A 72,089-nucleotide genomic window follows, 5' to 3' on the forward strand; every position below is an offset into this window, starting at 1 on the left:
TACACGCGTGGGAAAAGGTGGTTTAAAACAAGAAGAAAAACAAGCTAATTGCACGCATGGGAATCCGTGGTCAAACCCTATATTATATGAACAAAAGGAGACAATTTTTGAAGAGCTCGTGGCCATTTTGAATGATCAAAATAAATTTGGCCCTTCAAAATTTGGTCATTTTGCATGATAAAAAGAGATAGAGGGCTTGTGGCCATTATACAAATGCAAAATGACCCATTTTTGATAGTTTGTGGCCATTTTGCATGATAAAAATAAATCTAGCCCTTATAAATTTGGTCATTTTACATTTGTATAGAACAAAAAGAATGATGCAAACAACAGAGCAAACGATGCAAAAATACAGAGCAAGCATGTTCACAAAAAATAGAGCAAACGCACGGCCCAACCAGAGCTTGGTTTCCTTTTGGGCCCAATAACAATGGTTTTTTTCACGGAGTCAGTGGTGGGCGAGTAGCCGAGCACAACCAATAGGATCACCTCTCGCGGATCGCCCCACGATCCAACGATGCGGAGCCGTCGTTGTGATCCAACGGTGCAGAGCCTGCACACAGCCAGCCCACCTAGTTCCTTCTAGAAGGCCAGATCTGAGGGCTGTTGCTTGGCCCGAGGGTATGATCGGACGGCTGACATTGGGAGCTAGGGTTAGGCGAAACCCCGCAGGGTTTAGAGGGGTTTTGAGCTGGTAAACGGGGTCTTAAAGGCTTTGACTGAGCATAACTAATTTAAAAAACCTTCACACATATGAGCTATCATGTACATGATTTCATAGAGTTCAAGGAGAGGAGGTGGTGTTACCTTCTGTTTTTGAAAAATTAAAAAAAAATCAAAAAATCACTAAAGCTTTATTTTAAAGTGAATAAGAAGGATCTGAAGTTAGTTTTCCATTTTCATATTTCAAAACGTGTTTTTAATAGTTTTTATATTAAAGCATATGTTTTCAAAAGAAAATGTAAAAATATGAAGATTAATTCAAAAATAATAAACTTGGCCTATAGTTTTATATTAATGTTGTCTTATGTGACATGTTACCAACCAAAAATCATAAACTTGTCCTATGGTCATTGTCATGAGAAAACCTTCACACATATTAGCTATCACCTACAAGATTTCATAGAGTTCAAATTTTTTGACCTCCTCTAAATCACCTCAAATTTTGCACACACGATCTCCTACACAAACATAGATAGTTGATAATACATCTTCATTAAAATGTTGTTTTTTGCTCTGTTATTGGAATATTTGATAAAAGGGAACCCTTGATAAAATGATGGATTGCAGCATATTTGCAGCATATGTGTGATCATTGCAGCACCTGAACTTTCAAAACACTGAAACAAATCATAGCAGATAAATTTAAAAACACAAAAATACCCAGCATAGATAGCCACATGCATATAAAATTCATCCAACCACCAAAAGGTAACCCACATCCTGTTCACAAACATAGTTCACCCACATAGTTCAGCAAACAACCTAAAGTACTTAAAACACATCACAACATCATAACATAAGGGAAGGGGAGACAGGACTTTGGCTAAGGCAGCATGAATGAATTCAACAATATAACCAGCACCTAAAGCATTCTTTTCATGATCTACTTGCATAGAAAATTTACTACTCTCCACATAAGCAAAATTCTTCCCATTCAGAATAGTGGGAGTATCATAAGAGACTTGAATACTATAAATTGTTTCCAAATTAAAAGAGTAATGTTCAGGAAAAGGGTAATCATAATCATGACAAGTTTTATAAATATAATCATCACTACTTCTTATATCATAAGTTTCATCACAACAATCATCATAAGTAGCAACTTTGTTCTCATCATAATCGATTGAAACCTCTTTCCGAAATAGTGGATACATCACTAAATAAAGTCATGACCTCTCCAAATCCACTTTCATAAATATTATAAGATTCAACATCCTCCAAAATAGTGGGATCATTACTTCCTAAAGTTGACACTCTTCCAAACCCACTTTTATCAATATAATCATCATAGGTAGAAGGCATGCTATCATCATAACAACTTTGCATATCAAAACTTGGGAGGCTAAAAATATCATCATTATTAAACATAGCATCCCCAAGCTTGGGACAAACATTAATTTCCGCAAATATATTCTCAAATATGTCATCCTCATAAAACATAGCTTCCCCAAGCTTGGGCCTCTTCGTATCATAGGCATAATCACTCTCATCATTAATAGTATGGATAACACCAATAGTATAGCAATTATCATATTCTTCCAAGCAAGTGCCAAAATGATTTTCAAGATCATAAGAAGTATCATTATCTTCCCAATCATAATCATCACAACAAGTAATAGGCATAACGAGATCATCATCAAGTGCATCATCTTCCACAATTATTTTTGATTCATTTTCATGAGGCACAACAATAATTGGAGCAACATTATTTGGGAGAGATATCTTTTTACCTCTCTTCCTTTTTCTTTTCTTCTTCTTCACCACATCATGTGTGGGTTCAATCCTCTTTTTGGAGCTCCTTATTAATGAAATTGGTTGAATAGAAGGCTCCTCCTCGTTACCTGATTCATCATAAGAAATAATAGGAGGATATTGGGAAGTCTCTTCCCTTTCATTAGTATTCTCTTCATCTTCCATTTGTTTTGTTTTCTTTATGTAGTTGGCAATATAAGGATTTTCAATGCAATTCACCGCGCAATACATATAAATTTCCTCTAGGTCAAAATGAAGAACTCTATCAAGGGCAAATTCTAGAATAACCTTAGTTATACGTTTCATTTCTTCATAACCCAAGAGCAAACTAAGTTCATTATGATGTGCAAGGGAAATCAAGTCATCACAATTTTGGACACGACACGATCATGAAACAATTTGCATTGGGTACTGAAATGATCATGTTCATTGCAAAGTTCACAAGTACGACTAAGAAAATTTAAATTTTCAGCACAAACATCTAGCCTTTCTTGCAACCATTTAGTTTCTAAATGCTTATGCCTCTTGCAATATCTATCTTCCCTATTTGGTGTGTACTTGCAAACCCAATGTACTCCACAAAAATTGACATGTTTATAGGAGACATTTTCATCATAACTAGTGCAATCATCATTAGTACTATGGATATTCAAGGAGTTCATACTAACAACATTGCAATCATGCTCATCGTTCAAGGATTTAGTGCCAAACATTTTAATGCATTCTTCTTCTAACACTTTGGCACAATTTTCCTTTCCATCATACTCACGAAAGATATTAAAAAGATGAAGCGTATGAGGTAAACTCAATTCCATTTTTTTTGTAATTTTATTTTATAAACTAAACTAGTGATAAAACAAGAAACAAAAAGATTCGATTGCAAGATCTAAAGATATACCTTCAAGCACTCACCTCCTCGGCAAAGGCGCCAGAAAAGAGCTTAGTTAACGGGGTGTGAGTGCCGCTTACCTAGCCTCCCCGGCAACGGCGCCAGAAAAGAGCTTGATGTCTACTACACAACCTTCTTCTTGTAGACGTTGTTGGGCCTCCAAGTGCAGAGGTTTGTAGGACAGTAGCAAATTTCCCTCAAGTGGATGACCTAAGGTTTATCAATCCGTGGGAGGTGTAGGATGAAGATGGTCTCTCTCAAACAACCCTGCAACCAAATAACAAAGAGTCTCTTGTGTCCCCAACACACCCAATACAATGGTAAATTGTATAGGTGCACTAGTTCGGCAAAGAGATGGTGATACAAGTGCAATATGGAGGGTAGATAAAGGTTTTTCTAATCTGAAAATATAAAAACAGCAAGGTACTAATAATAAAAGTGAGCACAAACGATATTGCAATGCTAGGAAACAAGGCCTAGGGTTCATACTTTCACTAGTGCAAGTTCTCTCAACAATAATAACATAATTGGATCATATAACATCCCTCAACATGCAACAAAGAGTCACTCCAAAGTCACTAATATCAGAGAACAAACGAAGAGATTATGGTAGGGTACGAAACCACCTCAAAGTTATTCTTTCCAATCAATCCGTTGGGCTATTCCTATAAGTGTCACAAACAGCCCTAGAGTTCGTACTAGAATAACACCTTAAGACACAAATCAACCAAAACCCTAATGTCACCTAGATACTCCAATGTCACCTCAAGTATCCGTGGGTATGATTATACGATATGCATCACACAATCTCAGACTCATCTATTCAACCAACACAAAGAACTTCAAAGAGTGCCCCAAAGTTTCTACCGGAGAATCAAGACGAAAACGTGTGCCAACCCCTATGCATAGGTTCATGGGCGGAACCCGCAAGTTGATCACCAAAACATACATCAAGTGAATCACGTGATATCCCATTGTCACCACAGATACGCACGGCAAGACATACATCAAGTGTTCTCAAATCATTAAAGACTCAATCCGATAAGATTACTTCAAAGGGAAAACTCAATCCATTACAAGAGAGTAGAGGGGGAGAAACATCATAAGATCCAACTATAATAGCAAAGCTCACGATACATCAAGATCGTACCACCTCAAGAACACGAGAGAGAGAGAGAGAGAGAGAGAGATCAAACACATAGCTACTGGTACATACCCTCAGCCCCGAGGGTGAACTACTCCCTCCTCGTCATGGAGAGCGCTGGGATGATGAAGATGGCCACTGGTGAGGGATCCCCCCTCCGGCAGGGTGCCGGAACAGGGTCCCGATTGGTTTTTGGTGGCTACAGAGGCTTGCGGCGGCGGAACTCCCGATCTATTCTGTTCCCCGATCATTTTAGGGTATATGGATATATATAGGCGGAAGAAATACGTCAGGGGAGCCACGAGGGGCCCACGAGGGTGGAGGGCGCGCCCCCCTGCCTCGTGCCTTCCTCGTTGCTTTCTTGACGTGGACTCCAAGTCTCCCGGGTTGCTTTCTTTCCAAAAATAAATTCTCCAGAAGGTTTTATTCCGTTTTGACTCTGTTTGATATTCCTTTTCTTCGAAACACTGAAACAAGGGAAAAAACAGGAACTGGCACTGGGCTCTGGGTCAATAGTTTGTCCCAAAAATAATATAAAATTGCATAGTAAAGCCCATAAAACATCCAAAATGGATAATATAATAGCATGAATACTTCATAAATTATAGATACGTTGGAGACGTATCAGCATCCCCATGCTTAATTCCTGCTCGTCCTCGAGTAGGTAAATGATAAAAGAAATAATTTATGAAGTGTGAATGCTAGCAGGTGCACAAGTTTGATCAATGATAATTTTAATCACCTTTTCTAGCATCATTATATGTCATAACAGTAGCTCATATCATAAAACTTTTCATGATCAAGTAACAAACTATTCACATGTTAAAGTATAGATCATAAACTTTCTTGAAAACTAACAAACCGTGTTATTAGTCATCAAACAATTACAATTCATCTTATTTTCAGGAAGAGTCTATGTCAGAGCTTTGATTCAGCAAACTTCACATACTCAACTATCATTTAGTCTTCCATGATTGCTACCACTCAAAGCATGTTTTTAGAACAAATAGTATTCATCGAACACAGAGAAAGATAGGGGCTTAATATTTCGCCTCCCAACCTTTTACCTCAAGGGTAATGTCAACAGTAATAATTCATGCTCAAATATATTTGAATGGCCATATATGCTTAGATCTTTCCATCACATGATGCTTGCCAACTAAAGAGTAGGTTGGAATGAGAAGGAATACTACTGACTCTTGCATAAAAGTAAAAGATAGGCCCTTCGCAGAGGGAAGCAGGGATTTGCAGAGGTGCCAGAGCTCGAAGCAAAAACAGAGATGAAAATAATTTTGCGAGGTATGCTTTCATTGTCAACATAATGACCAAGAGTTCCCAATATCTTCCATACTAGATACATTATAGGTGGTTCCCACGCAGAAAGGTAAAGTTTTTACTCCCCCTCCACAAACATTCACACTCCACGGCTTGTCCGAAACAACGGGTGTCGTCCAACTATCAACATTCCTGGGGGAGTTTGTTTAAATTATTTGTGAATTTATTTTTGATCTTTTGATCATAGGACCGGGCATTCCAGTTACCAGCCATTTTCTCGTGAATGATGAGCGGAGTCCACTCATCGTGAGAATAACCCACCTAGCATGGAAGATACTGACAGCCCCTAGTCGCTACATGAGCGATTCGGGCATACAAAACAGATTATTATTTGAAGGTTTAGAGTTTGGCACATGCAAATTTACTTGGAACGGCAGGTAAATACCGCATATAGGTAGATATGGTGGACACTCATGGAAGAAACTTGGTTCAAGGAATTTGGATGCACAAGCAGTATTCCCGCTTAGTACAGATATTTTGGCTAGCAAAGGATTCTAAATAGCAAGCACCACATGTTAGAGGATCCATAACAATATAACTTATACAAATATACCCAAGCATAACTCATTAAGTTGTCTTCCTTGTCCAACTTCAACTAATTTGCTCAGGTTTGAAAATAATTAATGGGGCTCACAATCATAGAAGATGTCCAAGATAGTATTATATGTGAAATCTCCCTTCCTTCAATATTCTTTCATGAATTGTTCAACTGACCAATACAATGTTTGCTAACCTTCAAAAAATTTACCACCTCTACTTCTTATATGTGAATGCATTACTCCCCATGGGATAAGCATATGAAACTTATATAATTTCAGATTTATGATATTCAAATCATTCAACCATTTACTCATAGGACATAAGTAAATGACAAACTACTCCAAAAAGATATAAGTGAAGATCAATGAGTAGTTAAATAATTATGTAGCTATGTGAAGACTCTCCCATTTAATAATTTCAGTCTTAGTATTTTATTCAAACAGAAAGCAAAGCTAAAGAAAATAAAACGACGCTCCAAGCAAAACACATATCATGTGGTGAATAAAAATATAGCTCCAAGTAAAGTTACCGATGAACGAAGACGAAAGAGGGGATGTCATCCGGGGAATCCCCAAGCTTAGGCTCTTGGTTGTCCTTGAATATTACCTTGGGGTGCCTTGGGCATCCCCAAGCTTAGGCTCTTGCCACTCCTTATTCCATAGTCCATCGAATCTTTACCCAAAACTTGAAAACTTCACAACACAAAACTTAACAGAAAATCTCGTGAGCTCCGTTAGCGAAAGAAAACAAAACACCACTTCAAGGTATTGTAATGAACTCATTCTTTATTTGTATTGGTGTTAAAGATACTGTATTCCAACTTCTCTATGGTTTATAAACTATTTTACTAGCCATAGAGTCATCAAAATAAGCAAACAACACACGAAAAACAGAATCTGTCAAAAACAGAACAGTCTGTAGTAATCTGTAACTAACGCAAACTTATGGAACTCAGAAAATTCTACCAAAATAGGACGACCTAGATAATTTGATTATTGATATTCTGCAATTGGAATCAGTATTTTATCACGTTCTGGTGATTTTAAACAATTGTTTTCCTGAACAGAAAGTTTCTGGAATTTTCAGCAAGATCAAATAACTATCATCCAAGAAGATCCTATAGGTCTTACTTGGCACAAACACTAATTAAAACATAAAACCACATATAAACAGAGGCTGGATGGATTATTTATTCCTAAACAGGACCAAAAAGCAAGAGACTAAAATAAAATTGGGTTGCCTCCCAACAAGCGCTAACGTTTAACGCCCCTAGCTAGGCATGATGATTTCAATGATGCTCGCAAGATAAGAATTGAAACACAAAGGGAGCATCATGAAGAATATGACTAGCACATTTAAGTCTAACCCACTTACTATGCATAGGGATTTTGTGAGCAAACAACTTATGGGAACAATAATCAACTAGCATAGGAAGGCAAAACAAGCATAGCTTCAAGATTTTCAACACATAGAGAGGAAACTTGATATTATTGCAATTCCTACAAGCATATATTCCTCCTCATAATAATTTTCAGTAGCATCATGAATGAATTCAACAATATAACCAGCACCTAAAGCATTCTTTTCATGATCTACTTGCATAGAAAATTTACTACTCTCCACATAAGCAAAATTCTTCCCATTCGGAATAGTGGGAGTATCATAAGAGACTTGAATACTATAAATTGTTTCCACATTAAAAGAGTAATGTTCAGGAAAAGGGTAATCATAATCATGAAAAGTTTTATAAATATAATCATCACTACTTCTTATAGCATAAGTTTCATCACAACAATCATCATAAGTAGCAACTTTGTTCTCATCATAATCGATTGAAACTTCTTTCCGAAATAGTGGATACATCACTTAATAAAGTCATGACCTCTCCAAATCCACTTTCATAAATATTCTAAGATTCAACATCCTCCAAAATAGTGGGATCATTACTTCCTAAAGTTGACACTCTTCCAAACCCACTTTTATCAATATAATCATCATAGGTAGAAGGCATGCTGTCATCATAACAACTTTGCATATCAAAACTTGGGAGGCTAAAAATATCATCATTATTAAACATAGCATCCCCAAGCTTGGGACAAACATTAATTTCAGAAAATATATTCTCAAATATGTCATCCTCATCAAACATATCTTGCCCAAGCTTGGGCCTTTTCGTATCATAGGCATAATCACTCTCATCATTAATAGTATGGATAACACCAATAGTATAGCAATTATCATATTCTTCCAAGAAAGTGCCAAAATGATTTTCAAGATCATAAGAAGTATCATTATCTTCCCAATCATAATCATCACAACAAGTAATAGGCATAATGAGATCATCATCAAGTGCATCATCTTCCACAATTATTTTTCATTCATTTTCATGAGGCACAACAATAATTGGAGCAACATTATTTGGGAGAGATATCTTTTTACCTCTCTTCCTTTTTCTTTTCTTCTTCTTCACCATATCATGTGTGGGTTCAATCCTCTTTTTGGAGCTCCTTATTAATGAAATTGGTTGAATAGAAGGCTCCTCCTCATTACCTGATTCATCATAAGAAATAATAGGAGGATATTGGGAAGTCTCTTCCCTTTCATTAGTATTCTCTTCATCTTCCATTTGTTTTGTTTTCTTTATGTAGTTGTCAATATAAGGATTTTCAATGCAATTCACCGCGCAATACATATAAATTTCCTCTAGGTCAAAATGAAGAACTCTATCAAGGGAAAATTCTAGAATAACCTTAGTTATACGTTTCATTTCTTCATAACCCAAGAGCAAACGAAGTTCATTATGATGTGAAAGGGAAATCAAGTCATCACAATTTTTGGACACGACACGATCATGAAACAATTTGCATTGGGTACTGAAATGATCATGTTCATTGCAAAGTTCACAAGTATGGCTAAGAAAATTTAAATTTTCAGCACAAACGTCTAGCCTTTCTTGCGACCATTTAGTTTGAAAATGCTTATGCCTCTTGCAATATCTATCTTCCCTATTTGGTGTGTACTTGCAAACCCAATGTACTCCACAAAAATTGACATGTTTATAGGAGACATTTTCATCATAACTAGTGCAATCATCATTAGTACTATGGATATTCAAGGAGTTCATACTAACAACATTGCAATCATGCTCATCGTTCAAGGATTTAGTGCCAAACATTTTAATGCATTCTTCTTCTAACACTTTGGCACAATTTTCCTTTCCATCATACTCACGAAAGATATTAAAAAGATGAAGCGTATGAGGTAAAATCAATTCCATTTTTTTTGCAATTTTCTTTTATAAACTAAACTAGTGATAAAACAAGAAACAAAAAGATTCGATTGCAAGATCTAAAGATATACCTTCAAGCACTCACCTCCCCGGCAACGGCGCCAGAAAAGAGCTTAGTTAACGGGGTGTGAGTGCCGCTTACCTAGCCTCCCCGGCAACGGCGCCAGAAAAGAGCTTGATGTCTACTACACAACCTTCTTCTTGTAGACGTTGTTGGGCCTCCAAGTGCAGAGGTTTGTAGGACAGTAGCAAATTTCCCTCAAGTGGATGACCTAAGGTTTATCAATCCGTGGGAGGTGTAGGATGAAGATGGTCTCTCTCAAACAACCCTGCAACCAAATAACAAAGAGTCTCTTGTGTCCCCAACACACCCAATACAATGGTAAATTGTATAGGTGCACTAGTTCGGCAAAGAGATGGTGATACAAGTGCAATATGGAGGGTAGATAAAGGTTTTTGTAATCTGAAAATATAAAAACAGCAAGGTAACTAATAATAAAAGTGAGCACAAACGATATTGCAATGCTAGGAAACAAGGCCTAGGGTTCATACTTTCACTAGTGCAAGTTCTCTCAACAATAATAACATAATTGGATCATATAACTATCCCTCAACATGCAACAAAGAGTCACTCCAAAATCACTAATAGCGGAGAACAAACGAAGAGATTATGGTAGGGTACGAAACCACCTCAAAGTTATTCTTTCCAATCAATCCGTTGGGCTATTCCTATAAGTGTCACAAACAGCCCTAGAGTTCGTACTAGAATAACACCTTAAGACACAAATCAACCAAAACCCTAATGTCACCTAGATACTCCAATGTCACCTCAAGTATCCGTGGGTATGATTACACGATATGCATCACACAATCTCAGATTCATCTATTCAACCAACACAAAGAACTTCAAAGAGTGCCCCAAAGTTTCTACCGGAGAATCAAGACAAAAACGTGTCCCAACCCCTATGCATAGGTTCATGGGCGGAACCCGCAAGTTGATCACCAAAACATACATCATGTGAATCACGTGATATCCCATTGTCACCACAGATACGCACGACAAGACATACATCAAGTGTGCTCAAATCATTAAAGACTCAATCCGATAAGATTACTTCAAAGGGAAAACTCAATCCATTACAAGAGAGTAGAGGGGGAGAAACGTCATAAGATCCAACTATAATAGCAAAGCTCGCGATACATCAAGATCGTACCACCTCAAAACACGAGAGAGAGATCAAACACATAGCTACTGGTACATACCCTTAGCCCCGAGGGTGAACTACTCCCTCCTCGTCATGGAGAGCGCCAGGATGATGAAGATGGCCACTGGTGAGGGATCCCCCCTCCGGCAGGGTGCCGGAACAAGGTCCCGATTGGTTTTTGGTGGCAACAGAGGCTTGCGGCGGCGGAATTCCCGATCTATTCTTTTCCCCGATCGTTTTAGGGTATATGGATATATATAGGCGGAAGAAATACGTCAGGGGAGCCACGAGGGGCCCACGAGGGTGGAGGGCGCGCCCCCTGCCTCGTGCCTTCCTCGTTGCTTTCTTGACGTGGACTCCAAGTCTCCCGGGTTGCTTTCTTTCCAAAAATAACTTCTCCAGAAGGTTTTATTCCGTTTCGACTCCGTTTGATATTCCTTTTCTTCGAAACACTGAAACAAGGGAAAAACAGGAACTGGCACTGGGCTCTGGGTCAATAGGTTAGTCCCAAAAATAATATAAAAGTGCATAGTAAAGCCCATAAAACATCCAAGATGGATAATATAATAGCATGAATACTTCATAAATTATAGATACGTTGGAGACGTATCAGCCAGCAACTGCAGACATTGTGAATGCCTGGCAGTCGCGTGTTGATGACTACTCGATAGTTCAGTGTGCCATGCTTTACGGCTTTGAACCGGGACTTCAACGACGTTTGGAACATCATGGATCATATGAGATGTTCCAGGAGTTGAAGTTAATATTTCAAGCAAATGCCCGGATTGAGAGATATGAAGTCTCCAATAAGTTCTACAGCTGTAAAATGGAGGAGAATAGTTCTGTCAGTGAACATATACTTAGAATGTCTGGGTACCACAACCACTTGACTCAACTGGGAGTAAATCTTCCTGATGATAGTGTCATTGACAGAGTTCTTCAATCACTACCACCAAGCTACAAAAGCTTCGTGATGAACTATAATATGCAAGGGATGGATAAGACAATTCCCGAGCTCTTCGCAATGCTAAAGGCTGCGGAGGTAGAAATCAAGAAGGAGCATCAAGTGTTGATGGTTAACAAGACCACTAGTTTCAAGAAAAAGGGCTAAGGGAAGAAGGGGAACTTCAAGAAGAACGGCAAGCAAGTTGCTGCTCAAGTGAAGAAACACAAGTCTGGACCTAAGCCTGAGACTGAGTGCTTCTACTGCAAAGAGACTGGTCACTGGAAGCGGAACTGCCCCAAGTATTTGGCGGATAAGAAGGATGGCAAAGTGAAAGGTATATTTGATATACATGTTATTGATGTGTACCTTACTAATGCTCATAGTAGCGCTCGGGTATTTGATACTGGTTCTGTTGCTCATATTTGCAACTCGAAACAAGGGATACGGATTAAGCCAAGATTGTCTAAGGACGAGGTGACGATGCGCGTGGGAAATGGTTCCAAAGTCGATGTGATCGCGGTCGGCACGCTACCTCTACATCTACCTTCGGGATTAGTTTTAGACCTGAATAATTGTTATTTGGTGCCAGCGTTAAGCATGAAAATTATATCTGGATCTTGTTTGATGCGAGACGATTATTCATTTAAATCAGAGAATAATGGTTGTTTTATTTATATGAGTAATATCTTTTATGGTCATGCACCCTTTATGAGTGGTCTATCTTTATTGAATCTCGATAGTAGTTATACACATATTCATAGTATTGAAGCCAAAAGATACAAATTTAATAATGATAGTGCAACTTATTTGTGGCACTGCTGTTTAGGTCATATTGGTGTCAAACGCATGAAGAAACTCCATGTTGATGGGCTTTTGGAATCACTTGATGCTTGCGAGCCATGCCTCATGGGCAAGATGACAAAGACTCCGTTCTCTGGAACAATGGAGCGAGCAACAGACTTATAGGAAATAATGCATACTGATGTATGCGGTCCGATGAGTGTTGATGCTCGCGGCGGGTATCATTATTTTCTGACCTTCACAGATGATTTGAGCAGATATGGGTATATCTACTTGATGAAACATAAGTCTGAAACATTTGAAAAGTTCAAAGAATTTCACAGTGAAGTGGAAAATCATCGCAACAAGAAAATAAAGTTTCTACGATCTGATCGTGGAGGTGAATATTTGAGTTATGAGTTGGTCTTCATTTGAAACAATGCGGAATAGTTTCGCAACTCACGCCACCTAGAACACCACAGCGTAATGGTGTGTCCGAACGTCGTAACCGCACTTTATTAGATATGGTGCGATCTATGATGTCTCTTACATATTTACCGTTATCATTTTGGGGTTATGCTTTAGAGACGGCTACATTCACGTTAAATAGGGCAACATCTAAATCCGTTGAGACGACACTATATGAACTGTGGTTTGGCAAGAAACCCAAGTTGTCGTTTCTTAAAGTTTGGGGCTGTGATGCTTATGTGAAAAAGGTTCAACCTGATAAGCTCGAACCCAAAACGGAGAAATGTGTCTTCATAGGATACCCAAAAGAAACTGTTGGGTACACCTTCTATCACAGATCCGAAGGCAAGATATTCCTTGCTAAGAATGGATCCTTTCTAGAGAAGGAGTTTCTCTCGAAAGAAGTGAGTGGGAGGAAAGTAGAACTTGATGAGGTAATTGTACCTTCTCCCGAATTGGAAAGTAGTTCATCACAGAAATCAGTTCCACTGATTCCTACACCAATTAGTGAGGAATCTAATGATGATGATCATGAAACTTCTGATCAAGTTACTACCGACCCTTGTAGGTCAACCAGAGTAAGATCCGCACCAGAGTGGTACGGCAATCCTGTTCTGGAGGTCATGTTACTTGACCATGACGAACCTACGAACTATGAGGAAGCGATGATGAGCCCAGATTCCGCAAAATGGCTTTAGGCCATGAAATCTGAGATGGGATCCATGTATGAGAACAAAGTATGGACTTTCGTTGACTTTCCCGATGATCGGCAAGCCATAGAGAATAAATGGATCTTCAAGAAGAAGACTGACGCTGACGGTAATGTTACTGTCTACAAAGCTCGACTTGTTGCGAAAGGTTTTCGACAAGTTCAAGGAGCTGACTATGATGAGACCTTCTCACCCGTAGCGATGTTTAAGCCCGTCCGAATCATGTTATCGATTGCCGCATTTTATGATTATGAAATTTGGCAAATGGATGTCAAAACTGCATTCCTTAATGGATATCTTAAAGAAGAGTTGTATATGATGCAACCAGAAGGTTTTGTCGATCCAAAAGGTGCTAACAAAGTGTACAAGCTCCAGCGATCCATTTATGGACTAGTGCAAGCATCTCGGAGTTGGAATATACGCTTTGATAGTGTGATCAAAGCATATGGTTTTATACAGACTTTTGGAGAAACCTGTATTTACAAGAAAGTGAGTGGGAGCTCTGTAGCATTTCTGATATTATATGCGGAGGACATATTGTTGATCATAAATGATACTGAATTTCTGGATAGCATAAAAGGATACTTGAATAAGAATTTTTCAATGAAAGACCTCGGTGAAGCTGCTTATATATTGGGCATCAAGATCTATAGAGATAGATCAAGACGCTTAATTGGACTTTCACAAAGCACATACCTTGATAGAGTTTTGAAGAAGTTCAAAATGCATCAAACAAAGAAAGGGTTCTTGCCAGTGTTAAAAGGTGTGAAGTTGAGTCAGACTCAATGCCCGACCACTATAGAAGATAGAGAGAAAATGAAAGTCATTCCCTATGCCTCAGCCATAGGTTTTATCATGTATGCAATGCTGTGTACCAGACCTGATGTGTGCCTTGCTATTAGTTTAGCAGGGAGGTACCAAAGTAATCCAGGAGTGGATCACTGGACAGCGGTCAAGAACATCCTAAAATATCATGATAAATGTTTATTATTCATGCTAGAATTGTATTAACCGTAAACTTAGTACATGTGTGAATACATAGACAAACAGAGTGTCCCTAGTATGCCTCTACTAGACTAGCTCGTTAATCAAAGATGGTTAAGTTTCCTAGCCATAGACATGTGTTTTCATTTGATGAACAGGGTCACATCATTAGAGAATGATGTGATGGACAAGACCCATCCGTTAGCTTAGCACTATGATCGTTTAGTTTATTGCTATTGCTTTCTTCATGACTTATACATGTTCCTATGACTATGAGATTATGCAACTACCGAATACCGGAGGAACACTTAGTATGCTATCAAATGCCACAGCGTAACTGGGTGATTATAAAGATGCTCTACAGGTGTCTCCGATGGTGTTTGTTGAGTTGGCATAGATTGAGAGTGGATTTGTCACTCCGATTGTCGGAGAGGTATCTCTGGGCCCTCGCGGTAATGCTCATCACTATAAGCCTTGCAAGCAATGTGACTAATGGTTTAGTTGCGGGATGATGCATTACGGAACAAGTAAAGAGACTTGTCGGTAACGAGATTGAACTAGGTATGATGATACCGATGATCGAATCTCGGGCAAGTAACATACCAATGACAAAGGGAACAACGTATGTTGTTATGCGATTTGACTGATAAAGATCTTCGTAGAATATGTGGGGGCCAATATGAGCATCCAGGTTCCGCTATTGGTTATTGACCGGAGATGTATCTCGGTCATGTCTACATAGTTCTCGAACCCGTAGGGTCCGCACGCTTAACGTTCGATGACGATTTGTATTATGAGTTATGTGATTTGATGTACCGAAGTTTGTTCGCAGTCCTGGATGAGATCACGGACATGATGAGGAGTCTCGAAATGGTCGAGACATAAAGATTCATATATTGAAAGTTACATTCGGACACCGGAATGGGTCGGGTCGTTTCGGATGAGTTTCGGAGTACCGGGGGTTACCGGAACACCCCCCGGGAAGTTATTGGGCCTCATGGGGCTAGTGGTGGAAGAGAGGAGGCAGGCCAAGGAGTGCCCCCCCCCCATCCCAAACCGAATTGGACTAGGGTTGGGGGGCGGCCCCCCTTTCCTTCTCTTCTCCTCCTCCTTCCCCCCTTCTCCTTGTGGGAATAGGAAAGGGGGGGGCGAATCCTACTTGGAGTAGGACTCCCCCCCCCTTGGGCGTGCCACACCTTGGCCGGCCTCCTCCTCACTCCACCCTTTATATACGTGGGAGGGGGGCACCCCAAAGGCACACAAAAGTTTCTCTTAGCCGTGTGCGGTGCCCCCCTCCACAGAAACACACCTCGGTCATATCATCGTAGTGCTTAGGCAAAGCCCTGCGCCGGTAACTTCATCATCACCGTCACCACGCCGTCGTGCTGACTGAACTCTCCCTTGGCCTCAACTGGATCAAGAGTACGAGGGACGTCATCAAGCTGAACGTGTGCTGAACACGGAGGTGCCATACGTTCGGTGCTAAGATCGGTCGGATCGTGAAGACGTACGACTACATCAACCGCATTGATAAACGCTTCCGCTTTCGGTCTACGAGGGTACGTGGACACACTCTCCCCGCTCGTTGCTATGCTTCTCCTAGATAGATCTTGCGTGATCGTAGGGTTTTTTTTGAAATACTATGTTCCCCAACAGATCCCTGCATGGAGGGCTCTTGGGGGGTCTTATAAACTGTCCCCATGTTACAATGGTAAAGATACATGGGTGTGGGCCCCCGGTGTCATCACCTCATGCCGGCCAGTCGGGCCCGCCGGGTGTGGGTCCCGCCGATGGCCCATCACTGTGGCACGCCATTGCCTGTGTCACGAAGTGGCAGGCACCGACTCGCTGCAGGACCGCGTCAGGTTGCCGCCGCCGACTCCAGGGCGTGGTCTCGGGCGCACTGTAGCCACGCCTGCCTCAGTTGGGGCGACATGAGTACTGTAGCCATGTCCGCCCGTCATAGGAGAGGGTTGTCTGGTCGTCTTGTCGGCCTGAGCAAGAGCCGTCCTGGCCGGGTCGAGCCTTACTGCCGCGCCCAGCGGGCCCATAGCCGGACGGCCGGCTAGCGGGGCAAGCCGGATGGTGGGATGCTTGCCGCCCCGTTGTTTTGCAAAACTATTAGGTCCTGATTTGCCTACCCGGGGGTCACCCCCCGACAATACTTGTTTTTCTCACCCACACGCCATGCATGTTGTGTGTGTGTGTGTGTGTGTGTGTGTGTGGATATAGCTTGCATGTTGCTTGGAGGGCCTTGGAATCATTGATATGCATTTGCTATTGGAATGGCTAGAGTTGCATAATGCTGATCTCGGGTCCATATAGTGTGCTATTGAAGCAGGAATGTGTGTAGCCTGGGGGCGCCCCCGGTGGGGCGCGTCCTGTGAGCTTGTGGCCCACTCGTGGCTCCTCTGGCCTCCTCCCGAAGCTTCGTTGTTGTCTTCTGGTCCAAGAAAAATCCTTAAAAAGTTTTGTCCGTTTGATATTGATTTTCTGTAGAAGACAAAAACAAGGAAAAAAACAGCAACTGGCACTGGGCACTGGGCACTAGGTTAATAGGTTAGTCCCAAAAATGGTATAAAATAGCATATTAATGCATATAGAATATCCAAGATGGATAATATAATATCATGGAACAATAAAAAATTATAGATACGTTGGAGACGTATCAGTGTGTTGTATCCTTTGCAGTTGCGATGCGTGCAATTGTGCACGGGTTGTAACACATCCAGTTGTGCGTCCAAGAGTGGACATGCAATTGGTCGTGCAAGTTTTGTAAAAAAACTCAGAAGAAACATATTTTATAAATATCTCATCTTAGGATGTTTCCCTGCAATAAAAAGACAAAAATTCAATATACGAGTTTTTTTTGGAAAAACCACACCTTGCTGCAGCTGATGAGGACATAGACCTAGGGTAGGGCGATAAGCCTGACCTATACGTCCTACCTAAGGTCCTTGTCCTAGAAGCAAAGAAGTTCTAGAGAAAATAGAGAGGGCTCAACAAAGGTGTCGAGTGCAATCCACTCAACCTACCATTCACTCGGAGATCTCTCCTTATTTAGGTCACTCGACCACTCAACCACTCGACATGCAGAAGACCTAAAGCCGCTCTGCGCAGCAACGGTCGGACGTTTACTCATAGACTTAATGATCATTTATAGCACTTTATTATTGACGTTACCTGTAACGCTCTCACTTTATGTACATTGAATCATGTGTAACGGAGGGGAGTTGGGGTCCTGGCACACTCTATATAAGCCACCCCCTCCTCTGAGACAAGGGTTCGCACCCCCTGTAACACACACACGCATATAATCCAGTCGACCGCCTCCGGGCTCCGAGACGTAGGGCTGTTACTTCCTCCGAGAAGGGCCTGAACTCGTAAAACTCTTGCGTACAACTTCTCCATAGCTAAGATCTTGCCTCTACATCCCTACCCCCCATTCTACTGTCAGACTTAGAACCACGACAGTTGGCTCCCACCGTGGGGCAGGTGTCTTAGCGACTTGTTGGAGAAGTTGCAATTTTCCCGATCCCCATCAGCATGGTTTCAGGCGGAGGATTGACCGAGGGCCGCGAGATCCGTCTCGGCACGCTCGTGTTCATCACCGACGATTCCGCTTGGCTCCAAGAGGCTCCACTCGACGTCAAGGCGCTCCCCATCCGCGGGGCAACGCACTTTCGCGCGTGCGTCCACGGCATCCTCCCGCGGCAGCCGTCGACTCAGTATCGGTCGGCTTTGGTGGCGTCTTCACTCCCTGCTGCACGCCGGCACAAGCGTTCCGGTCGGTCGAGGCTCCAGCGGTGGGTGAGGCACGCGGTGGCTCGCCAATCAGCCACCCCCCAAGTCGCGGCAATCGAGCCCGACGAAACTCTCTACGGCCTGTTCGACTGGCTCCGTTGAGACTGCGTCTGAGTGCGACAGCAGTGACCCCGCGGTGGAAGTCCTGATGGTCAACGGACCGCGCAGTCCTCCTGGCTTCCCCCGCGAGGATGGTGGCGACGGCGGAGGCGATCCGTCACGTGCCCACGAGGAGTACCGCCCCGAGCCCCTCTCTCCGCAGCAGAGGGAAGAGCTTCGCCGCCGCAACATGGATGCGCTTCACACTCCTATCGTTGGAGAAACCCCCGAGGCCCGGGCCTTGGAGGAGGTGCGCTTGGCCAACTTGGCTGAGTGCACTCGACTGGAGAATCTCCAGCACGCACTCGACGAGCGTGCTCGGCAGCGGATTCCTGAGTCCAGTCGACGACAACTTTTTCCGCCTCCTACTCAGGTATACCGAACTCCGATTCAGAATCTCACAGCTGCAGCCGGAATAGCAGAGTCGATCCAGCCCTCCCAGTCAGAAGCTGGCAGAGGTTTGATGCAGATCATGGCTTTACTCCGGGCAGCAGGAGAACAAAACACAGTAGTATCTCAGTCGCGGAATAGGATCCATAGCAGATCCGTGGTAGCAGGCACAGTCCAGTCGGCTCACAGTCCAAGAACGCCCCCGAGGCGTGAGGGACGTGGAGACCGACGAGATCTGTACAGAAATCGTGAGCAGTATGATCACCGACTCGACCACGATGATCATCGCCGAGTGCCCACGCCTCCCCCAAGGAGTGGGTCATATGCACCTCGGCAACACGATGACAGGCGCCCTCACAGTGGTGGGCGAAGGATTCCAGTCGACCCCCGGGAGCCAGGCTTTGACGCGAGATCCATTCTCGTTCAAGGTTTGGTTGACAGGAACAGAGCACACAGAGATGGCCACGATAGAGATTACCCGACCGGCAGCAGGGTGCATGTTTCGGGTCCCGAGTGTTTCAGCAGAGCCATCAGAGCAGCAGTGATTCCTCCCAACTTCAGGTTGGCGACTGGAGTCAGCAAATTCACTGGTGAGTCCAAGCCTGACACTTGGCTTGAGGACTACCGAGTGGCTGTGCAGATTGGTGGTGGCAATGACGAAGTGGCCATGAAGCACCTGCCTCTAATGTTAGAGGGTTCGGCCAGAGCGTGGTTGAATCAGTTAGCACATGGCAGTATGTACAGTTGGGAAGAGCTTGCCCGAGTGTTTGTCAGAACATTTGAGGGTACATGCAAACGACCAGCGGGGCTAACTGAGCTATAGTCTTGTGTGCAGAAGTCGAATGAAACTTTGAGAGATTATATCCAGAGGTGGATCACGTTGCACCACACGGTGGAGAATGTGTCTGATCACCAAGAAGTTTGTGCCTTCAAGGAAGGCGTCAAGTATCGAGAATTGAATCTGAAGTTCGGTCGGACCGGAGATATGTCTCTGAGTCGAATGATGGAAATTGCCACCAAGTATGCTAATGGTGAAGAAGAGGATCGGCTCCGGAGTGGCAAGCACAAAACAGTCGCCCATGAAACCGGGGGAGGGAACTCCAGTCGGAAGCAGAAGCACAAAGCCGAGCCAGCTGCTCCTGGAGAAACCTTAGCCGTGACTCAAGGAAAGTTCAAGGGGAAGCCCAAAGGGCCATGGAACCCCAAGAAAGTAAAAGATCAAGACGGAAATGATGTGTTGGATTTACCATGCCACATTCACATCAAAAAAGATGAGGAGGGTAATCTCATTTACCCGAAACACACCAGTCGACAATGTCGACTCCTAATCCAGCAGTTCCGAGAGAAATAGCCCAAAGAAAAGGAGAAAGAATCGGACAAAGTTGAGGATAAGGAAGAGGACGATGATGGTTACCCCCACGTCAATTCCACTCTGATGATTTTCGCTGATGTTGAGAGCAAGAGTCGACTGAAAGTCATCAACAGAGAAGTGAACATGGTCGCTCCGGCGACGCCCAGTTATTTAAAGTGGTCCCAGACGCCATTACATTCGACCAGTCTGATCACCCGACACACATAGCCACCCTTGGGAGGCAAGCGTTGGTGGTCGACCCAGTCGTCGAAGGCACTCGGTTGACTAAGGTTCTGATGGATGGTGGCAGTGGTCTGAACATACTGTATGCGGAGACCTTGAAAGGAATGGGCATTCTGATGTCCAGACTCAGTGAAAGCAATATGAGTTTCCATGGGGTTATTCCTGGCAAGAAGGCTGAGTCACTCGGCCAGATCGCCCTCGATGTGGTTTTCGATGATTCCAAGAATTATCGCAAGGAAAAGTTGACGTTTGAAGTCGTCGATTTCTAGAGTGCTTATCATGCTATTCTGGGCAGGCCGGCTTATGCATGTTTCATGGCTCGACCATGTTACGTTTACCTTAAATTGAAGATGCCTGGTCCTAAAGGAGTGATTACCATCACTGGAAATCGGAAGAAGGCATAAGAGTGCTTCCAGAAGGGCTCAAAGATCGCCAATGCACAAATGGCAGTTGTGGAATTACAGGAGTATCAAAAAAATGCAGATCCGAGTGATTTGTTGCGAGCTAAGAAGCCTGCCACGGATTCAGCATTTCAGTCGTCTGGTGAAACGAAGCCGATTCATATTCACCCGACCGATCCCAATGCTACTCCAACTCACATCTCGACAACACTCGACTCCAAATAGGAAGAAGCGCTCATCCAGTTCCTCCGTGAGAACTGGGACATCTTTGCATGGAAACCTTCTAACATGCCAGGTGTTCCTAGGGGGCTGCCTGAGCACCATTTGCGAGTCGACCCAAAAGTGAAACCGGTCAAAGAACACCTTCGACGGTCCGCCATGCAGAAGAGAAAAGCAATCGGTGAAGAAGTGGCTCGACTCCTAGCAGCTGAGTTTATCCGAGAGATTTACCACTCCGAGTGGTTAGCCAATGTTGTCATGGTCCCCAAGAAGGACGACTCGCTTCGCATGTGCATTGACTTCAAACATATCAATCGGGCCTGCCCGAAAGATCACTTTCCTCTCCCCCGCATCGATCAAATTGTCGACTCGACTGCACGGTGTGAGCGCTTGTCCTTTTTGGATGCTTATTCCGGGTATCATCAGATCCGACTGTATGAACCCGATGAGATAAAAACAGCTTTCATCACTCCATTTGGGTGCTTCTGTTATGTCACCATGCCATTCGGTCTGAAGAATGCTGGAGCCACATTCATGAGGATGATTCAGAAGTGTTTACTCACTCAAATCAGTCGGAATGTGGAAGCATACATGGATGACATTGTGGTCAAGTCACGCAAAGGTTCCGACCTGTTGGCTGACCTTGCTGAAACTTTTGCCAACCTTAGAAGGTATGATATCAAGCTTAATCCATCAAAGTGCACATTCGGAGTTCCGGGCGGAAAATTACTCGGTTTCCTCGTTTCTGAACGAGGGATCGATGCTAACCCAGAGAAAGTTGGTGCCATTCTCCGAATGAAGCGCCATGTGCTTGTGCACGATGTCCAGAAGCTTACAGGTTGTTTGGCCGCCTTAAGTCGATTCATTTCTCGCCTCGTGAAAAGGCATTGCCTCTTTACCGACTAATGAAGAAGTCTGATAAGTTCGAGTGGACTCCTGAAGCTGATGCAGCATTTGTCGAGCTCAAAGCCCTGCTTTCCACCCAGTCGGTGCTTGCTGCCCCAATCAGCAAAGAGCCTTTACTGCTTTACATTGCAGCCACTGGACAAGTTGTCAGTACAGTACTTACGGTCGAATGGGAAGAGGAAGGAAAAGCCTATAAAGTTCAGCGCCCAGTATATTAAGTTTCTGAAGTTTTGACCCCATCAAAGCAAAGATATCCACATTATCAGAAGCTTGTTTATGGGATTTATATGACCACGAAGAAGGTTGCACATTATTTCTCTGACCACTCCATTACAGTCGTCAGCGACGCTCCATTATCAGAGATTCTGAACAACAGAGATGCAACTGGTCGAGTGGCAAAGTGGGCGATTGAACTCCTTCCCTTGGATATTAAGTTTGAGGCGAAGAAAGCTATCAAGTCCCAAGCAATAGCAGATTTCCTCGCCGAGTGGATCGAACATCAACTGCCGACTCAGATCCACTCGGAGCACTGGACCATGTTCTTTGATGGTTCCAAGATGCTGAATGGTTCCGGTGCTGGGGTGGTATTGGTATCCCCCCGAGGATACAAGCTCAGATATGTTCTCCAGATTCACTTTGATTCCTCCAATAACGAAGCGGAATATGAAGCACTTTTGTATGGGTTACGTATGGCCATCTCACTCGGCGTCCATCGCCTCATGGTCTACGGCGACTCAGATTTGGTAGTCAATCAAGTGATGAAGGAGTGGGACGTCAGAAGCCCTGCTATGACTAGTTATTGCAATGCGGTGAGGAAGTTGGAAAAGAAGTTTGAGGGGTTAGAGCTCCATCATATACCCTGACTGAAAAATCAAGCAGCCGATGATTTGGCAAAGATAGGTTCCAAGAGAGAAGCCATTCCCAGCAACGTGTTTTTAGAACACATTCATACACCTTCAGTTCAAGAAGATCCTTTCACTGAAGAGCCCCCGCAGCCTAAGAGTGCCACAGATCCGACTGAAGTCGAAGTCCCAGCCGTGGTCGACCTGATCATGGAGGTTTTGGTCATCACTCCCGACTGGACAGTGCCATACATTGCGTATATACTTAGGAAGGAACTCCCAGAGGATGAAGAAGAGGCTCGACAGATCGTCCGTCGATCCAAAGCCTTCACTATGATAAGAGGACATCTGTTCAGGGAAAGCGTAACTGGAGTCAGCCAGAAATGCATAACATCAGAAGAAGGTCGAATGATCCTCAACGACATCCACTCGGGGACCTGTGGTCACCATGCGTCCTCTCAGACCATTGTGGCCAAAGCATACCGAGCCGGATTTTATTGGCCACGAGCAAATGAAATGGCGAAAGATATAGTCGACAAATGTGAAGGCTGCCAGTTTTACTCCAATATGTCCCACAAGCCTGCGTCAGCCCTGAAGACTATTCCACTTGTCTGGCCCTTTGCTGTTTGGGGATTGGATATAGTTGGACCCCTGAGGACTGGTAGGAGCGGCTTCACTCATGTGCTTGTAGCAGTCGACAAGTTTACCAAATGGATTGAAGCCAAGCCTATCAAGAATCTTGAGGCCAGTACTGCCGTCAGTTTCATCAGAGAATTGACATTCAGATACGGAGTTCCGCACAGCATCATCACTGACAACGGGTCAAACTTTGATTCTGATGAGTTCAGAGCCTTCTGTGCTTCCCAAGGCACACAAGTCGACTATGCTTCAGTCGCCCACCCGCAGTCGAATGGACAAGCAGAAAGAGCAAATGGCTTGATTCTCAAAGGACTGAAACCCCGTCTAATGCGTGATCTCAAGCACGCAGTAGGCACCTGGGTCGATGAACTTCCATCAGTTCTTTGGGGATTGAGGACAACTCCCAATCGGTCGACTGGCCGAACTCCATTCTTCTTGGTTTATGGAGCTGAAGCTGTTCTACCGAGTGACTTGCTTCACAATGCACCCCGAGTCGAGCTCTTCTCTAAAGATGAAGCAGAACAGGCCTGGCAGGACGCAGTCGATATCCTAGAGGAGGAAAGAGAGATGGCCTTAATCCGGTCGACCATTTATCAGCAAGACTTGCGTCGATTCCACGCCAGAAACGTGAGGGGCCGAGCCTTTCAAGAGGGAGACTTGGTTCTTTGAGTGGATCAGTAGAAACCACACAAGCTCGCCCCTGCTTGGGAAGGTCCCTTCATTGTCACCAGAGTTCTCCACAATGGAGCATACCATCTTTACAATGTCGAGCATCAGAAAGATGAGCCACGGGCTTGGAACGCGGAGCTGCTCCGCCCCTTTTATACTTGAGTACTCATTCGGATGAGATGTAATAAGAAATACCTTTGTAGTTTGTTTATCAAAGACAAGAGCTTTACAGTCTTCCTAAATGGTTGTTGTTACTTTTGTTTGCGTCTGAAATCCCCCAGTGGGTGACTTTGCCACGAATCCGTTTCGCCTAAGTTTGAAAAATCCTACCGAGTGATGAGCAACCCTCTCACTCGGGGGCTTAGCCGCGAATCCGTTTCGCCTAAGTGTGAAAAATCCCACCGAGTGGTGAGCAACCCTCCCACTCGGGGGCTTAGCTGCAGTCCAGTACTCGCCTAAGTGTAAAAAATCCTACCGAGTGGTGAGCAAGCCTCTCACTCGGGGGCTTAGTTGCAGTCCAGTACTCGCCTAAGTGTGAAAAATCCTACCGAGTGGTGAGCAACCCTCCCACTCAGGGGCTTAGCTGCAGTCCGGTACTCGCCTAAGTGTGAAAAATCCTATCGAGTGGTGAGCAACCCTCCCACTCGGGGGCTTAGCTGCAGTCCAGTACTCGCCTAAGTTTGAAAAAATCCTACCGAGTGGTGAGCAACCCTCCCACTCTGGGGCTTAGCTGCAGTCCAGTACTCGCCTAAGAGTGAAAAATCATACCGAGTGGTGAGCAACCCTCCCACTCGGGGGCTTAGCTGCAGTCCAGTACTCACCTAAGTGTGAAAAATCCTACCGAGTGGTGAGCAACCCTCCCACTCGGGGGCTTAGCTGCAGTCCAGTACTCGCCTAAGTTTGAAAAAATACTATCGAGTGGTGAGCAACCCTCCCACTCTGGGGCTTAGCTGCAGTCCAGTACTCGCCTAAGTGTGAAAAATCCTACCGAGTGGTGAGCAACCCTCCCATTCGGGGGCTTAGCTGCAGTCCGGTACTCGCCTAAGTGTGAAAAATCCTATCGAGTGGTGAGCAACCCTCCCACTCGGGGGCTTAGCTGCAGTCCAGTACTCGCCTAAGTTTGAAAAAAATCCTACCGAGTGGTGAGCAACCCTCCCACTCTGGGGCTTAGCTGCAGTCCAGTACTCGCCTAAGAGTGAAAAATCATACCGAGTGGTGAGCAACCCTCCCACTCGGGGGCTTAGCTGCAGTCCAGTACTCGCCTAAGAGTGAAAAATCATACCGAGTGGTGAGCAACCCTCCCACTCGGGGGCTTAGCTACAGTCTAGTACTCGCCTAAGTTTGAAAAAATCCTACCGAGTGGTGAGCAACCCTCCCACTCGGGGGCTTAGCTGCAGTCCAGTACTCGCCTAAGTGTGAAAAATCCCATCGAGTGGTGAGCAAGCATCTCACTCGGGGGCTTAGCTGCAGTCCAGTACTCGCCTAAGTTTGAAAAAATCCTATCGAGTGGTGAGCAACCCTCCCACTCTGGGGCTTAGCTGCAGTCCAGTACTCGCCTAAGTGTGAAAAATCCTACCGAGTGGTGAGGAACCCTCCCACTCGAGGGCTTAGCTGCAGTCCAGTACTCGCCTAAGTGTGAAAAATCCTACCGAGTGGTGAGCAACCCTCCCACTCGGGGGCTTAGCTACAGTCTAGTACTCGCCTAAGTTTGAAAAAATCCTACCGAGTGGTGAGCAACCCTCCCACTCGGGGGCTTAGCTGCAGTCCAGTACTCGCCTAAGTGTGAAAAATCCCATCGAGTGGTGAGCAAGCATCTCACTCGGGGGCTTAGCTGCAGTCCAGTACTCGCCTAAGTGTGAAAAATCCCACCGAGTGGTGAGCAACCCTCCCACTCGGGGGCTTAGCTACAGTCCAGTACTCACCTAAGTTTGAAACACATCTTTATCCGCAAGGACGACGAGGTGCAGGTCGACTACAACCTTCTCCTCGGAGCTACGCCACAAATACAACGTACGCCCCATCCTCATCTGCAAGGACGACGAGGTGCAGGTCGACTACAACCTTCTCCTCGGAGCTACGCCACAAATACAACATACGCTCCATCCTCATCCACAAGGAAGACGAGGTGCAGGTCGACTGCAACCTTCTCCTCAGAGCTACGCCACAAGTACAACATACGCTCCATCCTCATCCGCAAGGACGACGAGGTGCAGGTCGACTGCAACCTTCTCCTCAGAGCTACGCCACAAGTACAACGTACGCTCCATCCTCATCCGCAAGGACGATGAGGTGCAGGTCAACTGCAACCTTCTCCTTGGAACTACACCACAAGTACAACGTACGCTCCATCCTCATCCACAAGGACGATGAGGTGCAGGTCGACTGGAATCTCCTCCTCAGAGCTGCATCTCAAGTTCAAAGATTATTCCGAGTGAAGAACAAAACCCACTCGAAGACAAACGCAAGCATATTTCAAGGTAAACAAAGTTCAAATAAATCCTAAGGTTCCAGACCGCATATCAAAAGTACTCGAGCATCAAGCCCGAAGAAGTTTAAAGATTACACAATCACTCGGCATTCCGAGGCAAATAAAGGTGGAGCATAATGTGTTTTGGTCACTCATCGGGAGAAGGACTGGCTGGGTCGCAGAAACTGTCAAGGTCTATGCTGTCTGCGATGCGAGTGGCAGCGTCAAGGAAAGTGTCCATAAAGGACTGGAAAGTGTGTATTTTTGTGTTAGCAACCTTGAGCTCCGCCAGCTTGTCTTCTTTGACATCCTTGCAGTGCACTCGGACCAGAGACAAGGCGACATCAGCACCGCAGCAAGCAGATGACTTTTTCCATTCTTGCACTCGGTCAGGTATTTGGTTCAGTCAAGCCATCAGAGACTCGAGGTCTTGAGATAGTTCCGCCTGAGGCCAGAGTTCAGCATCAACCCGAGTCATCGCCGCCTTCAGGCGGGCAAGATAAGCAACCGTGTTGTCCATGCGAGGTTCCAATCGTAGCACATTCATTGCGACGTCATCTTTGACTGGGCAATTTATGGGCTCGAGACCTGTCTCGACCCGCCCAGTTTCCGCTTCAAAATCTTGGCAAAGCTCTGCACAGTTGAGTAAACGGTGAGTCGATGATATGATCGGGCTTGACAGTCGACCGTAATAAGTCAGTCAATCATCAGTACCTTCAAGTTTTAGGACCAGCTTTGCAGCAAGCTGGCCCAGATAAGACTCCAACTCGCCCTTCCTGGCCTTGAGCCTCCCAAGCTCGTTCGTCAGCTTGTCCTTGTCTTTCTTCAGTCACTCGACCTCCCGATTGGCGTCAGAAACAGCAGCCTTCAGTTTGGAGTTCTCTTCTTCTAACTTGCCGACTGAAGCAAGCTTCTTGTCAACAAGCACCGTCTTCTCTCGCGCTTCCTTCTGTGCAGCAGCAAGATCCTGATCCTTCTTCTCCAAAGCCTGCTTCATTTTCTCTAAAGAAATAACATTCTTCAGACGGGCTTGGAGTTGACGGTTTTCACTACATACGTCTGCTCGAGTGGAGTCACTCGGTTCAAAAAATGGAAAGGAAAAGTGTCAGCAGTGAGATAGACATTTGATGATTGGTTACCTCCCATGGCAACTACTTCATCACGAGCAGTCTTGAGATTCTTCTTGGCCAATTCCAGATCAAGGTTGAGGCTGATTTACTGTTTGTTCATTGCAGAAAGCTGAGCCCCAAGATCACAAGATTTCTGCAGTATAAGCCATATCAGTTGACTGAGATAAAAAGACATCACAGTGATAGCTACTCTAAGACTACCACCAAATCAAACATTCAACGGCAGTCTCGGGGACTACACTCAGTGGGTGCACTTAGCGCGCCCCCACTGGTTTGAATAAACACTTGACATGGCCTGCCCAGCGCGAGAGTAAAAAAAAGAAGTTCTCAGACCATAGTCGACTGCCCGCCGTCAACCACGGTCTCGGGGACTACACCCAGTGGGTGCACTTAGCGTGCCCCCACTGGTTCTGGTTTCATTCGACCTGGTCTGTCCAGACCGAGTGACAAAATTTAGATTCTCATACCACAGTCGACTGCCCACAGTCAACTATGGTCTCGGGGACTACACCCAGCGGGTGCACTGAGAGTGCCCCCACTAGTTCAAAGATTCAATTCAAGACGACTCAAATTGCCTCGTACAACTTCATAACAGTCACACCCAGTGGGTGATCGGATGAGAAGTATGATCAATCAGGAATCAACTAACCTGGACGTTGGTCTGCAGAGCTGCTCCGGTGTTGAAGGCCACCTGACTAGCCTCATGCACCACTTTCATTTGCCCCACCACAAGGTTCAACTGAAGAAGAGCTTCTTTGGCGGCAGCCGGTGGGTCGTCCGGAGTGTGATACACAGTGAGAAGCAATGATGGCAGAGCAGTCGGTATTGGCGCAGTAGAAGTCTGAGCAGCTGATCCTGATGGGCAATCAGTCGACAGCGGGATAGCGAAAGTGACGTTGGTACATGCCGGATCTGTCGTTCGCTCGACTGCCGTCTCAGGCATCTCAGTCGACTGAGGAACCTGGACCTCAGGCGTCTTCCCGCTCAGTTCCGCGTCCCTCCTCCTCCTTCCCCTCAGCGGTACTTCTTCTTCATCGTCCTGGAGCACAACAACGTCTCGTGGTGCTGCAACAGACAGAGAAAGTCAAAGAGATAGCTGACAAACAATCCAGTCGTCCAAATAAATTTGAGTCGGGCAGACTTACTGGCTTTGGAGGTAGCTGCATCGGCGGTTTCCTCGTCGACTGGGGTCTTGTCGATATCCATATCAGTCGCAGCCGAGGCCGGGCTATAAAGGTTCATCATCCACTCGGTCAGTACAAGAGAATCGGTCAGAACAAGAAAATACAGGGAGAACATTTACCCAGAAGCAACAGGAACGTCCATCTTGATTTTAGGAAGGGTCTTCCGAGCCTTCGAAGGATTGATCTTGGGCTGCTTGGTGACCTTCTCAGCCAATTCTGGAGTCGAAGACCGAGCGCGCTTTTGATATGGAGCGCTCGAGGCCACAGCCTTGCCGCGCCTGCCCGCGGGATCATGGTGCTGCTTGGATCGACGTTCGGAACGAGGTGGTGAGTCGGCTACCTCCTCGTCGTCCGACTCATTGCTCTCATCTTCATCACCATCGGCTGGTGACTCCCACTCGCCGCTCTCCTCTGCGCTATCCTTGCCTTCATGGTCCTGCTCCAGAGCTTGCTCGCCATTGGGCATTGAGTACATCTCTGTATAAATCTACAAAACAAGGAGCCGAGTGGAAATCAGTCGGATCAACAAGCAGTCAGAAAACACATCCAAATTCAATCAAGTGTAGTGGCCAAACCTTGTATGGCTGGTTGCTTTCGCTGAAAGGTTTGACCCTCCTGGCACCCCTGGGGTTGTCCTTGTTCCCGGTGATGCCCCTCAACCACTCGGCCACTGTTTTGGCCTCCACCTCCTCCGGATGAACCCGGGCGGTATCACCAGCCCCGGAGTACATCCACATGGTGTGGTCACAAGCTTGGAGTGGTTCAATGCGTCGACTGAGGAACACCTCCAGCAGATCCATGCCGGTGACACCTTGGTTGATCAGTTGAACTACTCTCTCGACCAACATGCCCGTCTCCGGCTTCTCCGCGGCGGTCACTTTCAACAAAGATGGAGTTCAAACACGATCAAGAGAGAAAGGGGGAAGTCCAGTCGACTGGCCTGGAGTCGCAATATCCTGGCAATAGAACCAGGTCGACTGCCAGCCCCTGACCGACTCAGGAAGAGTCATCGAAGGGAAAGAACTCTTCTTCCTCTTCTGAATACCCAGACCCCCACACTTCTGGATAACATGGGTTTTCTCATCGTTCGAGTTTGCTTTCTTCACTGTTTGGGAGCGGATGGTGAAAATGTGCTTGAAAAGACCCCAGCGCGGTCGACACCCCAGAAAATTCTCGCACATGGACACGAATGCGGCAAGGTATGTGATGGTGTTGGGAGTGAAATGATGGAGTTGAGCCCCGAAGAAATTCAAGAAACCTCGAAAGAAGGGGTGTGGAGGAAGCGAGAAACCGCGGTCGACATGGGTGGCAAGCAGAACACACTCACCCGGTTGCAGTTGTGGCTCCGTTTCCCCCTCCGAAGCCGCGCGGACCCATGGACAATCAGCCCTGACTCGGACATATCATCCAAGTCCTCCTGCTCAAGCGAGGAACGGATCCAATCTCCCTGGATCCAACCCCGCGGCAGCCCCAGAGCGCGATGAAGATCCCCGATTCGTCTTCTTGCCTTTCGCCGCTCCCGTCGCCTTCTTCGCGCGCTCCAGCGCCGCCATTTTCTCCTTCCCCATGGCGGCGGAGCGGAGGCGTCGAGAGTTGAGAAGTCGGATGGGGTGAAAGAGCGAGAGGAAGAAGAAGGAGAATGACCACGCACAGTGCGGACGCCTCGGCCTCGCCGCTTTTAAAAGGCCCACTTCCGAGTGGCTGACGCGTGGGTCCGGGTGATACTGTCAAATCCCGCAACAGTCGTACATGGGATACGTGGCAAAAAAGGTGGCACAGAAATCGAAACGTCTTGTTTATCCACTCCGCTTACCACGGCACGCTCCGCCTGGCGCGCTCTCACCGAAATTTTGAATCCCGTGAAATCCGGGATCCTCTGCAACCGATCACGCCAAAGATTTTGCGTCAAAGACAACACTCGGCGGGTGACATTATAAAAACCAATCGGCAATTCCTGAATCAATCAAGGCGACTGAAACGAAGCCGAAGTACCAACACTAGCCTCCGTTCAGAGATGAGTTCTTGAGAAAGGCAAGAGTCAAAGCAAGATCGACTTCAACCTTCTTTTCACTCGGACCTCAATCCATTCGGGGGCTAATGATGAGGACATAGACCTAGGGTAGGGCGATAGGCCTGACCTATACGTCCTACCTAAGGTCCTTGTCCTAAAAGCAAAGAAGTTCTAGAGCAAATAGAGAGGGCTCAACAAAGGTGTCGAGTGCAATCCACTCGACCTACCATTCACTCGGAGATCTCTCCTTATTTAGGTCACTCGACTACTCAACCACTCGACGTGCATAAGACCTAAAGCCGCTCTGCGCAGCAACGGTCGGACGTTTACTCATAGACTTAATGATCATTTAAAGCACTTTATTATTGACGTTACCTGTAATGCTCTCACTTTATGTACATTGAATCCTGTGTAACGGAGGAGAGTTGGGGTCCTGGCACACTCTATATAAGCCACCCCCTCCTCTGAGACAAGGGTTCACACCCCCTGTAACACACACACGCATATAATCCAGTCGACCGCCTCCGGGCTCCGAGACGTAGGGCTGTTACTTCCTCCGAGAAGGGCCTGAACTCGTAAAACTCTTGCGTACAACTTCTCCATAGCTAAGATCTTGCCTCTACATCCCTACCCCCCATTCTACTGTCAGACTTAGAACCACGACAGCCGCCCCATCCCAACAATGGACACTAGATCTGCAACGCACCTTGGCGCGAGGGTGCCCGTCCGAACGTTTTGGTCAAGCATGTAATGTTACGTTATTGTAACCCAAGCTGCTATTCGGACGATAAAAAGGGGCAATGAAAGCATGATATTACCACCACGTGTCTAAATGGGACTAACAACCTCTGAAGTAACTGAAGCTATAAATAGATGTCAGACAGAATGTAACTAAAAATACTGGTATTCGCTTAACGTCTTTCAAACTATTCATATTGCAACCTGAGAAACCTCGATACACCCATCCATGAAACTGTTGCATTGCAAGGTATAGATAAATGTTATACTTTGTGTATGTGAGGCAAAAGGGCGTGATGCCAGGAGCTGACTGTAAAATCAGTAACTGTAAGTAAGCTAAAACAGAATGAAATGAAGCCATATCAAAAAAAATAAGGGGAATGCATATATAACAGGAAGAATCACCAAAGAACCAGTTGGAAACAAAGATTGTTCACGTGCAAAAAATGAGAAGCCACCAAACAGTATACAAACATAGAAAGCACACTTCACGATAGATTTAACACCAAATATCATAAGCATAGAGTGTGCAACAGCACGAAGTGGCTTAAAGATGATCCACAAATTTGCATAGGTACCTAAAGTCTTAGCATAATAGGAACGACAACATGACACATCCAAAATAAAGTGCAGCATATGTACAATAAGTCGAGGTCATTTCGATAGGCATAGCGGTAGTTACTCAGTAGGAGAACCGGCTTCTAATAGCGCGACCTTTTATCCAGATGCCCTCCCAAGCGGCCTCTCATGTCTTCCATTTGGTCTGGAAGATCTCCAATAGAATATCCCACGGCAACTGCATTTCGAACGTGCACAGAGAAGTAGTGCATATATCTGACAGCAAGAAGCCAACCTCTAGCAAGCTCCTTCTTATTGGTGCGTGACTCCTTTAACTCCCGTGCAGGTGTTCGGCACGGCGTTGCTGTCGTTTGGACGAAGCAATGTTTAAGTCTCTGACAACCGTGTTGGTCATATCCTCTAGGTATGTAACAACCTTTATGGCAGCAGTATCCTCAGCAGTCTCGTCGTCCGTGCAATAAAGTCTCGGCACGGAGATGTCGCTGATTGGTCCAAGATTCAAGGTAGAGGTGTCGAAAGAGACAGTTACATGAATTGTGCCATCCTCATGAACAACACCATCGTATTGGGCTGGTGACAGCAAAAGGTGTGCTTAAAGGCTGTCAAGAACCGTCCTGTGCGGGATCCTAAAAACTCGCTGGGTATCCTGCAGTGCACGAGAACACAAAACATAAGGTCATTGATACGTCTCCGTCGTATCTATAATTTTTGATTGTTCCATGCCAATATTATGCAACTTTCATATACTTTTGGCAACTTTTTATACTATTTTTGGGACTAACATATTGATCCAGTGCCCAGTGCCAGTTCCTGTTTGTTGCATGTTTTATATTTCGCAGAAACCCAATATCAAACGGATTCCAAACGGGATAAAACGGATGGAGAATTATTTTGGAATATTTATGATTTTTGGGAAGTAAAATCAACGCGAGACGGTGCCCGAGGGGGCCACGAGGCAGGGGGCGCGCCCTGGACCCTCGTGGGCACCCTGTAAGGCGGTTGACGCTCTTCTTTTGCCGCCAGAAAGCTAATTTTATGAGAAAGATCTGGGCGAAAGATTCACCCCAATCGGAGTTACGGATCTCCGGATATAAAAGAAACGGTGCGAGGGTAGAATCTGAGAACGCAGAAACAGAGAGAGACAGAGAGACAGATCCAATCTCGGAGGGGCTCTCGCCCCTCCCATGCCATGGAGGCCAAGGACCAGAGGGGAAACCCTTCTCCCATCTAGGGAGGAGGTCAAGGAAGAAGAAGACGAAGGGTGCCCCTCTCCCCTTCTCTTCCGGTGGCGCCGGAACGCTGCCGTGGCCATCATCATCACCGCAATCTTCACCAACAACTTCACCGCCATCATCACCAACTCTTCCCCCCTCTATGCAGTGGTGTAACCTATCTCTTACCCGCTGTAATCTCTACTTAAACATGGTGCTCAATGCTATATATTATTTCCCAATGATGTATGGCTATCCTATGATGTTTGAGTAGATCCGTTTTGTCCTATGGGCTATTTGATGATCGAGATTGGTTTGAGTTGCATGTTTTATTATTGGTGCTGTCCTATGGTGCTCTCCGTGTCGCGCAAGCATGAGGGATCCCCGCTGTAGGGTTTGCAATATGTTCATGATTTGCTTATGGTGGGTGGCGTGAGTGACAGAAGCACAGACCCGAGTAAGTAGGTTGTTTGCGTATGGGATAAAGAGGACTTGATGCTTTAATGCTATGGTTGGATTTTACCTTAATGATCTTTAGTAGTTGCGGATGCTTGCTAGAGTTCCAATCATATGTGCATATGATCCAAGTAGAGAAAGTATGTTAGCTTATGCCTCTCCCTCAAATAAAATTGCAATAGTGATTACCGGTCTAGTTATCGATTGCCTAGGGACAAATAACTTTCTCGTGACAAAAAAGCTCTTTACTAAAACTAATTTAGTTGTGTCTTTATCTAAACAGCCCCTAGCTTTTATTTATGCGCTCTTTATATTCTTGCAAACCTATCCAAAAACACCTACAAAGTACTTCTAGTTTTATACTTGTTCTAGATAAAGCGAACGTCAAGTGTGCGTAGAGTTGTATCGGTGGTCGATAGAACTTGAGGGAATATTTGTTCTACCTTTAGCTCCTCGTTGGGTTCGACACTCTTACTTATCGAAAGAGGCTACAATTGATCCCCTATACTTGTGGGTTATCAAGACCTTTTTCTGGCGCCGTTGCCGGGGAGCAATAGCGTGGGGTGAATATTCTCGTGTGTGCTTGTTTGCTTAATCACTAAGTAATTTATATTTGTTGTTCTTAGTTGTTTTCTATCTTTAGTTATGGGTAGGAAACGCAAAATACCCAAAAAATTAGTTGTACCTACTGAACCAATGGTTGAAGAACCACTCAAAATCTATCACACTCCTGAAGCTTATTACTTGGATCATCTTCGATCCCTATGTGCTCGTGCTGAAACCCCAACTAGCTTAGTTGAGGGCAAATCCTTAGATGAGCATGCTTGTTATGTGCGACACCGCATATCTGAAAAAGGGAAACTTTTACTGGGTCAAATTCATCGTTTGCAATGCTATGCTTGGAATTTATGTTATATATATGATTTTACTTGTTATTCTGAAAACCCTAAGAAACACCTTCCCTACCAATGTGAGTTTATTGATAATGGAATCTTATCTTCGTATGCTAAAGGTGTTTATAGTTACTATGATGTTCAACAAATTGAAGAATTTGTTGCTTTTAAGGGTGCTTATGAAATTGCTTCTTTGATTGAAAAGTATGGTGCTACTCTTTACAAATCTGAAAATTTTGCCATACTTAAATATTGCTATGATAATTATGCTTCTAATGCCTATGTTGAACCATATATTGAGGACTACTCCGCTGTCCAAGAAGAGACTAATATTTTGCAGGAGTCTATGGAAGAAGAAATTGATGAAACTGTGAGCTCATTGGATGAAAAAGATGATGAGGAGAGCGAAGAACAAAGGGAGGAAGAGCGGATTAGCTACCCGTGCCCACCTTCTAATGAGAGTAACTCTTCAACTCATACATTGTTTAATTTCCCTTCGTGCTTACCGAAGGATGATTGCTATGATGACTGTTATGATCCTGTTGATTCTCTTGAAATATCCCTTTTTGATGATGCTTGCTATGCTTGTGGCCAAGATGCCAATATGAATTATGCTTATGGAGATGAAATTGCTATAGTTCCTTATGTTAAACATGAAATTGTTGCTATTGCACCCACGCATGATAGTCCTATTATCTTTTTGAATTCTCCCAACTACACTATATCGGAGAAGTTTGTGCTTATTAAGGATTATATTGATGGGTTGCCTTTTACCGTTGCACATGATGATTTTGATGAATATAATATGCATGTGCTTTCTGCTCCTACTTGCCATTATTATGAGAGAGGAACTATATCTCCACCTCTCTATGTTTCCAATATGATAAAATTGCAAGAAACTGCTTATACTATGCATTGGCCTTTACTAGGTGTGCATGAATTGTTCTTTTATGACATGCCAATGCATAGGAAGAGAGTTAGACTTTTTTGTTGCATGATATATGTTACTTTGTGCTCACTACTAAATCACAAATCATTGTTAATTGAAATTGGCTTTGATATATATACCTTGGGATCCGGGTGGATCCATTACTTGAGCACTATATGCCTAGCTTAATGGCTTTAAAGAAAGCGCTGCCAGGGAGACAACCCGGAAGTTTTAGAGAGTCATTTATTTTGTTGAGTGCTTTTATATAGTTTAAAAACAAAAAAATAAAGAGGGGAACCTAAACTTTTCAAAAAGGAAAGTGAAAGTGAGAAAGACAAGCACTGTTGAAGTGGGAGAGCTCCTTGAACTTTGTTCATGCTCACGGAAACTTTGTGAATCTTGATTACAGAAACTTTTCAATAAAAATAATTATCCCCTTGTACAATTCCATTGTATAATAAAAATAATGTTCCAAGGTTTGACTTTAGGATGTTTACAATGCTTGTTGGTTTGTACGGTGCAGGACAGAAACTTTGGCTGTAGTGCGTGATTTTTAATTTTTTACTGAAACGTCAAATGGTTCGGATTCTTCTTGCACTGTCTTTCTATACAAATTGGTTATTTTTCCTAATTTTTGTAGAATTTTTCAAGTATCATAAGTATGGTGAATGTTCAGATTGTTACAGAATGTTCTGTTTTAGACAGATTCTGTTTTTGATGCATAGTTTGCTTGTTTTGATGAAACTATCAATTTATATCAGTGGATTAAGCCATGAAAAAGTTATAATACAGTAGACACAATGCCAAAAAAAATATGAATTGGTTTGCAACAGTACTTAGAGTAGTGATTTGCTTTATTATACTAACGGATCTTACCGAGTTTTCTGTTGAAGTTTTGTGTGGATGAAGTGTTCGATGATCGAGGAGGTCTCGATGTGAGAAGAAGGAAGAGAGGCAAGAGCTCAAGCTTGGGGATGCCCAGGGCACCCCAAGTAAATATTCAAGTAGACTCAAGCGTCTAAGCTTGGGGATGCCCCGGAAGGCATCCCCTCTTTCTTCAACAAGTATCGGTATGTTTTCGGATTTGTCTCGTTCATGCAATATGTGCAAATCTTGGAGCGTCTTTTGCATTTAGTTTTCATTTTTCTTTTACGCACCATGCTGGTATGAGATAGTCCTTGGTTGATTTATAGAATGCTCTTTGCACTTCACTTATATCTTTTGAGTATGGCTTTATAGAATGCTTCATGTGCTTCACTTATATCATTTGAAGTTTGGATTGCCTGTTTCTCTTCACATAGAAAACCGCCATTTGTAGAATGCTCTTTTTCTTCACTTATATTTGTTAGAGCGTGGGCATATCTTTTGTAGAAAGAATTAAACTTTCTTGCTTCACTTATATCTATTTAGAGAGATGACAGGAATTGGTCATTCACATGGTTAGTCATAAAATCCTACATAAAACTCGTAGATCACTGAATATGATATGTTTGATTCCTTGCAATAGTTTTGCGATATAAATATGGTGATATTAGAGTTGTGCTAGTTGAGTAATTGTGAAATTGAGGAATACTTGTGTTGAGGTTTGCAAGTCCCGTAGCATGCACGTATGGTGAACCGTTATGTAACGAAGTCGGGAAATATACTCGGGGGCCATAGTTTTCACTAGAGGCTTCTCTCTTGAAGAAAGCATATGGTGGATAAACAAATTACTATTGAGTAATTGATAGAAAAGCACATTGTTATGATGATATCTAAGGCAATGATAATGAATATAGGCATCATGTTCGTGACAAGTAGACCGACTCCTGCCTGCATCTACTATGATTACTCCACACATCGCTCACTATCCAGCATGCATCTAGTGTGTTAAGTTAATAAGAACGGAGTAATGCCTTAAGCAAGATGACATGATGATGTAGAGGATAGATCCAAACAATATGTTAAAAACCCCATCTTTTTATCCTTAATGGCAACAATACAAATACGTGTCTCGCTACCCCTACTGTCACTGTGTGAGGACACCGCAAGATTGAACCCATCACAAAGCACCACTCCCATTGCAAGAAAGATCAACCTAGTTGGTCAAACCAAATCAATAGATTGGAGAGAAATATAAATCTATCTTAATCATGCATAAAAGAGTTCAGAGAAGACTCAAATAATATTCATAGATAATCTGATCATAAATCCACAATTCATCGGATCTCAGCAAACACACCGAAAAGAAGATTACATGGCTTGTCCGTTTTTTGATGTCATTGCTACGCTAGATCATTGCACATCCCGGTACACCGCCGGAGGCATTCATATAGAGTCATATCTTTGTTCTAGATATCGAGTTGTAATATTGAGTTGTAAGTAAATAAAAGTGTGATGATCATCATTATAAGAGCATTGCCCCAGTGAGGAAAGGATGATGGAGACTATGATTCCCCCACAAGTCGGGATGAGACTCCGGACGAAAAAAAAAGAAAGGCCAAAAAAAGAGAAGGCCCAAAAAAAGAAAAAAAGAAGAAGAGAAAGAAATAAAAAAAAAGTGAGAGAAAAGAGAGAAGGGGCAATGTTACTATCCTTTTACCACACTTGTGCTTCAAAGTAGCACCATGTTCTTCATATAGAGAGTCTCTTGAGTTATCACTTTCATATACTAGTGGGAATCTTCATTATAGAACTTGGCTTGTATATTCCAACGATGGGCTTCCTCAAATGCCCTAGGTCTTCATGAGCAAGCAAGTTGGATGCACACCCACTTAGTTTCAGTTTGAGCTTTCATACACTTATAGCTCTAGTGCATCCGTTGCATGGCAATCCCTACTCCTCACATTGACATCAATTGATGGGCATCTCCATAGCCCGTTGATTAGCCGCGTCGATGTGAGACTTTCTTCTTTTTTGTCTTCTCTACATAACCCCCATCATCATATTCTATTCCACCTATAGTGCTATGTCCATGGCTCACGCTCGTGTATTGCGTGAAAGTTGAAAAGGTTTGAGAACATCAAAAGTATGAAACAATTGCTTGGCTTGTCATCGGGGTTGTGCATGATGTGAATATTTTTGTGTGGTGAAGATGGAGCATAGCCAGACTATATGATTTTGTAGGGATAACTTTCTTTGGCCATGTTATTTTGAAAAGACATGATTGCTTTATTAGTAGGCTTGAACTATTATTGTTTTTATGTCAAATGATAGACTATTGCTTTGAATCACTCGTATCTTAATATTCATGCCATGATTAGATACATGATCAAGATTATGCTAGATAGCATTCCACATCAAAAATTATCTTTTTTATCATTTACCTACTCGAGGACGAGCAGGAATTAAGTTTGGGGATGCTGATACGTCTCCGTCGTATCTATAATTTTTTATTGTTCCATGCCAATATTATGCAACTTTCATATACTTTTGGCAACTTTTTATACTATTTTTGGGACTAACATATTGATCCAGTGCCCAGTGCCAGTTCCTGTTTGTTGCATGTTTTATGTTTCGCAGAAACCCAATATCAAACGGAGTCCAAACGGGATAAAAACGGACGAAGAATTATTTTGGAATATTTATGATTTTTGGGAAGTAAAATCAACGCGAGATGGTGCCCGAGGGGGCCACGAGGCAGGGGGCGCGCCCTGGACCCTCGTGGGCACCCCGTAAGGCGGTTGACGCTCTTCTTTTTCCACAAGAAAGCTAATTTTATGAGAAAGATCTGGGCGAAAGATTGACCCCAATCGGAGTTACGGATCTCCGGATATAAAAGAAACGGTGCCAGGGCAGAATATGAGAACGCAGAAACAGAGAGAGACAGAGAGTCAGATCCAATCTCGGAGGGGCTCTCGCCCCTCCCACGCCATGGAGGCCAAGGACCCGAGGGGAAACCCTTCTCCCATCTAGGGAGGAGGTCAAGGAAGAAGAAGACGAAGGGCCCCCCTCTCCCCTTCTCTTCCGGTGGCGCCGGAACGCTGCCGTGGCCATCATCATCACCGCAATCTTCACCAACAACTTCACCGCCATCATCACCAACTCTTCCCCCCTCTATGCAGCGGTGTAACCTCTCTCTTACCCGCTGTAATCTCTACTTAAACATGGTGCTCAACGCTATATATTATTTCCCAATAATGTATGGCTATCCTATGATGTTTGAGTAGATCCGTTTTGTCCTATGGGCTATTTGATGATCGAGATTGGTTTGAGTTGCATGTTTTATTATTGGTGCTGTCCTATGGTGCTCTCCGTGTCGCGCAAGCGCGAGGGATCCCCGCTGTAGGGTTTGCAATATGTTCATGATTTGCTTATGGTGGGTGGTGTGAGTGACAGAAGCACAGACCCGAGTAAGTAGGTTGTTTGCGTATGGGATAAAGAGGACTTGATGCTTTAATGCTATGGTTGGGTTTTACCTTAATGATCTTTAGTAGTTGCGGATGCTTGCTAGAGTTCCAATCATAAGTGCATATGATCCAAGTAGAGAAATTATGTTAGCTTATGCCTCTCCCTCAAATAAAATTGCAATAGTGACTACCGGTCTAGTTATCGATTGCCTAGGGACAAATAACTTTCTCGTGACAAAAAGCTCTTTACTAAAACTAATTTAGTTGTGTCTTTATCTAAACAGCCCCTAGCTTTTATTTACGCGCTCTTTATATTCTTGCAAACCTATCCAAAAACACCTACAAAGTACTTCTAGTTTTATACTTGTTCTAGGTAAAGCGAACGTCAAGTGTGCGTAGAGTTGTATCGGTGGTCGATAGAACTTGAGGGAATATTTGTTCTACCTTTAGCTCCTCGTTGGATTCGACACTCTTACTTATCAAAGAGGCTACAATTGATCCCCTATACTTGTGGGTTATCAGTCATCATGGAAACTGGTCGTGGATAAATGCAGTCATAGTGATGAAAAGGAGATATTATGTATCTAGGTTAATCTAGTTGTTACAGAGCATGTCACAGCCAGATACCATTTAGAGACGGAAAGATACCATAATCATAATATGTTGTAGTCTGCTTGTCAAATACATAGGTACATCAGTTAGCAACGCATGGCTAAACGAATGAGCTTCACAAGTACAAATCCATTACAAACCAAAGCACTAACTGTAGAGTATGATTGTTCATAGACAATAAGGTGAGGCCATCCATGAATGGAAAAATGGAACACAACATTATAAGTAACAGGGCATATGAAAAGCGATGCTAAGATAGAAGAGGCCTTTCCATCCAACACGCGATGAAGACCAGTAATTAACATTTACTTTTTGGATTGGAGGACGATTCTTTGAACTGAAGATGAAAAAACAGAGGAGGAGCATTGACGATAGAAGTACCGATACAATTTTTGAAGCTTGTTTTTACGTGTAAGAACCAATTAGCATCAGTGAGCGGTTATAGCATGCAACTCATCAATCATATACATTGTTGTTTTCTTACCGAACAAACATCAAGTGGAAAAACTACAAACAATCTTCACTGTCCATCCCCGCGGCACATCATCATTCTTGGAACTGGAAATAAAGAAAGGTCTAAATTGGCAGTAATATGGTATGAAAAAGAATTAAATAGTACTCAAGTCCAGCAGATTATATAGCTTACACTAAGCAGAAAAATACACTCAAATGGGGTCATGCTTTCTACTCCACAATGCTTAGAACCGAGGGGAGTTAACAAATCAATAATGGTAAATAGGCTCAAAATTACAATTTGTTATTATCGTCGTTGGACGACCAAAATTAGCAACACAATCAGAGGGCCGTGTAGGCATCTACGTTTAATACCAAAAAAGGTAGGGGACGTGTAGGCATCTACTTTAATAACAGAAAAGGTAGACATTAAATATACAGAATCATGAGAATGTATGTTCTTACATTGAAAAGATGTTCATCGCCGTCATTGGAAGGAGGCACAAAGAGACACCTAATTTTCAGATGTATAACAGTATAAGCACATTTTACACTGACTATGATATAAGCAGAAATGGATCACACTATAGTCCGTTTACTACATGTTCTCAGTCCATCTACTATATAGTCCAGTTAATTACTGCATGCTCATTTCCTCTAAATGTGAATAAATATGTAACATTGAGAACATGATATATCTGTCTGGGATAACACATCTAAATCCTAGGTAGACATCCAGGTCTCCTATAAAATTAGGAATAATAAAAGCAGAAAATACCAAGATTACTATGATTTTGTTTAACTTGGGGCATCAAATGTTCATGCAAAAGATAAGATCATAATAGAAAGGATCAACATATTTCCAATAGAACTCACCTTCTAATTTTTTTGAGGATTCTTTCAGTACACAACATAAGCCTTCAAACATTTGAGCACATGATATATCTTGAAAACTGCAGCACCTTGTGCAAACCAACCTGCACAAAAGACACAATGCATTTTCTTTTCTTCAGAAACACCACTTTTGGCAATAGAAAACAAATTATAGTGGAACTAAATAAGAACACGTTGGCATTTTTTGGATTCTTGACATGGTAGCAAGGAAAAAGAACATGCTCGAGCAGGCAAATTAGAATTGGCACGATTCTAAGAAGCACAACACAAACTGATCAGCAGTATAATCTTATTGGCATCCCCGAGGTAGTACGCATGTATACCACTGCAAACTTATTGGCATTCTAAACTGCAGTTGACTCATACACCAAGTCACACATACAGAACTGCAAGTGTATTTTATTTTCATAGATAAACAAACTTAACTATCTCAGAAAGTACCAAAACATAAATGATCTCACTATCTTTATCTAGTCATACCAAATAAAAATCAATACCAAAACTAAATCAGAGTCAATAGATCTGGAGTATTCTCTCCGAAAAGGGCGTTCTACTGGACCATGAGACTTTCACAACAAAAACTATAGCAACTACTGTCAACCGATTAGTATTTTTATATACAGACCAAAGAACAACACTACAGAAATATGGAATCTATAAGTTGCCGATAGCTCGTGTTTACCTTGTTCATTGGTGGCACCATGGACTGGATTTTCCTTGTTCCTGTTGCCGGCGCGGTGGAGAAGAGCTCCCTCCATGTGCTCTTGGTCCAGTGCTCCAAATAGAAGACCCTGCAATACACATACAACTCAGCTGCGAGCGCCTAGCATAAGAGCATAGGCCAACCAATAAGGATGCCAACCAACAAGGGATGCCAACCAATAAGGATGCTTACTCCATTCTAGCACAGTTTAAGTATGAGCAAAAGAAAATACATAACTGAAACCCCATTATAGTACTGCTATCTTGTCTACATATAAGAAAGCAGTCAAAACAAAATGACCACATCCTGTACCTTGAAGCGAAGCAAAAGCCCTTCTATAAGATAACAACAATCACCAGACTGCAACTATCAGCAATACCCCTTGGCAACCTTAGACCAACACCCGAATTGCTTCCAAGATACAAACCATCGGAGTCATGAGAGATGATACATTATGTATGTGCCTGATATCTGAATGTTAGAATAGCAGGTAGACTTCCTTGTATCTATTTGGAGTGCCAAAACAGCAGGAATTTGTTAACTGGAAATCATATGAAGTTACATCATGACATTTATTTTAAGCACTCTTGCTTGCAGAAGTGGCAAAACATAATGGAATACCAATTTCAAACCCAATAAGGTTTAAAAAGTGTATGTCTAGTAACTAATAAAATAGATTACTAAAGAAAGGGATCGATTGTTAAAAGACTCGAAAGTAAAAAGAAGAAGAGCACATGGCCATTTGAGGAATGATAGTACGTCTAATGGGGGCCATTTTTTAGTCTTTTCTCTAGCCGACAGCCTAATTGTATGGCTGTTGAAACCATTTAAAAAAATAAAGGCTAAGGAAGAAGTTTCAGCCTCAAAAGAACATGACGTTGCTACCAGCTAATAGATGACCATGGGATCTTGTATCATAGTTGTATTGTGATCTGGTCCTAAATATAGCCAACCAAATACTCACGTCCCCACAAGAAAGCATAATTGTTTAACTAAAACAAAAAGCTACATGCAAGCACATAGCAAGAGAAAAGGTTCGACATAATGACCAGCATTTGTATCAATCGGTCATATATACAATCATTTTGCCGCTATAAACAACATTGTAATGGTGGAGTAATCACCCGAGAAAATTTAAATTACAAACAAAATATCTAAGACTAAGCTCTAATCGGCAGCACGCCTTGGCGCGAGGGTGCCGGTTCCAACGATGTGCCCAAGCAAATAATGGTGAAGTTCGTAGAAAGCCAGGCTTAGCGTGTGGATTCAATCAGGATAACAAAATAAAAGAAGAAACATTCACACGTAATCAGAGCAAGACATCATCGATGGATACCAAAACTATAGAACAATACGTCTTCATAGCCGCCAGATGATAGTACAACACATTTGAAGGATGAAATGTTCATATACAGGGTAAATTAAAGGATGCAACGTTCATACACGGTAGATATTGTTGTTGGAGGAGTGAGCACTAGTAATCTGGATACGTGGTGGACAGGTCCTGTCGTCTTCAACATCAGTGTCAGAGAGAACGATGACACTCATCATGTTCTCACTGAGCCCGAGTCTCAGATGACACTCATCATGATCTACTTCCAAGTTTTCCTGATAAAGGCCCGCAAAGTGGCATACCATGCATGTAATAAAGGATTGGAGTTTAGCAAATTGATGGCTCTTATAAGCTATTACTCAAGTGAGAAAGCAGGGTTAATGAAAAGTGGCTGATATGCTATTTATCAATAGGAAGAAACATAAATACAGTGACACCCGGCTTAATATTAGCAATCTTGTTTCAAGAACAACGGTATGCAAAATTTACTTGCAATAAACTATTATAATATTATCACGTTTCTACCTTTGCATAAAGATTAAGTACCACATTCACAATTAGGGAATTATCGTCATAGCAGTTACTTCAATAGGGTGCATAGAACTCTACAAAAATATATTTCAAGGAGGGACCGATGCTAGTGGTACCTAGTCACATCATGTTCTGCCTAATAGAAGGAAGCAGCAAATTGCAATTACGTTTCGACAACCTTCCTGAATGAAACAAATAATGCATTCAAACAGCCCGATAAAGCAAACAATCTACATAGTAATTATCAACTCCAACTACCTACATGGACTGATATTTAACCACAGTAATGTTCACTTAAAATTCATAACCTAATTGACAGACAATGAATCAAAGACCGACAACTAATGGTATTATCAGCAATGAAGACTAAGAAACACATATTAAAACCATATACAGAGCGGAGCCGGCGAGACTGCTGGTGCCACCCGACAACCTCAAGGCTATCTACTTGTTGGATATGGCTCTCGACAATAGTTTCCGATGACACCAGACTCGTGCTAGCCAGACCTACACACATGGGCTCCTCTAACCAATGTAATCTGAAGTATGACGACCAAACAGACAGACTAATATATTTTCCACTGCTATGATGGAACATTTAGATGATGGCTAATAACAGTGTGGCATTGTAGACATGTTTTAAAGTCAGATCAAATATGTTTTGTAGAGAAGAGTGCTCTAGCTAGAAATGAAGTGTCAAGCCACCTTCTGTTCAACATAAATAAAATAGAAACCCTAGTTTTGTGTATTCTACGTGATCACGGTACGAAGATAGATTCAGAGCAGCAACCGGTACATGATCTACCTTGCTTGCCGGGGATACGGTCGAACAGAGACCCCTGTGCGCTGGCCACTGGCATCTTGAGAAGAGCTCCTTCTGTGCGCCTGAGTTCAAGCATAACAGAAGAGACAAAGTAAATATACTTTTGGCGCATACTTCAACTATGCCTGGCATTAGCTTAAGATACACAAGAAACAGTATAACATTGAGAAGGAAGTTCTCTAGAAATGATTGCCTATGTCAAATTATGCCACATGTGACCTTTTGATTTACTACAACATTTAGCAATGCAAGATGTAGATTTTCCGGAAGATAATGGCTTGGGAGATACGTATTTAGGCATGGAACTTGCCTGACATGTTTACTAATAGAGTCAAGATCTATGCTTGGTGCCATCACTGTTATTTTTTTATGATTAATAGACCTTCTAGCAGATACATATTATCATGTCAAATTAACTTAATTCACAGAAGGCAAATAATTAACTCCGTCCCTTCACAAACCAGTCTAATCTTGTAATTCTCACAATCAAATCTGCAAGCATAATAGAGCAAAACTGAATCTCGCCTGGAACTAAAGCTCAGGGACGACATGTCCGTGCCGACGGCCACCTGTACTTGTAGCTGAAGTCAAGCTTCAGCAGCCGCCATTGACATGTTCGCAACGCGTTGCCACCGGCACTCACCCATTTGCTACACTACAGAACACACGAAGTGCCAAATAACTAACAAATTGCATCAACAGTCAGTCGGTCGGCAGGGAGATCATCACACTTTGGTATATTGCATTATGTAATGAGGGGGTAAGAGTTGAGAGATGCGTGAAACTTACACAATAAGAACATAACCTCCCCAACCACTCAGGCAATCACAATCAATAGAAGACAACAATGCTTGTGAGATTGTCTCAAATAGTTCTTCGGGTTCCTTTATCAAATAAATGATTAAAAAATTGTTATATTTACAGTACAAAACCTGACAGGGAAATTACTATAGCATTTTTCATGAGGAAATACATAAAAGAAATTAGCGAGTACACATCTCTCGAGCAAGGGAACATACCATGTCTGGTTTGTACATGGACCCACAAGCACCATATAATGATTCTGAAGCAGTATTAAAAACCACAAAAATCTTTTGCCAGTTCCCTGCATAAAGGAATCACTCTTGATCAGATTACCATCTATCTACAGATATAATAGCCACATGGGAAGCCAACATAGGGTTCACAAGAATCAATATTACATGAAGCACCGTGGATGGAAACGGTATATCAGCATACTGTCTACATTTAGAATACAACTTTGTACTACTTCAGTTCTGTGTTTTTGAAGAGCAAACATCACATTCTGTCAAAGTGCCAACGAACATAATAGCAAAAACAAAGCGGGAGGCAGATAAACCAATTACTCGAATGCATGAACTCCGACTCCAATTCGAGAGTACCGTAATTAATACCAATTAGAAAAGATTGGGTATATTGAGAAATTCGGCAATCACCACATCCCAAACAAAACTTCCTACTATAGAAAAAATAGCACGGCTCGATGTATACTGTAAAGGAGAGGGCAGAGAGGAAGCAGCGGTTGGCTTACCTAGGACGTAGTAGAAGAAGAAGACGGAGAGGCAGGTGAGACAGTAGCAATCCTCTCATCTACCCTCTTCCCCTCTCATTCACACAGCAGCACCTGAACATGACCGCATCCAGGCATCAGATCCAAAAAAATCACCTTCATCTCTCACCAGATCCACCTACTTATCCAACAACAACAACAATCTAAAGGGGCACACCAAAGCACCAAAGCATCTCCAGCGGTACTCCTAACTATCATATGACTACTCATCCAACAATATCAATCAAAACGGGCACACCAAAGCACCTCTAGGGTACTCCTAATTATCATATGACCTCAAGACTGAACCTCTCCTTGACAACAAAGGCATATTTCAGAAAAAGAAATGTTTCTAGATCTAATGCTCCCTTGGACAGCAAACTAATAAAACAAGATAGCTCCAAAGAGCCCCTTCCTTGGAACCTAGCTAGAGTAGTAAACGAATAAAAAACCACAACTCCTTTACAAAAACCTAGCCTTCCTGCATGCAAAAAGGAACAAAACCACCAGAGTTCCTACCAATGTCCAGCCAAGAATAAAAGGCATATGTCCACACCCCACTAAAAACAAGCACAAATTCTATTGGCCCTTACCAGAATCAAGACAAAAAAGAAAAGAGTACAAAAAGCACATGGCCGTACATTTATACATCCAACCCTAGAATAGAGGAGTGAAAATAAGGAGGAGGAGAAGGGTTGAACCACTGATCCGTGAAGGCCAGATAGAAGGAGGCACCGGCGACAATGGACGAATCTGCAAGAAAAGAAAGACAAAAATCAGAGGCTTGCAACAGGCAGTGGCAAGCGCCAGGGAAGTAGATGTCCTTGTCGGCAGCGACGGCAGCAGCCCTTCTCCCGTTGAGGCGGACGCGGGGGAGAGCGCTCATCCTCCTGCCCGACCCCGATGTGGAGGAGGAGGAGGAGCGACCGACGATGGGCCGGGGAGGAGACGATAGGCTGCGTGAGGTCAAGGATGGGGGCCGGGGCGAGCGCCGTCGTGCTCCTCGTCCTCCTTTCGCTGCTGCTCGTCGGCCTGCTGCTGCTCCACGCCGCCGCCGCCGCCGTCGTGCTCCTCGTCCTCCCTCCGCTGCTGCTCGTCGTCGTTGGGAGGGGGGCTCTGTTGCGGCGGATCTGGTCGCCGACGGCGCGGTTCGAGGCAGCGGCGGTGATGTGCGCGGGAGGAGAGGAGGCGCGTGGGAGGGGAGAGGACGCGCGCGGGAGGAGAGAGGAGGCGGCGGCTAGGGTTCAACACAGAGCGGCTGCCCTTTAAAAACCTGCACGGGAAATGACCAAAATACCCTCGGTGGGGCACTGAATTAACACGCGGTGGCACAAAAAAGAGGGAACTATTTATTGTAGCAGTGTCCGTTTTCGATCCGGCGGCCCAGATCGTCCGGAAGGGAGATCTGACGGTCAAAATTGCATCAAAAAATCGATCCGACGGCTGACAGTGGCTAAGCTCTCGAGTTCTCCCTAGATACTTATTCCCTGATACATTTACGGGGTGAAACAGAAGCCTCACGGGTGATTTTTCGTGCCGCTCTTGTCCCTCCATAATTCCTCATCATTTACGGGGCAACTAAACTGCTCGTGTGGGGGCATACATGTTTGTAGGAAGATTTAGTTTGATATACAATAATGTATTAGACAGGACACCTGACCGAATATTGTATTTCCTTGTAATATGGGGAATGCAAAGACAGGAGTACTACGTTTCAATTTGTCAACTGAAAAAGAAGATTAGTTTCCATATTACTGCAAGATCTCACGAATTTGGGACAGGTACGGCTGAAAAAAATAGCAAGCAAATTGAGGGTGGTAACGAGTAGGATAAGAAAAGGGAAGTACCAAGTTGGTTGAGATTGCTCGAAGTTACTCTATGTATGTTATTTTTTGTTTTGAGGAAATGGGTAGGACAAGGAAAGGAAGCACCAATTTGGTTCAGATTATTCACGGTACTCTATGCACCTTTGTTTTTTTTTTTTGCGTCATCGATTGAGATTATTGAAAAAAATCTACAGATACCATGGAGACATGCAGAGAAGAACTCTCTGCGGTATTTTCGAACAAAAAGAACTCTCTTCAGTAAATGAAGTAAGTACAGCGAAATACAAACATCGCAGCCCAACAAACATGGAAAAATAGCTGCCCCCAAAAACATGAAAACCAAAAGGTCCAAACGGCCCAACACATGTGTATCAATATAAAAAGAGCGAGTTGCGGAGATCCAATAAATCTCATCCGTTCAAGTTAGACTTGTCTAGAACTAAACATTTTCAGAACCATCTACTAACTAATATCATGCCTAATATCAGTGTCATCATTAACCAAATAATTATATCATATCTAATATTAACATGCAATTTATATCTTGCATAATATTGGTGAGCAATACAATTAATATCTTGTGTAATAATAAACGTGCATTGCACGAACACAATTACTAGTAAACCTAATGACATAGAAAGCGGCCCATGCAAAAAACGACGACGACGCGCTGGGATGCCCTAGGAAAAAGAATGTCATGCTTTAAATCAAACGATAAAAAATAGCAGTTCATTAACGAAATGATATTGGGCGAACGTCAGATTTCTAGCATGTTCCAACGAATGCTATGCCTGTCACCGGATCACCTGCACGGATCTTGGCACGAAGGACCTCGCTAGGTCATATTTGACAACTCATTCGCAACAAAGTGCCCACCGGATTGGTAGCTCGTAAAGCTTCCATCCAGGAAACCTGGATTCGAATCCCAGTTCCTCCTTTTAGGCCCCGTTCGGTATATAGGTCAGAAAAGCAAAAGAATATAAAAAAGTACATGAATGGAGTTGGTTGTATAGTGCAATCCCGCGTGTCCCAAAACAGACGAAAGGGGAAAAGGAGATGTGTTCGTTTCATTGGAAACCTTGTGTTGGTACTAAGTAATGCAACGATATATATTATTTTATTCATTGCATACCGGTTTAGCTTCTCTCACTGCCATGTGAAAGTATTTTTTTTATTCAGCTTGCATGGTGGCTGCCTCGGGCCCCGCCCAAAAAAGAAACCAGATTTACACAATCCTTAGGAATGACCACTATGAGCGAACCTTTCCATAGGGGTACTGTAGATGTTTCATTTGATCCTAACGCTGCCAAGGGAAATAAAACTATGGAATGGACATTCCTCTGGAAAAGTTTCAAAATCCTCTGAAGTGAACACAGCCTTATCATTTTCCATTTTACTTGGTGGAAAAGATATGCAATCTTATTGTTTTAGGTACATGACAATTTTTCAAAGAAAAAGTACATGGCATATTTATAATTTTTTGGAGTTGTCACATGGAATTGTTTAAACATTTTCTTATAAAGTTTTTCACATGTCAAGTTTGTCTTGTACACATGACAATTTTTAGAAACAAATTCTCATGATCCCATGACAAACCATATTGTTTTGTCTTCCAAACATGGCAATTCTAGGTCTTTTTTGTAATGTTACCATGGCCTTTGGGAATTTTTATCAATTATTTCATGGCAATTTTATTATTAAGAGCATGATAATTTTATTACTAAGAGCATGACAATTTTTCTTATTATGAGCATATAAATTTTATTAATTATACTCTTGGCAATTTTTCGCACCTTTTACAATTTGTTTTTCATCTTTGCACCATGGCATTTTGATTGGACTTATCTAGATAAAACATTTTTCTCTTGAAGTTCCCATTGGACCAATTATGATGTTTAACAAATTAGAGCATGCTAATTTTGGTTTTGGTACATAACATGTCACATTTTGTTTTTAAATATACCATGGTTAATTTCAAATTAGGATGGCAGTTTCATAAAGTATAGCATGCATCGGATTTTATTTTATTTTTCATGGTTTTTTTAGAACAAATGAGAGTACATCATGGCAATTTATGCACCAGATTTATTTACTTTTTCGTGAAGTTTTAAAAAATGACCTAATTAGGCTTAGCTCTTTTCCCATGGACACGTCATGTGCCATCTGAGGGTCACGTGGACAACCGCTGCAACGAACGTCGAAAAGGGAACACAATGGTTTGTTCGATCGCTCTTCCTGAGATGAACGAATCGTTCGCCCAGGTTCCTCCTAGGAGGTGTTTGGTTCGAACAATAGTGACGATAAAGGGACTCATATGAGGTTACAGTGGATAATGGGCGTAACTGATTCAGTTGCTATTTTGTTTGGTTCCGATCAGTAAATGTATCGATTTACTTCATAGCGTTTGTTTGTGCAATAAAACTTGAATACAACTGAAAAGTGGAGGGGAGATGGAGAACAACTAGAGAGCGGAAGAGAACGCTGGAGAAGAATAACATGTGGTCCGAAGAAGAAGCGGCACCGCGAGTAGAGAAGGGGATCGACGGGGGGCACCATTGTGGTGCTCCTAGCATGGCGCCACCGAGATCGGTTTTCCATCGCCACCCCCTGAGACGCTTGATTTGATGTAGAAGAATCGGGGCAGAGGTGATCGTTGGCAGAGGGATCGATCAATGGAACCGTGACGAAGCGGTAACGGGGTCTGTTTCCGATCTGGGATGGGCGGAATCGACCGAGACTTGAGGGTGTGATCTAGTTACCCCGTATTTGTTTTACGAGCTGACCAAACCAAACACGATTAACGGTATCATAATGCAGTGTAATCAGATAACGATACAAATTGATCGAATCAAACACCTCCCTAAAGTTGACGATCGCTAGCTAGCTATTCGGGTCCTTCATCAAAGTAGATGTCTCTTCCAGACAGCGAGTCTGGCCACTTTCTTTTCTTTGGTATACTTTTTCCGCGTTGTAACCATCTCTCGTTTTCGAAAACGAAATGGAGCCCGTGATATATCTGTGTTGACCACGGCTACATCTTCAAAGTTCAAACGCAAATAGCCGTGGCCAGGGAAGACGTGGGCCCAACAATTGGCCGCCTAGCGGGCCCCACCCAGGCATCGCCTCGCACCACGCCGCCGTCTCGCCGTCCACGCCCGAAAATCCTCACCCGTCTCCCACTCCTGTCCCTCCCTAATTCCTCACCATTTCTCAGGCACACCCACGTCTACGTTCCCACTGCCATGTGGGCCGATCCACCTCCCCCCAGCCAATCATTTTCCAGTTCTATATACTACTGCTATAAAACAAACCCGCTCTGGAATTATTCGTCCCCACTACGAGAAATCTTCTTTTCTGTTGAAAAGACACAACGAGAAATCTTCTCCCCCCCCCCCCCCCCCCCTGCTCCACCTCGCACCAGGCAGCGCCACCAGCTGTGCGCGATCCCAACTGATCGCGCCATGGTAACGGCGGTGGCAGCCGTGCTGGAGCCTCCGTCACGGTCGCCGCTGCGGCGGCGGCACCGGCTGGCGAACGGGGCGGGTGCTACCACCGGCGACTTCGAGCTCCGGCACTGGCGCCCGGCCAAGAAGAGTAGCTCCTCCGGGATGAAGGGGCGGTGGGTGCCGCCGGAGATCGAGATCCCCAGCGGCGAGGAGGGGGGATACACCAGCCTCCGCGACATCATGTCGTCGCCCGAGTACGCCGCGGCCAAGCAGGCTCACTCCCCCGCGGACGGGGCCGGAGGCGGCGGGGACGTGCACATGATACGCCACCCGCTCGTGAAGCACGCGGCGTACGCGTACCTGCAGCTCACGCCATCCGCGCGGGAGGACCCCGGCAGGATGCGCCGCCGGAGGCGCGGCCCGCTCTGCCGCCTTGTCCTCGGCTGTCTCGGCTTTGTCGGGGCGTTCTTCACGCGGTGACCTGTCCGGCGTGAGCCTTACGGTTCTTGGTCAACTTTTTTTTGCCTTCCTTGCTTGTCTTTTCCAGTCCTTTTCTTGCTCTTTTCCCCGTGTCCGTGTATTTAGAACAGAAGAAGCAATTGACTTGTTCGAGTTTTGATCATGGTTGCAATTCATGTAAATATTTTGGTAGGATTAAGAACAAAAAGATGGTAGCAACGCCAACACATGGCTAGCTATTTTTTAGTCTACTATCTTGTTCGTCTTTTTCGGTTGTCATGAACTCGAAGATTTATGATGGCGAACCGAAGAACAGATTGTGCAGGAGAATACGAGATTCAACAATAGAAAGGAAAAGCAAATTCTATCATGCTCATCATACAGTGACACAAGTGTCAACTTCACATTGGATTTAATTTGCTATGTACTCTCCATTATATGTGCCTTCTTTCACTGTTTAATCCAATCTATGTACATGATCATCCCTTTCCCCTAGTACTTGCCTGGAGAACTACTTCTCCCGGCGCGTTAGTACTTGCCACTGTACTGTCGCCGGGCCGGCTTGGCGCCGGCCATGGAAGCGCGGATAACCTGGGCCACGGCGGCGGCGTCGAGATCGGCGGGGCCGCCGAAGATGGACTCCTGTGGAGGTGGCGACGGCGGCCGGCGTTTGGTGGCGAAGGGGCTCCACCCGGACGACTTCCTGTTCCTCTGGCGCACATGCAAAAGGTTGAAGAGATCAGAGATCAGAGAACTGATCATTGTCAAATAACATCGTCCCTAGTACTGCTAATGTTGCATCTTCAAGATTCGTGCACGCACATGCCCGATTGGTTGGTGGGGCACGAGTCTATCCTCAAGCTTGATGCTCTCGCGGAACGTGCGCGCGAGTCACGACGACGGCTTCCTATGTTGGCCGTCGCTGTCTGTCCTCTGGGCCCAGGTTTGGACAAAAGCAGTGAGAGCTGACAACGATCAGGGAGGTGATGTGCTTGGGCTAGATATGTCATCATCACGAGTTAAAAGATCGAGCACAAGAGGATGAGTAGCCTGCAGCCAGCGAAGCTGCGCACCCAATTTGGGTCTCGTTTATATCTTATTACTAATAAGAATACATAACAGAGGTGCTGCATCTAGTCTGATATACACCGCCAATTTTCATATTATTATGAAGTGCAGGTAGTGGGTTTCATACTCTTCTGGGTCACGGTTTTTCTCGATACAGTGAAGGAAGAGGAGGCGCCCTGGCCTGATAGTGCTCTGGCCTTGGTAGTTGGCACTGCCCATGGATGGAAATTTTTGCCAAAGTGGGTGCAATGAGAGAGGGGAAACTGTGAGGGGCTGGTCAAGCAGAAACGGGAATGTTAATTAATTGCCTAGCAATTTTGTTTGACGGTAGTTGGAATCACAACAGATCTGGAGTGGTGGAGGCTTTGTTGGTACATGATTTCTGACTGTACCAATAGATGAGGAACAGAGCAACTGATGAGGAATGAAAAATAGTTCAAACCAAGTACAAATGTACAATGGGCTATCCTACCTGCGTTATGCCACCATGCAAGAGATTAGATATGACTGTTTAGTTGACGTTTGTGTTGACGGAGTAGTCACTTGTGTAGTTACCTCTGAAACTGATGCTGCGGGTTCGTCAGAAACGACGTATCGCAGGACATCCATGAAGAAGGCCGTCCCTTTGTCAGCGAAGTTCTGAATGTAGAAGGTGAGCAGCTGCCCCGATCTGGCTCTCAGATGCAGCAGCCTCTGCTCGATGTTCGGCTCGTACTGCATCACCATGGGCCGGAGGAAGGTGTCGTACACAATGTCGCTGCCCTGAAGAAGGTCCATACAAGAAGAAGATGATGCAATTGTTGCTGTGTCTTGTTTTTCGGTTTTCTTGGGGGAAATGTTAAGGAATGGATGTGCTTCCTCACCTTTGTCTTGGGGTACCACAGGTACACAAAGAAAGCCAGCTTGATTTCTCCATACATTGGCATCCTGGCATCGACAAATTATAGCATGCGTGCACAGATGAGAAGGGAGCTTCAAAACAAAAAGGGGAAAAGATCTTGCAAATGGAATTGATTTAGCTCGCCATGAGATGAAGCTCTCGACGGCTATCACCATGGCCACTATGATCCTGAAAAGTGTCCACCAACTTAACTATTAGGAGGGCAACACATACTTAGATTCAGCATAAGAAGAGATGACAAGCTTAAGCACAAAAGTGCTGGCCAGTAAAGATGAAAATGGTTATTAAGATAATTTTCCATCAAAAACTATTTTCAAATCCGACAGTTTTGGTGATATGTTAAGACATTTTGACATCTGAACATCATCTGTTCTGAACCCAAGCCCGGGTTGTTAGGATATGCTATATGATATATTGTTGCTAATATACAATGGTATCAGTATAATCCTAATTCTTATAGTCGGATTGTCCAACCTTGTAAATATGGTTAAACGATTTGGTAAAAACTAAGCTATTAACTTGCAATATGTGGATGTTATCTTTGGTTATCGGATAGCACATATGCTTGTGAGTATTTTATTATTGACTATTGTATGTGTGTTTTGTGTGCATAAATATTAATGGACAGCTAATTGTTTATCTAACAGATAAATATTAGTAATCTGCTAGAGTGAGTGTTATAATTTTAGTTTAAATATGTTACTCCTACATCATTTATGTTTATTAGGCCTGCGTGTATCCCTAGATTGATAAGTTAACCATTATAATACAAGATATATCCTAAAATTTATACCACTAGAAAAATATACCATTTGAAGTTTCTCATGATGTATTTACTGGGATATATAAATTGTACTACATTGCTCAAATTGTTAATCCAGGGATATGTGCGGGCCTAATAAACCAGGAAGGAGGTAATATAATTTTAGTTTATAATATGTTAATTTACATATACATTTGTATTTTGTGTACCTGTTCAAACTATGTGTCATGTATTTTTTTGGCAATATCTTTGTTTAGACGTACGTGTCTTGAATTGTTAACCGCTATTATTGTATAACATTTTGGTCTTTAATAATATGGTTTTTATTAATATTATATTCATCGCATCAGCATGTGGTATATGTTTGTTTCCAACCAAAGTCTCATCCAAGATCGTATCATGTCTGAATCCGACATAATACGATAGAGTTCAATATTCGGATCACATCCGACCACTATTTGTCCCGCTTCCAAATTCGAAAAGAATGTAAAATAGGATACAATTTAAGCTTATCCGATTGTAGTCACATTGGGTCCACCCATGCTAGCCAGTTTGTAGTGTATAACAATGCATTTAATAAAATAGCCCAACAAGTTTGGAAATATATTTTAGAGCATTACAGTTTACGGCACTAAGTACATCTCTAGCAGATTTCTTGGAAACACCATCATTTCTTAAAAACAGCCATTATACGGAAAATACTTACTCTCACAGATTAATTATTATGTTTCTTATCCTTTAAATTTTAAACCATATTCCTTACATTTAAGGAACATGAGGCACATTCCTTAAAAATTCATAGGATACTGACGAGTGGATTTCACTTATAGGCCCTGCTTGTCAGCGTGTGTGCACAAAATATAAGGATTACAATTTTTTTGGTATATTAGGAATGGACTATAAGGAATCTGTTCTAGCATCATTTCTTAAATATTCCATTTTTTATAGACTCTCCTTTCATGGTGCAAGCACAAACAATTTGTTGGGAAGGTCAAGCTAAAGGATATCTCCCAAATTTTGGGCTGAATGCATCACTCTGATGGAGAGGCCGGGGATGATCCTCCTTTTTTAATATAAAAAAGGCTCTTTATCTTCACTTTCACTGTTTTGTTGATGAGTTGGGGGTGCCATGGCCTGGTTTTGCCCCAACGTAGGAATGATTTTCCAAGCTTCTAACATAGTTTGGTCAACAGTTACTACTCTCTCCGTTTCGTAATTCTTGTCGTGGTTTTTGTTCAGCCCATTAGGCCATTTCACATTTTTCCGAATGTAGATTGATAGTGTCGAATGTTAAGTATGGGAAAGACTAAAGGCACAATCACACAGGTAGTAACATACAAACAAATCACATAATGTTAATTAGAAGAAGAGCACTACATGCAGAAACAACTTGGAACAGTGAGGCAACATATTACTCCCTCCGTTCCTAAATACTTGTCTTTCTAGGCATTTCAACAAATGACTACATACGGAGTAAAATGAGTGAATCTACACTCTAAAATATGTCTACATACATCCGTATGTGATATTTATTTGAAATGCCTAGAAAGACAAGTATTTAGGAACGGAGGGAGTATTATATATTTCTAGCTATTACTAACTCCACGTCCACATGATTTTAGGCACTTCTATCTTGCAACCGAACCATCAGAATTTTACCTGCACCCTAAGTAATCATTAGTTATTTCACTACAAGTTAGTAGTCCATTAGATGTGCCCCTTTATTGACTTTCCCAACTAGGCATGAATTTATAATTCCCGCAAAAAAGGCATGAATTTATTAAATTCCCGGAAAATAAAAAAGTGGATTATAATAATTGAGGATTGTCTAATCAACCTTTCGCTATTTTACTTTTTTTTTAAAGGTGGGTTACCTCCGGGCTCTGCATCGCTATTTTAATGGTTTGGGTATCCACATTTCTGGCTATTTTTGCATGGCAAATTATAACATAATTTCAGGACTGTACAATTCAACAACTCTAAAACCTAGAATTCCAGCGGAATACACACACCACCTGCTTGGAACAGCGCATTGATATATGATCAGGTAGTACTATTACGCCTGTAGTCTCTAGAGAAACAGGGCTCAAATGTGGAGCAATATACTAGTGCGCACCTTTAACTGCACCTTTAGGAGTCTGTATCATCAGACTCCTAACATCCACCTAAAACTGCACCTTATCTAACACAAAATTAAAGTGATGCAGAAAAGAAAAGTTGGCATTATATCGCCGCACATGAACCTTTGCCGAGATACACATAAAAAAACAAGGCCATCAATAAAAAGGCTGAAAGAACGAGAACTAAAGTTACCATCATGCATTGCATGGTATCACATAAGTGGAAAGAAGAAGGAGAAAAGCAACGCAACCCATACAAGTTTTGCATCTCACGCTTCCTCGTCTGTTTTTTTTTCTTTCGAAGGAAAAAAATCAGTTCGACTCGACGAGCAGAGAGTAGAAGCACAAGCAGGTGAACAACAGAACAAGGCAACCAATCCATTTCTGAATTCTAATGGCGTTGGGTCGGTGGTAAGTTGGTTGACCAAACGTAGGAGAACGTACGTACCAGTATTGGCACCAGAAGCGGAGCATGTGCGCGTCGTTGGGCCGCGCCTCCACCGTCTTGAAGCACTCGAACGCCGGCATCGCGTACCCGAACAGCAGCCTGCAGCGTCAATGGCGTCCCCGGTTCGCCACGAGCCACGCGCACGACATCGAATCATTCATTCACATGCATTCCCCCATTGATCGAACGGTCCAACGGGTACGGCGAGAGCGATGGAACGGAGTAGCAGAGGACTTACAGGAGGACCCTGGAGAAGAACTCCCCCAGCATCTCGCCGGACTGGAGCGGGCAGGGTTTGCGGCGGCGGCGAGCGTCGGCCTCCGCCCTGAGCGCAGTAGCCGGCCGGAATCGGTGAGGTTCTCCAGATGGTGGGGATTTGCGTGGGGGATCGAGCGGCTGTTGCTTGCTGAAGAAGGGACGGGAGACTGAACTTGGAAGCAGAAGCCAGGAAGAAGAGACGCGACTGCGACCGCCTGCGACTGCGACTCTACTACGGGGCGAGGAGTTTTGCCGAGGCCGGGGCTCACGAATCCGCTGCAGGTGGGCCCGTGACGTGGCTTTTTAGTTTCACCGGTATATCCACCCGGACGCGTGTTCGCTCTGCACCGACGCTTCTGTGCACTTGTGTCAGTGGTGTTGTGGGGCCCTAGGAGTCTAGGAGATCGAGGTCGCGGTATCTTTTCTTGGTCATCGATGATGCTATCCGTTTCCCGTTTCGTTTACCTGTTCAACGGTTCAGCCTCCTCGTATAAATCCGTGCACGCGGGACGTCCGTGATCGTCCATTCACAAGTCATCCATGCCTCGCTGTTTTTTTTTTCTTTTTCTTTTTGACAGAGTACGTGCATTCCTCACTTTCATACTTTCGTCATTTCTATGTATTACTTTTTTCCATACACCTTCAGATCATCCATACGTACAGAGAGGAACTTCAAGTGATGTGAATTGCTAGATGTGGTCAGAAGGCTTTGGGAGTGAATAGCATAAAACTACCACTTTTCGCGTTATGGTTTCAAAAAACTACCGAAAATTTGTTTATGACTGATACCTACCACTTTTGGACGTCGACTGTCTCAGAAAACCCAAATCGCCGAGTGCTTTGCAATTGATCGCGATTATGACAGTTGGGGCCCGCTCCTAAACAAACCGCTTGATTAGGAGCGGGCCCCAACTGTCATAATCCCGATCAATTGCAAATCACTCGGCGATTTGGGTTTTTTGAGACAGCCGATACTAAAAGTGGTAGGTATCAGTCACAAACAAATTTTCAGTAGTTTTTTGGAACCATAACGCGAAAAGTGGTAGTTTTATGCTATTCACTCAGGCTTTGGACATGAAGGTGGTGACCGCTAGGATATCTTGAAACCCCCATCAACTCTTAAACCGTCTTTACCTGCAACTTATATAGACGTTTTACACTAGATGTCCAACTGGATTCTATGCTCAATATCGAACCTAAATCAAGTGGCTTCAAATCCCTTAAGTGTGTGACCGTGTGCAATTCATCCCCTCACGGGTGACAAAAAGGAACAGCCCATGCGTTGTCCCGCAGGTGACTCGGGCGTTAGAATCGTCGCCGCCTCCAGCCCGTCCTCTGCCTCTTCCCCCCTTGCAGCCACCGACAGGGCTGCCAGGGCAAGCCCCTCGTGGTGGTCGGCAGCGGCGGGAGCTCTCCGGCACGTACATCTGCCTCTATAGGATCTCACCACCCGTGTGCGGCTCGCGCTGCCACCGGCATGGCCAGGCCTTCTCCACACCGCTCTTCCCTGGGCTAGGTGGAGTACGGTCTCGACGTCCAACCATGTGGATGTGGTCCGTGTCGTAAGCGTAGTTGGGTGCCTATCTCCTTACCGATCAGATGTCGTTTTCAAGTAGGACTCCACCAACAAGAACATATCCTAATTCAAGGTATTTACAGATTGTATCTCCGCCTTCAATCCGACCCCACAAGACTGTCTTGAACTCCAAGTCACCTTGCATCATCCAACCCGGCCTTCCTTTGTTCCATCGTGCACATGAAGTATTGAGTCGGTCCACGCCTTTGTCGAATTGAAATCATATGACCCTCAACAACAGGTGCATCCGAACCTGACACATGCACCCTGCACCAGAGACACAATCTTAACGTCACCAGGACTCCAAATCCTTGCTGCCTCGCACCTGGTCTCTGATTCGTTTGGGACGGTCCCTCTAGTTGAACCGATCGACCGAACTGTCCGCGCCACCTCAGTCCTCCCAACTTGCGCGCCAATTCATCCTAACCGATGGTGCTTGCCGATTAGATCGATCTCGATTTCAACCACCTCTTGTGATCATCGTCTAGCAGCCGCCCGACCGCCCCGTATCATCACGCCCGCGATCAATGCCGCCTTCGTTGATGATTTTCCGCTACCTCAAACAACTTGTACCGTAGCGCCCCGGGGAGGGGGGGGACCCCCGCACCTCCCGTGTTATCACGCACGGCCAAGTAGGTGGCTTCTGTCTCCGCTCTGGGCCTAACGGCCCTCCGCTTAGTTCAGCTACGCTCCGACAGAAGCCCACCTTCATGCTTTGTTACAGGGTCTCCTCATCACATTTCATTGGATCATTTATTTTGATGTACTCCCTCCGTTCCTAAATATAAGTCTTTGTAAAGATTCTACTAGATGGACTACATACGAAGCAAAATAAATGAATCTATACTTAAAATGCATCTATATACATCCGTATGTGGTTTCTAGTGGAATCTCTACAAAGACTTATATTTAGGAACGGAGGAAGTATTACTTTATTTATAAAGTGGGACGAATCCTGTTTTGTGAAAGCTACACTAGATCCACAATACTTATGCTAGCTCACGAGGCAGGCCATCAACAACGCTTGATTGCTAGCTCACGACGCGGCATGCCTTCGATCTAAACCAAACGTGACGGCAAAGTCTATCCATTCACTTATCTAGTCCATGTTTTGGGGAGACACAAAGGAACGAAACGGAAGGCAAGATTCCAACAATGATTTTGGCGTGCGTCACTGCATCGAGCCATGCATCCAACGATCCACGGCACGTAGAGTCTGATCCAAGCAACTGAGACCCGGCGAGCACGCTCCTTTGCCATACAGTCAGTTTTTCAAAGAATTCACTCAAAAAAGGTTTCTCGGAGAATCCTAGTCCGTGGATGTTTTGTGCCTCCGGATTTTTTTTAAAACTTTTTTTTCTGGATTTACCTTTTTTTATTTTCTGTTCTCTTTTCTTTTTCAAACTCACAAAAAAAATTTGAAGTCCAGAATATTTTTAAAATCCATGAATACTTTTAAATTCATGAGTATTTTTACAATTCATGAACATTTTTTAATTCATATGTATTTAAATTGTGGACATTTTTAAATTTACAATTTCTTTTTAAAATCGTGTGTTTTATTTATTTTTCTTAATACAATTTCTCTGAAATAAATACGCAATCTGCTTTTTTAAATCTATTTTTTTTTAGAAAATAGAAAAGGAGGAAAAAAAGCATGGTGCGGCCCCATCAAATAGGTACATTTTGCTCTCAATGAAAGCTTGCTACTCGGACCCAAAAAAACCATGTGCTGGGCCAACCCACGAGAGCGGTGCATGTTTGCTCACTCGGCCGCGCCCTACGCACACAAAATTTCTTTCCCTTGTGGATCTATCGATCCGTGGTTTCTTTCCCTTGTGGATCTATTGAGTGCAAGAATTCTTAAAGCGGTATATTACCTGGAGGTGGATTTCTTATTGGCAGAATTGGGCAATCATGCCTCTTAGTTATAGCGATCAGTGTTGGATGTACGGGTCACATTCAAAACAGGGCTTATCCAAAAAATTGGCACTGGGTCTACGACTCAAATTTGGGGTACGAATTGGATGCCACGAAAGGAAAACATGAGGCTGATTGTATCCTTGGTTGCCTAGCCGCCACAGCTAGTGTCCGAGCTAATATATGAGGGCAACACATGATGGAATACTCAGTTAATTCAACAAGTTTTCGTGCCATATGACGCCTCCGCTATACTACAGATCCCAATTTGTAAGAGGGCCATAGAAGATTTCTGGGCATGGAATTTTGAGAAGAACAGATCCCAACATATATGATGATTGTGGCAATCAAGAAAGGCGCGAAGATTGGCTGGAAGAACGGGCCGGAGCTTCCAACATTTCGGTTTGGGAGAAGTCGTGGTCTTCCCTTTGGAATGTGATGGTGCCAGCCATGTAAGATAAAATCATTCCTATGGAGATTAGCCAAGAGTTACTTACCCACCAAGGATGTTCGCAAGGATAGAAACATGTCACACCATGATGAGTGCTTTGCATGTGAGGCGCTAGACTCTTGCAGGCACAACCTTCTTGAGTGTATAATGGCTCGACGTGTCTGGGTGTTAGTCGATCATGACATGGTGGGACATATGATAGCAACAACTAAAACATCTGTGTGAAGTTGGCTCTTCCTCACGTTGAAGGTATTAGGGCATGATTAATTTATACGTATGTCAATCACTTTATGGCAATATGGTACACACGGAGAAAGATAAACCATGAGGGGATCAATCAGAGTCCTTATGCTACTCATGCTTTTGTTGCGAAATTAATATCCGAGCTAGAATAGCTGAATGTTCTAGAGGAGCCAGATGTGATAACAAGTACACAACGAGATGGCACTCGGCGAAGATGGGTGCCTCCAACCGAAGGACGTGTTAAGATCAATGTTTACGCGGAAGTCTCCGTCAGCCACAACATTGGAACGGCAGCAGCTATATGTTGAGATCGGGATGGAGGATATCTTGGCTCTTTGATACTAGTCATCCAAGGCCTCGTCAACCCGGCCACGCTAGAGGACCTGACCTGCAGAAAAGCACTTGCTTTGGCCCAAGATTTATGCATGCAACATATTCAGGTGGCGTCACACTGCAAGCAGGTGGTCAGCCACATTCACCAAGGTGTGGGTGAAGATTATGGGTGTTGGGGACCGTAGTATTTCAAAAAAAATTCCTACGATCACGCAAGATCTATCTAGGAGAAGCATAGCAACGAGCGGGAGAGTGTGTCCACGTACCCTCGTAGACCAAAAGCGGAAGCGTTTAATAATGCGGTTGATGTAGTCGAACGTCTTCACGATCCAACCGATCCAAGCACTGAACGTACGGCACATCCGTGTTCAGCACACGTTCAGCTCGATGACGTCCCTCGAGCTCTTGATCCAGTTGAGGCCGAGGGAGAGTTCCGTCAGCACAACGGCATGTCGACGATGGTGATGAAGTTACCGGCACAGGGCTTCGCCTAAGCACTACGACGATATGACCGAGGTGTGTAACTGTGAAGGGGGGCACCGCACACGGCTAAGAGAAGACTTGGTGTGTCTTTGGGGTGCCCCCCTCCCACGTATATAAAGGGGGGAAGGAGAGGTGGCCGGCCCAAGGGGGGCGCGCCATGGGGGGAGTCCTACTTGGACTCCCGGTCCAAGTAGGATTCGCCCCCCCCTTTCCTATTCCCACTAGGAGAAGGAGGGAAGGAGGAGGAGGAGGAGAGAAGGAAGGAGGGGGGCGCCGCCCCCTCCCCTTGTCCAATTCGGATTGGGCGCCACCTCCTGGCCAGCCCTCTCTCTTCTCCACTAAGGCCCATGAACTTCCCGGGGGGGGGGGTTCCGATAACCCCTGGTACTCCGGAACTCATCCGAAACGACCCGAACCATTCCGGTGTCCGAATGTAACCTTCCAATATATGAATCTTTATGTCTCGACCATTTCGAGACTCCTCGTCATGTCCGTGATCTCATCCGGGACTCCGAACAAACTTCAGTCATCAAATCACATAACTCATAATACAAATCGTCATCGAACGTTAAGTGTGCGGACCCTACGGGTTCGAGAACTATGTAGACATGACCGAGACACATCTTCGGTCAATAACCAATAGCGAAACCTGGATGCTCATATTGTGTGACGCCCCTGATCCAATCGTACACTAATCATACACGCAAACGTGTACGATCAAGATCAGGGACTCACGGGAAGATATCACAACACAACTCTAAAAATAAATAACTCATACAAGCATCATAATACAAGCCAGGGGCCTCGAGGGCTCGAATACAAGTGCTTGATCATATACGAGTCAGCGAAAGCAACAATATCTGAGTACAGACATAAGTTAAACAAGTTGCCAAAAGATGGCTAGCACAAACTGCGATACAGATCGAAAGAGGCGCAGGCCTCCTGCCTGGGATCCTCCGAAACTACTCCTGATCACGACGGCCTACACGTAGTAGTAGGCACCCGCGGTGTAGTAGGAGTCGTCGTCAATGATACGTCCATTGTGCACCATGCTTTTATATTGATATTTATTGCATTATGGGCTGTTATTACACGTTATGCCACAATACTTATGCCTATTCTCTCTTATTTTACAAGGTTTACATAAAGAGGGAGAATGCCGGCAACTGGAATTCTGGGCTGGAAAAGGAGCAAATATTAGAGACCTATTCTGCACAGCTCCAAAAGTCCTGAAACTTCACGGGAGTCATTTTTGGAATTAATAAAAAATACTGAGAGAAGTAAATACCAGAGGGGGTCCACACCCTAGCCATGATGGTGGGGGCGCGCCCCCTGCCTCGTGGGCCCCCTGGCAGGCCTCCGGTGCCCATCTTCTGCTATATGAAGTCTTTCGTCCGAGAAAAAACCATAAGCAAGCTTTCGGGAAGAAACTCCACCGCCACTTGGCGGAACCAATCTAGGGCTTCGGTAGAGCTGTTCTTCCGGGGAAACTTCCCTCTGGGAGGGGGAAATCATCGCCATCGTCATCACCAACGATCCTCTCATCGGGAGGGGGTCAATCTCCATCAACATCTTCACCAGCACCATCTCCTCTCAAACCCTAGTTCATCTCTTGTATCCAATCTTTGTCCCAAAGCCTCAGATTGGCACCTGTGGGTCGCTAGTAGTGTTGATTACTCCTTGTAGTTGATGCTAGTTAGTTTATTTGGTGGAAGATCATATGTTCAGATCCATTATGCATATTAATACCCCTCTGATTATGAACATGAATATGATTTGTGAGTAGTTACGTTTGTTCCTGAGGACATGAGACAAGTCTTCTATTAGTAGTCATGTGAATTTGGTATTCGTTCGATATTTTGATGAGATGTATGTTGTCTTTCCTCTAGTGGTGTTATGTGAACGTCGACTACATGACACTTCACCATTGTTTGGGCCTAGAGGAAGGCATTGGGAGTAATAAGTAGATGGTGGGTTGCTAGAGTTACAGAAGCTTAAACCCTAGTTTATGTGTTGCTTCGTAAGGGGCTCATTTGGATCCATATGTCTCATGCTGTGGTTAGGTTTACCTTAATACTTATTTTGTAGTTGCGGATGTTTGCAATAGGAGTTAATCATAAGTGGGATGCTTGTCCAAGTTAGGACAGCACCCAAGCACCGGTCCACCCACATACCAAATTATCAAAATAACGAACGCGAATCATATGAGCGTGATGAAAACTAGCTTGACGATAATTCCCATGTGTCCTCGGGAGCGCTTTTCTCTATATAAGAGTTCGTCCAGGCTTGTCCTTTGCTACAAAAAGGATTGGGCCATCTTGCTGCACCTTATTTACTTTCATTACTTGTTACCCGTTACAAATCACCTTATCACAAAACTATCTGTTACTGATAATTTCAGTGCTTGCAGAGAATACCTTGCTGAAAACTACTTATCATTTCCTTCTGCTCCTCGTTGGGTTCGACACTCTTACTTATCGAAAGGACTACGATAGATCCCCTATACTTGTGGGTCATCAAGTCTCTTTTCTGGCGCCGTTGCTGGGGAGGGAAGCGCCTTTGATAGGTGGAATTTGGTAAGGAAAAATTTATATAGTGTGCTGAAATTTACTGTCACTTGTTACTATGGAAAACAATCCTTTGAGGGATTTGTTCGGGGTATTCACCCCGTCCGGAACCACAATTAGCTACCCCTCAACCTACTAAACCTACTGAAAATGTTTACTTTGAAATTCCTTCGGGTATGATAGAGAAACTGCTAGCTAATCCTTTTGCAGGAGATGGAACATTGCATCCCGATTTACACTTAATCTATGTGGATGAAGTTTGTGGATTATTTAAGCTTGCAGGTACGCCCGAGGATGTCATCAAGAAGAAGGTTTTCCCTTTATCTTTGAAGGGAGATGCATTGACATGGTTTAGGCTATGTGATGATATGGGATCATGGAACTACAAACGATTGAAATTGGAATTTCATCAGAAGTTTTATCCTATGCATCTTGTTCATCGTGATCGTAATTATATATATAATTTTTGGCCTCGCGAAGGAGAAAGCATCGCTCAAGCTTGGGGGAGGCTTAAGTCAATGTTATATTCATGCCCAAATCATGAGCTCTCAAGAGAAATGATTATTCAAAAAATTTATGCTCGGCTTTCTCTCAATAATCGCTCCATGCTCGATACTTCTTGTACTGGCTCTTTTATGATGAAGACTATTGAATTCAAATGGGATTTATTGGAAAGAATTAAACGCAACTCTGAAGATTGGGATCTCGACGAAGGTAAGGAGTCAGGTATAACACCTAAGTTTGATTGTGTTAAATCTTTTATGGATACCGATGTTTTCCGTGAATTTAGCACTAAATATGGACTTAACTCTGATATAGTAGCTTCTTTCTATGAATCATTTACTACTCATGTTGATCTCCCTAAGGAGAAGTGGTTTAAATATAATCTTCCCATTGAAGTAAAAGTAGTTGCACCTATTAAAGTTGAAGAAAAGACTATCACTTATAATGATCCTATTGTTCCTACTGCTTATGTTGAGAAACCACCTTTCCCTGTTAGAATAAAGGATCATGCTAAAGCTTCAACTGTAGTCAACAAAAGTAATATTAGGACACACAAACCTCCTGAGCAAGTTAAAGTTGAACCTAAAATTGCTATGGTTAAAGATCTATTGGCTGATAATATCGATGGGCATGTTATTTATTTCTGTGAGGAAACTACTAGAATTGCTAAACCTGGTGCTAAAGATAAACATAGACCTGTTGTAGGCATGCCTGTTATTTCTGTTAAAATAGGAGATCATTGTTATCATGGCTTGTGTGATATGGGTGCTAGTGCTAGTGCAATACCTCATTCTTTATACGAAGAAATTATGCATGATATTGCACCTGCTGAGATAGAAGATATCGATGTTACCATTAAGCTTGCCAATAGAGATACTATTTCACTGATTGGGATTGTTAGAGATGTTTAAGTCTTGTGTGGGAAGGTTAAATTGAAGGAAATATGCCCTAGAGGCAATAATAAAGTATTATATATTTCTTTATATCATGATAAATGTTTATTATTCATGCTAGAATTGTATTAACCGGAAACATAATACATGTGTGAATACATAGACAAACAGAGTGTCACTAGTATGCCTCTACTTGACTAGCTCGTTAATCAAAGATGGTTATGTTTCCTAGCCATAGACATGAGTTGTCATTTGATTAACGGGATCACCTCATTAGGATAATGACGTGATTGACTTGACCCATTCCGTTAGCTTAGCACCCGATCGTTTAGTATTTTGCTATTGCTTTCTTCGTGACTTATACATGTTCCTATGACTACGAGATTATGCAACTGCCGTTTACCGGAGGAACACTTTGTGTGCTACCAAATGTCACAACGTAACTGGGTGATTATAAAGGTGCTCTACAGGTGTCTCCAAAGGTACTTGTTGGGTTGGCGTATTTCGAGATTAGGATTTGTCACTCCGATTATCGGAGAGGTATCTCTGGGCCCACTCGGTAATGCACATCACTATAAGCCTTGCAAGCATTGTGACTAATGAGTTAGTTGCGAGATGATGTATTACGGAACGAGTAAAGAGACTTGCCGGTAATGAGATTGAACTAGGTATCGAGATACCAACGATCGAATCTCAGGCAAGTAACATATCGATGACAAAGGGAACAACGTATGTTGTTATGCGGTCTGACCGATAAAGATCTTCGTAGAATATGTGGGAGCCAATATGGGCATCCAGGTCCCGCTATTGGTTATTGACCGGAGAGGTGTCTCGGTCATGTCTACATAGTTCTCGAACCCAAAGGGTCCGCACGCTTAAAGTTACGATGCCAGTTTTATTATGAGTTTATGTATGTTGATGTACCGAAGGAGTTCGGAGTCCCGGATGAGATCGGGGACATGACGAGGAGTCTCGAAATGGTCGAGACGTAAAGATCGATATATTGGATGACTATATTCGGACTTCGGAAAGGTTCCGAGTGATTCGGGTATTTTTCGGAGTACCGGAGAGTTACGGGAATACGTATTGGGCCTTATTGGGCCATACGGGAAAGAAGGAAAAGGGCCTCAAGGTTGGCCGCACCCCTCCCCTTGGTCTGGTCCGAATTGGACTAGGGAAGGGGGGCGCCCCCTAGCTTCCTTCTCTTTTTCCCTTCCTCTTTTCCTATTCCATATGGGAGGTGGAATCCTACTAGGACTAGGGAGTCCTAGTAGGACTCCACACTTGGTGCGCCCCCTCCTAGGGCCGGCCTCCTCCTCCCTTGCTCCTTTATATACGGGGGCAGGGGGCACCCCATGGACACACTTGATATACGATATTTTAGCCGTGTGCGGTGCCCCCCTCCACCAGATTACACCTCGATAATACCGTCGCGGAGCTTAGGCGAAGCCCTGCGTCGGTGGAACATCATCATCGTCACCACGCCGTCGTGCTGACGAAACTCTCCCTCAACACTCGGCTGGATCGGAGTTCGAGGGACGTCATCGAGCTGAACGTGTGTGGAACTTCGGAGGTGCCGTGCGTTCGGTACTTGATCGGTCGGATCGTGAAGACGTACGACTACATCAACCGCGTTGTGATAACGCTTCCGCTGTCGGTCTACGAGGGTACGTGGACAACACTCTCCCCTCTCGTTGCTATGCACACCATGATCTTGCGCGTGCGTAGGATTTTTTTTTGAAATTACTACGTTCCCCAACAGTGGCATCAGAGCCAGGTTTTATGCGTTGATGCTATGCACGAGTAGAACACAAGTGAGTTGTGGGCGATATAAGTCATACTGCTTACCAGCATGTCATACTTTGGTTCAGCGGTATTGTGAGATGAAGCGGCCCGGACCGACATTACGCGTACGCTTACGCGAGACTGGTTTCACCATTCGGAGCACTCATTGCTTAAAGGTGACTGGCGGGTGTCTGTCTCTCTCACTTTAGTTGAACCGAGTGTGGCTACGCCCGGTCCTTGCGAAGGTTAAAACAGCACCAACTTGACAAACTATCGTTGTGGTTTTGATGCGTAGGTAAGAGCGGTTCTTGCTAAGCCCGTAGCAGCCACGTAAAACATGCAACAACAAAGTAGAGGACGTCTAACTTGTTTTTGCAGGGCATGTTGTGATGTGATATGGTCAAGACATGATGTGATATAATTTGTTGTATGAGATGAACATGTTTTGTAACCGAGTTATCGGCAACTGGCAGGAGCCATATGGTTGTCGCTTTATTGTATGAGATGCATTTGCCATGTAATAATTTTACTTTATCACTAAGCGGTAGCGATAGTCGTAAAAGCAATAAGTTGGCGAGACGACAACGATACTACGATGGAGATCAAGGCGTCGCGCCGGTGACGATGGTGATCATGACGGTGCTTCGTAGATGGAGATCACAAGCACGGTGCTTCGGAGATGGAGATCACAAGCACAAGATGATGATGGCCATATCATATCACTTATATTGATTGCATGTGATGTTAATCCTTTATGCATCTTATCTTACTTTGTTTGACGGTAGCATTATAAGATGATCTCTCACTAAAATTTCAAGATAAAAAGTGTTCTCCCTGAGTATGCACTGTTGCGAAAGTTCTTCGTGCTGAGACACCACGTGATGATCGGGTGTGATAGGCTCTACGTTCAAATACAACGGGTGCAAAATAGTTGCACACGCGGAATACTCAGGTTAAACTTGACGAGCCTAGCATATGCAGATATGGCCTCGGAACACAGAGACCGAAAGGTCGAGCGTGAATCATATAGTAGATATGATCAACATAGTGATGTTCACCATTGAAACTACTCCATCTCACGTGATGATCGGACATGTTTTAGTTGATATGGATCACGTGATCACTTAGATGATTAGAGGGATGTCTATCTAAGTGGGAGTTCTTAAGTAATATGATTAATTGAACTTAAATTTAGCATGAACTTAGTCCTGATAGTATTTTGCAAATTATGTTGTAGATCAATAGCTCGCGTTGTTGCTTCCCTGTGTTTATTTTTGATATGTTCCTAGAGAAAAATTATGTTGAAAAATGTTAGTAGCAAAAGATGCGGATTGGATCCGTGATCTGAGGATTATCCTCATTGCTGCACAGAAGAATTATGTCCTTGATGCACCGCTAGGTGACAGACCTATTGCAGGAGCAGATGCAGACGTTATGAACGTTTGGCTAGCTCAATATGATGACTACTTGATAGTTTAGTGCTCCATGCTTAATGGCTTAGAATCGGGACTTCAAAGACGTTTTGAACGTCATGGACCATATGAGATGTTCCAGGAGTTGAAGTTAATATTTCAAGCAAATACCCGAGTTGAGAGATATGAAGTCTCCAACAAGTTCTATAGCTAAAAGATGGAGGAGAATCGCTCAACTAGTGAGCATGTGCTCAGATTGTCTGGGTACTACAATCGCTTGAATCAAGTGGGAGTTTATCTTCCAGATAAGATAGTGATTGACAGAATTCTCTAGTCACCATCACCAAGTTAGTAGAACTTCGTGATGAACTATAGTATGCAAGGGATGACGAAAGTAATTCCCGAGCTCTTCGTGATGCTGAAATCAACGAAGGTAGAAATCAAGAAAAAACATCAAGTGTTGATGGTTGACGAGACCACTAGTTTCAAGAAAAGGGCAAAGGGATAGAAGGGGAACTTCAAAAAGAACGGCAAACAAGTTGCTACTCAAGTGAAGAAGCCCAAGTCTGTACCTAAGCCTGAGACTAAGTGCTTCTATTGCAAAGGGACTGGTCAACTGGAAGCGGAACTACCCCAACTATTTGGTGGATAAGAAGGATGGCAAAGTGAACAAAGGTATATTGGATATACATGTTATTGATGTGTACTTTACTAGTGTTTATAGCAACCCCTCGGTATTTGATACTGGTTCAGTTGCTAAGAGTAGTAACTCGAAACGGGAGTTGCAGAATAAACAGAGACTAGTAAAAGGCGAGGTGACGATGTTTGTTGGAAGTAGTTCCAAGATTGATATGATCATCATCGCACACTCCCTGTACTTTCGGGATTAGTGTTGAAACTAAATAAGTGTTATTTGGTGTTTGCGTTGAGCATGAATATGATTTGATCATGTTTATTGCAATACGTTTATTCATTTAAGTTAAGAGAACAATTGTTGTTCTGTTTACATGAATAAAAAACCTTCTATGGTCATACACACCAACGAAATTGGTTTGTTGGATCTCGATCGTAGTGATGCACATATTCATAATATTGAAGCCAAAAGATGCAAAGTTAATAATGATAGTGCAACTTATTTGTGGCACTGCCGTTTAGGTCATATTGGTGTAAAGCGCATGAAGAAACTCCATACTGATGGGATTTTGGAATCAATTGATTATGAATCACTTGATGCTTGCGAACCATGCCTCATGGGCAGGATGACTAAAACGCCGTTCTCCGGAACTATGGAGAGAGCAACAGATTTGTTGGAAATCATACATACTGATGTATGCGATCCGATGAGTGTTGAGGCTCGTAGCGGGTATCATTAATTTCTAACCTTCACAGATGATTTGAGCAGATATGGGTATATCTACTTAATGAAACAGAAGTCTGAAACATTTGAAAAGTTCATATAAT

The 72,089-nt window shown here is 43.8% G+C and overlaps 3 protein-coding genes across 13 annotated transcripts; 1 reads left to right on the forward strand and 2 right to left on the reverse strand.

The window, feature by feature from the left end:
* Positions 1-41,116: 41,116 nt before the first annotated feature.
* LOC109737372 (probable proteasome subunit beta type-3) lies at positions 41,117-48,428 on the reverse strand. 11 transcript variants are annotated; one of them, XR_012181461.1, is made up of 12 exons: positions 47,874-48,423; positions 47,155-47,247; positions 46,622-46,707; positions 46,392-46,486; positions 46,128-46,252; positions 45,585-45,664; positions 44,359-44,523; positions 43,228-43,379; positions 42,895-43,003; positions 42,195-42,295; positions 41,784-41,832; positions 41,117-41,423 (listed from the first exon to the last, which is right to left on the reverse strand). XR_012181461.1 is itself a non-coding variant. In XM_073496358.1 (10 exons), the coding sequence occupies exons 3-6, from the start codon at positions 46,637-46,639 to the stop codon at positions 43,351-43,353; spliced, it is 264 nt and encodes an 87-aa protein (XP_073352459.1). In that variant the 5' UTR covers positions 46,640-46,707; positions 47,155-47,247; positions 47,874-48,428; the 3' UTR covers positions 41,117-41,423; positions 41,784-41,832; positions 42,195-42,295; positions 42,895-43,003; positions 43,228-43,350. The 11 variants fall into 11 exon arrangements, 2 of the variants coding, with proteins under 2 accessions (XP_073352459.1, XP_073352460.1); XR_012181458.1 differs by having other exon boundaries at positions 46,128-46,257; XR_012181459.1 differs by having other exon boundaries at positions 43,228-43,421; positions 46,128-46,257.
* Positions 48,429-52,459: 4,031 nt separating this feature from the next.
* LOC109737371 (uncharacterized) lies at positions 52,460-54,039 on the forward strand. The gene has a single exon (XM_020296515.3). It carries the CDS (start codon positions 52,460-52,462, stop codon positions 52,922-52,924), a length of 465 nt encoding a protein of 154 aa, XP_020152104.1. The 3' UTR covers positions 52,925-54,039.
* On the reverse strand, positions 53,241-58,695 carry LOC109737369 (putative HVA22-like protein g). Its single transcript, XM_020296513.4, has 6 exons — positions 58,442-58,695; positions 58,204-58,302; positions 54,996-55,040; positions 54,835-54,898; positions 54,527-54,733; positions 53,241-53,614 (listed from the first exon to the last, which is right to left on the reverse strand). Exons 1-6 carry the CDS (start codon positions 58,471-58,473, stop codon positions 53,432-53,434), a joined length of 630 nt encoding a protein of 209 aa, XP_020152102.1. The 5' UTR covers positions 58,474-58,695; the 3' UTR covers positions 53,241-53,431.
* Positions 58,696-72,089: the final 13,394 nt, after the last annotated feature.

The sequence above is a fragment of the Aegilops tauschii genome, chromosome 4, assembly GCF_002575655.3.
Source record: "Aegilops tauschii subsp. strangulata cultivar AL8/78 chromosome 4, Aet v6.0, whole genome shotgun sequence".
Lineage (NCBI taxonomy): Eukaryota > Viridiplantae > Streptophyta > Magnoliopsida > Poales > Poaceae > Aegilops > Aegilops tauschii.

Excerpts from the sequence above, each read along its gene's own strand:
- LOC109737371 (XM_020296515.3), top strand. The coding sequence starts at position 52,460 with ATGGTAACGGCGGTGGCAGCCGTGCTGGAGCCTCCGTCACGGTCGCCG.
- LOC109737372 (XM_073496358.1), bottom strand. Across the intron at positions 45,665-46,391 it reads GGAGGTTATGTTCTTATTGT|GCGCACAGAAGGAGCTCTTC; the intron begins GTAAGTTTCACG and ends GCTTGAACTCAG. Across the intron at positions 43,422-45,584 it reads CCGTATCCCCGGCAAGCAAG|ATACAAGGAAGTCTACCTGC; the intron begins GTAGATCATGTA and ends CACTCCAAATAG.
- LOC109737369 (XM_020296513.4), bottom strand. The coding sequence starts at position 58,473 with ATGCTGGGGGAGTTCTTCTCCAGGGTCCTCCT. Across the intron at positions 58,303-58,441 it reads TTCTTCTCCAGGGTCCTCCT|GCTGCTGTTCGGGTACGCGA; the intron begins GTAAGTCCTCTG and ends TTGACGCTGCAG. Across the intron at positions 54,899-54,995 it reads GTCGAGAGCTTCATCTCATG|GATGCCAATGTATGGAGAAA; the intron begins GCGAGCTAAATC and ends TGTCGATGCCAG.